Genomic DNA, 72,089 nt, shown 5'->3' with positions numbered 1-72,089 from the left:
GTATCAGAAACCATGATTGGAACTTTGTGTTAGTCAACTTTCTTTTTTAAAAAAATGTTTTAGATGTTGATGGATGTTTATTTTATTCATTTATTTGTATGTGGTGCTGGAATCAAACCCAGTGCCTCACACATGCTGGGCAAGTGTTCTACTGCTAAGCCACAACTCCAGCCTTGTTAGTCAACTTTCAATCACAGTGACAGCATACTTGAGATAATTAAATTATAAAGAGAAAATTTCAATTTTTTTCCCAATTCTGAAGGTCTCAGTCCATAATTGATTGGCCCTGTTTCTTTGATGATGAAGCAGCACATCACAAGGAAGAGAGAGAGAGAGAGAGAGAGAGAGAGAGAGAGAGAGAGAGAGAGAGAGAGAGAGAGAGGAGGATCCCTCATCCCTCACAGTCCCAATGACTTAGGAACCACATCCTAGGTCCCACTTCTTAAAGGTCACACCACCCTGGGGACTATGTGGGCCATAGGGAAAAAATTAAGATCCAAACTATCAGTTGATGAAATAGAAGGATACTTAACCTAGCTTTTGCCCACATGGAATCTGCAGTCTTGTTTTCTTCTATTCTCATATCACTGTGCACTGACCTCTTTTCTATTGTATTTATTCTCATTTTTGATATGTGTATCTTTTTCACCTATTGGACTGTTTATTGAAGTTAGAAACAATGTTTTAAAAATGTTCTCTGTCAGTGGTGTGGCTCAGTGGTAGGAATCTGGCTTACCATGTGCAAAGCCAGTTCAATCCCAGTCTCTCTCTCTCTCTCTCTCTCTCTCTCTCTCTCTCTCTCTCTCTCTCACACACACACACACACACACACACATCAATCTATCTACCTATTCTTGTCTCTTAGTCCTAAAATATAATTGGCTATCGAAAAGCTTGTCAAAATAGAAGAAAATCAAAGAAGAGGCAAAGAAGACATGTTGATGCTCAGTATTTCTGATTATTAAAATAATTTTCCAGCACACAATCTCTCTGAACATGAAATTGAATATGCAACTAATAGTCACCATAAAACTAGTATCAACACATTTTATTTAAGAAAAAAATGCTCTCCTTTTAGCTCTTAGCAGTGCTTAGAAAATTTCATCAACACGTTGTAATATTAATCAAGAATAAGTTGGTACATAATGTTTCGTGTGCCAAAAAATACATTTGCACTATAATTTATTTATTAGAGAGGCCATAGAGAGAAGTGCAATGAGAATGGCCTGCCTCCAAATTTAATACAAATAAATCCCTGATTGATCCTCTTTTATAAATTGAAGTTTGAGTCACTTATTATTCTTTTCCCCTTAGTTCAGTCAATATTTGTGTGGATTTTCTAGTTTCTTGCCTGCCTCTCTCCCTCTCTTCTGCCCTCCCTTTCCTTTCTCTTTCCCTTCCTCCTTTATTCTTTCCCCTTCCTTCTGTCTTTTTTTTTCCTCCATTGGATATGAAAGCCAATTTTTCACAAGCTTCTCTTTAATACAACTTGGCTTTTATTGGGGTAGTTATTCTTTATTCTTAGCTCAGTCGTAACTTTTAAGCAGGGGAACTTTACCTGCTCTGTGATCAATTTTACCACTTGTCAGCAGATATAAAATAAAAACCTAAGCCAAGCACAAAACAAAGGTCTCTGACCCAGAAATAAAACCCACAGTAGCGGGCTCACATTTCACTTTCTCTCCTAGGCTTTGGTGGACTCTACTTATTCCATTACCAAAAAGTCAACTTGCAGGAAGTCCCCCAAGTGCCTACACCTACTTGTACATAAAGAAGTCTACCATGTTGATTTGTATGTATTGTTACACTAATGGGATAAGGCAATACATGGTATTTTATCACTTGTCTTTTTAAAACTTAACACTATTACTCTTCCCCTATATAACAGCATATTGATCTACTTCATCCTTTCTACCTGCTCCACTTATCCATAGCAAAACTGAGCCATGGCATATCCTAACATCCCTATTCAATTTGTTTTCTAAATATTTATGGATAATATCTTAAACTTATATGACTGAATAATCATTGTCTATGTCCAAATGAAATGTTACTGAGTTCTCCAGACACAACATGATAAATAAAAGGAAAGTTGCCACATTCAAATTCAAACTTCAGAAAAGGAGTATGGTAGGCTCATTTTAGGCTCCCCCCTGAACCGCTATACCTGACTTCTCCTGCAGCAGCCTCAGAGATACCTTGATTGAATCTAGATACATCTACAACTTAGGCTGGTAAACCTGAAGAATAAGGAAAAAATGTCCAATGATGCTCTGTTCTATGAAAGCATCTGACAAGTTTAATTGTCCTAGAGACCAAAGGAGACACTCATGTTGTGGGGGTGGGAGCTGTTTAAACAAACGTTTTTGATTCAGTATTTAATTTGAGATATTTACAAAGAAGAAGATTCTGCAAATGACAACCTGTTGACATTATGGAAACAGTTCTCACATATGCATAAATGTGGAAGGACAGAAGGCCATAGTAAGGCATTCCAGCCTCTCCAGGTGGAGGGTTCTCTCTCATTATTTGAGATGATGAGTGGCTGTCATTTATTTGATATGAAATGGATTGTAGGAAGAAGTCTTTTATTGCAGCAAATTCATCTTCCAAATTGTTTTCCTGAGGCTAAAAATAAAGAGCATTTCAACTTGTATGCACACCAACTGACAAAAAAATGTCAGCAACCCTGATATACTATGCATGACAACAAGAAAATAATTTGAGCCAAAAATTTATTTATAATTCAAAGGGGATAATTCATACACTGTTAAGTGAGAAACTATAAGAGTAGATATTTTTTCCCACAATAGGTAAATTCCAAAACTCTTTAATGTATAACATACTTCATAATTCCCAGTGAAAAGTCATCATTTTTGTGTGGAATCAAGTAGTTTACATTAATCAAATTTGTTTTCCAGTTATAAGTATCTAATATACACAAAGAAAACGTGCTTGAGGGGATGAAGGAAGATTCATTCTGGGGTTCTCTGTTCTTTTCCATTCTCTTCTCTGGGGCTACTCTGTTCACCCACACTTACTGGCAAGTTGCTCAGAGAAACTGATTGTGAAATGACCATTTGGGGTTAAAAATATAAACGAAAAATTCTGCAGCACCAACAACTATCTCTAAAGTACCCTTATTTTTTTTTAAGGAAACAACCCCATAGTTAACATTACTACACAATCTCAGTTCTTCCTAGAACTGCTCGGTTTTGTAGTAATCAAACTTACCTTATAAATAAATTCATTTGTCAAAACATGCTTCTTAGTTAGGAAATGTAGCCACAATATCCATGCTACAAAGCAATCCTCCCTACTTCTCTCCAGTTTACAAAAGCCAAAATCATCATCCTCTCCAAAAAGACAACTGGAAAACATCTGATGAAACTAAACCTTACCAAGAAGAGAATGACAATCAGCATTAATTGTGTTGTAAGAGTAGAGTTCATACAAAGCCATGAGTCTCTAATTCTAGTAGATATGTATTGATTGGTCCATAAAGATCTTCATAGTTCCCATCTAATTCCATATTACCTAACCATAGATACATTCAACTTACTAATATTTCTACATTTAAGTTTCCAAATACAGTAATATTTTCTCCAAATGGGGTATGAATTGGGTGAATATCTGTTTATATTTATACATAGAAAGAGAAACTACCAGAGTCCAATGTATTTCGGGTACACACAATGGTTACATTGTGACATTCTATTGTACCAATATTTCCCTATTGTCATTAATGCTCTTAATCATAAATATTCCATGCATTCTCTATTCCCTCCAGGCACTATGAGTCATGTCTTCTCAGAAAGACTGTGTTCTCACGGCTGCCACTCACAGCCATTGTGAGAGACAGACACTTTGGCATGCACTATGCGAGTGTTTACTGAATTCACAAATAGGAGACAGCTTCACAGAAACACATATCCCAGCAGAGCCTCCTGCACAGATGTCAGATTTCTGTAGAAACCTCCCAGAGGCTCTTAGATCCCACAATGGACTATTTTTAGTCCTGATAATTAATATTGGAGGAGAAAGGGAGGAGGATGAAAATGTAGCTCTGGCAGAAAGGCAATTAACATCTATACCATATATTCTCACCTATGAGCTGTGTTGTTTCCAAAGAAATAAAAAGAGAAATCCTCCCTGAACCTATAGATTTTTATATTACACTTACTATGAAGTACATGTTTAATTCTTCCCCTTCAAAATTCTAGAAATAGCTTGGTCTTCTAGGTTAATTTATGCAGCAAACGTTATTACAACCTGGATTTTACTACTACAAAAGAATTTCTTTGTTTCTGAGTGTCAGAAAATAAGAGATAGCTTCTCACACATTCCAAGTCATCTGGATCAATAATTGCTATGAGATAATTTTGGCAATGCCTTCTTGTTCCTTTGTATGTGGTCCCAGTGTCTTATTTTTAACATATTTCACCATTCCCTTCCAAATTTGCTCAGATTTGTCTTGTGAACGAAGACCTTTGCATTGTCATCAAATTCCTTAAGAAAAGGTGCTTTGTGCCATATATCTTAAATCCAGTCCACATTCATATATAAATCAACCTTGAAGTCTCCAGGGTCCAGAAATACAGTGAAAAGGATCAGGGGCCAGGGGGTGGTGCACAATGAGGCCAAACTGCTATGAGGTAGAGCTTGCTTCAGTTAACTAAACCCACAGCACAGTGCTGAAACTTAGAGGGTGAAAATATACATCAGAAGGATTACTGACTTTTTAGATTCCTTAACATAGTCTTTTATAAAGGAATTGTGGATCAGTGTCCTCTCCTTGGAATTCTGTGGTCTCCTCCCTTCTATGAAACTTGTGGAAAATCCAGTCTTTCTGACAGCCTCTCCTCTACTGTCATTCCAATCTGTTCTTCCTCTGGTTGCCCCAGATATGTTGGGGGTTGATTAGAAGTCAGTGGGTTTTCTAAGTCTATAGGCCCAGCCTAAACTTCACAAAGATTTACATTTGTTTATTTGTATGTCTGCCAGGCATCTCCTAGTGGTGCATCATAGGAATCCCAAATAAAACACATCACAAACGGATCTAACTTTTTCCTTTAAACCAATTCTTACTCAAATGCTCATACCTCAGTTGCTGCTGCTACAATCTTCTCTATCACCCAAGATGGACCTGTAGGTAGTTTCTATGGCTCCTTGCCATTTTCCTCCACTTCCATTTTACCACCAGTCCAAGCAATTTCATCTTCAATAGCTATTTTACTTTTTTAAAGGGATTTGTGAATACATATATTATTCGGTATCTATGCAATCATTCTTCTGATTCAAATCCTTATCATTCTTCACTTGGATGACTATAACAGCTTCCTAAACTACCTTGCCATTTCTGCATTCTCCAATTCATTCTCCTTCTGCCAGGGGATATTTCTGAAATATCATTTGAACTATATATTTGCCCAGCTTAAAATCTTTCTGTGGTTTCTTGTCATATGAAGGATAAAATCAGAACTTAGCATGGTATATAAATGGCCTCTGATTTTTACTCTAATCTCTTGCATGGCTAAGATCATTCCTGCCTGGTATACTGTACTCCAGCAATAGAAAACTGTTTGAAGATACTCTCATATATCTGCTTTTATTATGTTTTAATTTGATCATGTCTTTCTAACTATTTTAATCATATTATATCCCAGACTTTTCAGTGTGATCTTTTATCCTGTAAGCTCCTGCTCCAGATCCTTCCCTGATAGAGTTCACTTAAAGCATGTGCCACTTTGTGCTAGCCCCATCATTGAACTTACAAAGTGAAGTCGTCCACCAGAAAGCAAACTCCACCAAGGCAAGGACTTTGTCTTATCATGGTTATAGACTCCCTACCTGAAGCCCTGGTTTATACTCTATACTTATTATCAAACATTTCCAAATATCCTTTAGGAACATATAATCCACAGTATGAAGATGAGCAGGAGCCTGAATGCATGTAATATATTGGGCTCCGTGACTGTACTAAACACTAAAGGAAAGGTCCCTAAAAGTAATAGAGCAAATTAAGGAGTCTTAGTTAGGAAATTAAATTATTCCCTTGCTTCTTTGTGTTTGTTTTCCTAATAATATGTGAGAAGAAATCTATGCTTTTTCTCTGGGCTCTCCTTCCATTTCTTCTATATCTATACTTTCCAATAGCAGATCCTTGAGCTTCCCTGAAGATTCAATCTGGGGCTCTCTGTTTTCATGCCACTTTCTTCTCCTGGGCCTCCTCCTTCATTCCATAACTTCAGCAATCATTTCCTTTTTGATGGCTTCCAAAATCAGCATCTCTAGCTCCAACCTTCCTTCTGAACATTGATCCATTTCTAACCAGAGGCCAGGCGGTTCTCCATCAGAATATTCTACCTTCAATTAAAACAAGTCATCAAAACAGAATTTACCCTTTTCCCCAAAACCTCCTCCTCAAGGCTTTGTGTTTTGTTTCATGGAACCAACATTCTAAATCACTCAGCCTTGAAAATGCAAAATCAACTTTGTCATCTTCTTCTTCTATGCCTCCCACATTTAATCAGGAACAACAGCCTTTTTAATTAATATGGATGTGGGAAAATTAACGAAGTTTTCAGACATGACAAGTAGGCTGATTTAATTGATGTGGAGGGTATATTAAGACACTGACAGAATGCAAGACCAAACTGCAAACAGAACCAAAGGCTGTGGGAGCTTTGAATTCTGAGCTAAGGAACTTGGATTTTATTCAAAAGGACATTTTGAAGACAGTTTACTATTATAAGAAGCAACTTTTAGTAAAAGTTAATCTGGTTTTGGCATGTAGAAGGGTTAGAATGGTGGGAAGGAAGCATTTAAAATGAAGAATGTTGTAGTATAATCACACACTAGTTGTGAGTCTCTGGTCAGGCATTGTGCTTCTCTGAGCTTAAATATTTTCTCTAGAAAATAAGTCTAATAATATCTATGTTAGTAACCTTTCATGGTTTAGACATAATGCATACAAAAGTACCTGTAATAGTGCCAGTATATTGGAGGCCCTAAACTATTTGTTCACAATGACTTGGCAATATTCACTGATAACCAGGGGATTTTTCTTATATCACAGATAAAATTCAGTCTAGCTCCAAGGAATGCGAAGAATTTTCCTGGACACCCTCACCTTTAATCAATGCCCTCAAGGACCTGCTTTGCATCCTTGGTTTAGACCATGAACTATTTCATAGCAACAACTATGGGAGTCCATCTCCCATCTAAAAAGCATAATTAGCACCCAATGCACAGTGAGAGTTCACCCTATATTGATTGAGTGGATGCATGAATGAGTGAATAAATGAATGGAGCCAAGTTCATGCTTGTCAGTGACCAGCTCCCTTTCATCTTTGGGTATATTCACAGCTATCTGAGCCAAAGCATAATTTTCCAGTTCTGTGAGTACTTTAGAGCTACCCTTGACACCTGTAAGCACATATTATCTGGTGCTTGGGTCCCTTTTCTTCTTCCCAAGTGCTCTCGAGTACACTCTAAAGTTGTTCAAATTGGCAGAAGGAATTTCCTCTTATATCTTCAAGAAATAAGGTAATAAGAATGCTTCAGTCCTATTTACATTAAAAGTTAATGTCTTTATTTATTCATCTCCTTTTATGGATCTATTGTGCCTTCTTAAATCCATCTTCAGCTCTTTGGGTTTCTCTCTGGACAGAGTTGCCCTTGCTTAAGCCGGATATATATATAGAAATGGGCAATTAGCAGCCTCATAAACTGCCTCTTGGGGAGACACTCTTCCTGTTCAGATAATGGCAGCTGTCCCAAACCACCCAGACAGACTCTGACTTCCTTGACCTCTCCCCTGCTCTTTTTAGACCTCAGCTGCCTGCTTCCCCTACATTTGTCTGAGCAACTTCTTTTGCGGGATAATGTCTGAGTGACTTGGCTTTATAATTTGAGGGAAAAGGCAAGGAATATTAGGCTTTTCCCAGAACAGTTGACCTCAGGAGACCCACCACCATCACCCAGCCCTCCTTCTGTGTCCACACAAAGTAAAGCTACACTGAAAATATATTCCTAGCCTTTCTCCCTCCCAACAGTTCCAAAGTTATGGAACTATAACTCCATTCAGAATCCAAACAGGACATGCTCCTGAACTTAGGAGCTAAAGAAAAAGAAGCTGTAAAAATACATTAAGAACTACAATTGAGAAAAAATCTGGAAGTAAAATAAGAAAAAATCTCTTGGCCTTTGGACTAGAATTGATTAAAAAAAAATGTGAGCAGTTCCCACCACACACACCTATTATTTTAGTTAATGCTCTTATAGTCAATTTGGACAACCACATATCAAAATTGCTTCCCAGGAGTTTCTGTCTATTAGGTTTTAATTCCATAAGTAAGAGTAATATAACTTGGAAGAAAGAGGTTACTGCTTGGCTTGTGTTAAAATTTTGTTTTCAGACTGATCTGAATTTTAATCATATCACTATTCAAGTAAATGAAGGAAGTTACCACTGAGATTCAGTGGTAGATATCCAACAAATACTGGGACACCTAACAATTACTATTATTATTACTAATCTCCTATAACTACTAATATTTTGTTTTCATTATTATTTTTGAAATTAAGAAATGATTAGGAATTAAAAATCTTAAACATCAATTAGCCCCCTTAACCTCTGTGTTCTTGCCAGGGAGGAGAATGTTCACTAGGGTGAAGAAGCACCCCATCTGTAAGGGCATTATGGGATTCTGGTGGGGCCTGAATGGATTAATCCACATCTGAAGTATATGATGTTTAAGAACAAATATTGAGGCCATGATGTTTTCCAATGAGCTTCTTTTCTTAAGAGCCAGTCACTACTTTGGGCAAATAGCAGGAAGTATACAATAAATACTGTTTGAGCCAAACTGATTTTAGTCAGGACCTTGATTCCTGCATCCTAGTGTTATTTGTCTAGTATTCATCATAAAGAATTGGTACTAGAAGTCCACACTGTGTATTTGAATCCCAGAAAGAATAGAGACAGAGACTCAAAATCCCTGATTTCCTACATTGAAGTATGTCACATAGTGATTAGGGTATGGATTCTACCATCAGATTTGGGTTCCAGCTCTGCCTCTATTAGTTCATTCATCGTGTGATTTTGTGTAATTTCACTAATCTTTCTAAGATTCAGTTTCTTTTTATGTAAACCAACACCATTGATGGCAATGCCAGAAAGGCAAAAAGAACATTTACAGGAATAATTAAATAAACCAGTACACATAAAACATAGACAAGAGTGCCTGACATGAAGCATGTACCCAAATAAATTCTGTATGTTTTATTTCTATTGGCAATTGGAGATCTGTGCATTTAGTTAGTAGCCAATTTCTTAAACGTTCAGAAACACATTGTTCTCAGAGATACAATAGTATTTATCTTTTTTTTCTCATTCTGACCACCAGTTCAGGGATAAAGGATTTATCCTGTTATGCTATTTTTATTTCTTTGAACACAGGAGGCTGTTCAAACCCTGCCATTGAAGCTTGTTTCCTTGAGTTTAATTAAGTGAGGCTTTACAGTACTTCCTTCAGTAAAGCCAGTGTAATAGACAAGAGGTTAGCTAGTTGAACCCAGACTCCAGGGTGTTAGTCCCAGCTTTGCTGATGACACTGGGAAATCTAACTTGGTGTCTTGAGGTAGAGAAGAATTAATAAAAGTGACTGTGTTGCTCTTTGCAAATATACTTTGCAATAGAACTAATCAATGACAATAATAGAGGACTAGAGTCTCTAGGGAGTAGACTTGCTTTTACCAGTGGGCATATTTTGGAAAACAGACTAAGAGCTGTTGGTGCTTAGATGCCATCTGGGTATTCCAAATAAATATGCAAGATTTCTTTAGAGAGTTAAAGGAATTCTCTGATCACTGTAGAATAATCATATCAATTCTGATTCCTTCCCTTATATTATAGATCTTAATTTTGTCACAAATTCTAACATGTCTGGAATCTATTTATTTCTTACCATTACCACTAAAATCACCCTAATTTAAGCCCTTAATTCTCCTTGTAACATGGCAAAAGGCTTATAACTGATTTCTCTGTTACTGTCTCACTATAATGGAGGACTTCTTTCATACAAGAGAATGATATTTTTAATAAGCCCAGAATTAACCCCAATGCTTCTTTGATTTAGGATCCTCACTGGTGCCATCTCCTCTTGAATGAAGAATAATCATCTGATCTTTCACATGCATGGCATTCAAAGGAGGGAATGCCAATTGGAACTAACTTTTAAGACCGCATATCTTGTGTCAGGAATTTTCCCCAATGACATAATAAAACAAGTTGTGTGATTATTTTCATATACAGTTCAATGGAACTGAGAATCAGAAAGTTTTGGTAATGTGTCAAACACCTTACAGTGAATATTTGACTCATATTATCTAAACTCTGGTTATTTCCACCAAGCCTCACTGCCTCCTTTGCAAGGTATTCATGGAAGACTCCAGTTGACATTTTTAGCCTTATCTGTTTCTCTGCTAAACAATCCACAATTTGTTCACCAGTATGTTAATATTTATACCCCACACTCTTGTACAGAGTGGTATGTCTAGCACACCTTTACTACCACACTCCACCTCCGCACTAGCACTGTGACTTAATTTCTGTTCTTTCTCTAAAGAACCAGTAGAATGTCATTCATTTAGGAAACCTTCCTCTATTTACAGTAGCAACCCACATCTGTGTTATTACTTCATCATTGCAGTTGTTTGTATGTCACTTGATAATATGGTTTAGATATGATGTGTGCCCAAAAAGCTCATGCATAAGATGATGTAAGAAATTTAAAAATGAAATGACTAGGTTACATAAATCAAAGGCATTTCTGTATATCAGTGACAAATCATCAGAAAGGAAAACTAGCCCATTTTCAATAGCTTCAAAAAAAATAACAAATATTGGGAATCAACTTAATGAAAGAGGTGAAAGGTATACATAATGAAAATTACAGAACCCTAAAGAAATAAATCAAAGAAGACCTTAAAAAATAAAAAAATCTACCTTGCTCTTGGATAGGCAGAATTAATATTATCAAAATGACCATACTTCCAAAAGCACTATGCAGATTTAATGCAATTCCAATAAAAATCCCAATTGTATTCCTCAATGAAATAGAAAAATCAATCATGAAATTCATCTGTAAAAATAAGAGACCCAGAATAGCTAAAGCAATCCTTAGCAGGAAGAGTGAAGTTGATGTCATCACTATACCAGACCTTAAACTATACTACAGAGCATTAGTAACAAAAGCAGCATGGCATTGGTACCCAAACAGACTGAATAAATCAATGGTACAGAATCGAAGACACAGAGACTAACCCACAAAACTACAATTAACCTATGTTAGACAAAGTTTCCAAGAACATGTATTAGAGAAAAGATAGCCTCTTCAACAAATGGTGCTGGGAAAACTGGAAATTGATACACAACAAAATGAACTTAAACCCCTATCTCTCACCATGCACAGAACTCAACTCAAAATGGATCAAGGACATAGGAATAAAACTAGAGACCCTGCATCTAACAGAAGAAAAAGTAGGCCCTAATCTACATCATGTGAGATTAGGCCCCAACTTCCTTAATAAGACTCCTTTGGCTCAAGAATTAAAATCAAGAATCAATAAATGGGATAGACTCAAACTAAAAAGTTTCTTTTCAACAAAAGAAACAATCTGTGAGGTGAATAGAGAGCCTACATCTTGGGGGAAAATCTTTACCCCTCCACACATCAGATAGAGCACTAATCTCTAGGGTATATAAAGAACTCAAAAAGCTAAGCACCAAATAACCAAATAACCCAATCAATAAATGGGTCAAGGACCTGAATAGACACCTCTCAGAAAATGATGTACAATCAATCAACAAATATATGAAAAAATGCTCATTATCACTAGCAATTAGAGAAATGCAAATCAAAACCACTCTAAGATTTCATCTCACTCCAGTCAGAATGACAGCTATTATGAAGACGAAAAAAATAAGTGTTAGCGAGAATGTGGGAAAAAAGGTCTACTCATACACTGCTGGTGGTACTGCCAATTTGTGCATCCAATATGAAAAACAGTATGGAGATTTCTTGGAAAATTGGGAATGGAACCATCATTTGACCCAGCTATCCCTCTCCTCAGTCTACACCCAAAAGACTTAAAAACAGCATACTACAGGGACACAGCCACATCAATGTTTATAGCAGCACAATTCACAATAGCTAAACTATGAAACCAACCTAGATTCCCTTCAATAGATGAATGAATAAAAGAAAAAAAGGCATATATACACAATGTAATATTACTCAGCAGTAAAAGAGAATAAAATCATGGCATTTGTAGGTAAATGAATGGAGTAGAGAAGACAATGCTAAGTGAAGTTAGCCAATCCAAAAAATCCAAATGCTGAATGTTTTCCTTGATATAAGGTGACTGATTCTTAGTGGGACAGGGAGATGGAGCATGGGAGGAAGAGACAAACTCTAGAAAGGACAGAGGGGAAGGGAAGGAGCATGGGGTTATTAATTATGGTGGGATGTGATGATCATTATCATCCAAAAAACATGTATGAAGACAAGAATTGATGTGAATATATTTTGTATACAACCAAAGATATGAAAAATTGTGCTCCATATGTGTAATAAGAATTATAATGCATTTTGCTTTCATAAATAAATAAATAAATAAAATTGTATATGGCCTCCTGCAAAAAAAAGAAAGAAAGAAAGAAAGAAAGAAAGAAAGAAAGAAAGAAAGAAAGAAAGAAAGAAAGAAAGAAAGAAAGAAAGAAAGAAATGACTGGGTTACGAGTCTTAAATAAATCAGTTAATTAATCCCCAAATGGGATAATTGGGGTGGTAACTATAGGCAGGTAAGGTGTGACAGGAGTGTGTGGGTTACTGGCGGGGTATGCCTTTGGGGTATATATTTTGTTCTGGTGAGCAGAACTTTCTCTGTTTTCTGAACATCATGTCCTGCACTGCTTTCTTCCATCACACTCTTCTACCATGATGTTCTGCCTCACCTCAGGCCCAGAATAATGGAACTGGCTATGTATAGATTGGGAGCTCTGAAACCATGAGCTTTTCCTTGTCTACATTATTCCTGTCAGTTCTTTTGGTCACAGCAGAAAAAAAAAACTGATTAAAATACCTGCCCTCAAGTATTTGATGTGTGGGAACCATCTAATCCATAGCTATATCTATGGTCTCTGACATAGCACAGGGAGATTGGAATATGCTAACTCTACTTTGGGTGAATAAAAATAAGTGGAAAATGATATCCGAAAATTACTCTTCTCCTATACTGACATTGCCTGGTTTTGTAGTCTCTACCATGCAAACATTTGTTTTTCCTCCTTACAAATTCAGGTTAGGTTAACATTTTTCAAATAAATTTAGCAAGGATTTTTTTTATAAATTAGCTCTATATGAATCAAGTAACCATGCATGTGCATGAGTATCAGTTAATATACATAACACTTTTTAAATATAATATTTCTACTACCACCCAAGTCATTATAAACTAACTCAAGTATACCAATGATCAGATTTTCAACTCTCCTTTACATAATAGGACACAGTAAAATATAAATCAAAGGGAGGATTTCTTAGATGTTCCTTGAAGTTGGTAAAATCACTCTGGAAAATGCACTGAAGAAGGAGTCAAACTGCTATAAAATAGATATCTGGTTAGAAATCCCTTTCCAGTTACTTTTAACTAAAATAAGATGATGTGTGAAAGCTCTCTCAGTTTGACCTTCAGCAGCACAATTCTAGGTTTCTTTTTTCCATTGATTTCATAATTTATAATCAAGTCCACTGACAGAACAGGGTTGAAACCATGGTAAAGAGCCATTCATATCAGGTTATATCAAGGGGTAGTTAGCTACCAACTAGCCCTAGGGAGAAATAAACTTATTGAGAAGAACATTTGTAGGAACTGCCACTGAAGAATAGCTTGGAAGTGGGGACACAGTAGGAGAGGCTCTATTGTATTTGTCATGACTTACAGCCAAAGAAATCACATCATTATTTCCAAAGGAGACTCTGGTCAGACATTTCATTTGAAAACTGTCATTTTACAAATGTTTAATTACTTCTCAAATGCAAAGGATGACTGCAAATTTGTAATCTGTCGTGTAAGAAGCTATCAACCTCTACCTCCTGGAGTCACTGGAAAGAAAAACATTTTACATACAAAATTAAAGTGGGTTTGATCACTTTGTATGCAAAGTGGTTTTTCTGTCTTCCCTATGGCTTTGTTCTCTGATCTCATCTGTACCTCAGGGGAGATTTCCAAGTTGAAGTCCCACAGCGAGGTATGGCTTCTTTCTCTCTCTTTGGTCTGTTCATTTCAGGTATTCAAGATTTATTCTAGTTCAAGCTGCATGGCTAAGAAATCATTTGAAAATTAGGTTCTAATTTTAGTTAGGAGAACTCTATGGCATTTCTCTAGAATTCTTTGAAGACCTTGCTCATTTGATTTTCATGTAAAATTTGAAGCTAGGATAGGTTTTAATAGGGGTAGTTGTGATTCTAATGATGTTGTGTGTTCATTTTAACTTGACAAATATAACTTAGTCATTTAAGGCCCTATATTTAAATCCAGAGTGGCCATAAAACAAGTAAGGAGAGACTCTTGACCTTGATACTCTGAGTCCACTGATCTCTTCTCCCAGAATTTACTTCCACCACCAGCACTTATTTCCCAAATCTGAATACACTGTCATTCAGCTCAAATGCCTTTTTCTTCTCAGAGCTTCCCATGGTAACCAGACATAGTCATGTCCTTCAAATGTCCACAATATTCTCATGCCATGGACAGTCAACAAGCATGGGATGTGGTCAGTTTCTTTCTTATTCTCTCCTCAATTTTAGTTTTTAAGTTATTTGAGATCAAGCTGTACAAAATACAAATTTTGTATTTCACCAAAGACAAGCATGCCCTAGGCACTTAAAATATGAATTACATTAATGAAAGAACAAATTTCCTCAGATTATTTATGTTCTAATTGGAAGTAAATGGAGAGAAAGGGGAGGAATACATTTTGAAGCAGAGAATGATTGGTTAGTATTATGAGTGAATTCAAGGTCTCTATGGATCCAAACATAATGTAATCGGAAGAACAAGAAGTAACTAAGGTTATGGTGATCAACTTTCCTGCTTCCCAGGACTGAGAGGCTTCTCAGGATGGGAAAACCTAGCATATCTTGGGAATTGGTCATCCTGCTCAAGGCTGAAGCCGATTTACCATAGAGTGGGAGGGGACAACCCATAGGGACAATAGCCTATTCATGGCCAGGGGAAGGTATTCTTTTCTGAGGAGGTACCTTACATACTAGAATCATTAGCATAAAGTATATTCAAGGTTGTGGTAGAACATGAGATTAGAAAAAAAAAGAGAGGCTATACAGAGATAGGTCAGGGTACGACATACACCTTTTGATAAGGAAAGGAGGAATGGAACACAGGGGCAAAGAGGCTAGTAAGTCATTTGTCTGGATTCATCTGAAGACTCTTTAGACACTTTACTTCAGTACCATGGCTAATACTAGTTCTTGTACATTCCCATAAACAGCCCTGAGAGAGAGAGAAAGTATTAGTTCAATATCTATCCACTGCCTGGAAAAATGGATTCCTTTCTTGTTCATTGAAGTTTTCAGTTCATCCAGGAGTATATGATGTTGGGAAATGAATAGAAATCAAGGTTGACAGTAGTTCTTGTTCTAAGCAGGCTCTTTGGAAACCTGAGAGCTTGAAGGCTGGCCAATGTTTTTTTAGATATCTTGCTTCATTGCCTTGCACAAGAGCAGTATAAACCCACACTGGTCACAACTGCTTATCTGTTCACTGAGGAGGGGAGAGCAGCCATTGCTCAGGATTGCAGTTCAACTTCTAAGTGTTTTAAAGATAGGATATGGAAAATAGAATTCCTGTTTATGCATAGGCTCCATTCTTGGAAGAAGCAAACTTGCAGCCCAAGCTTCTGACTGTGGGGCTCAATTTGTACTGCCAAAAATTGTATAATTATTTCCTGTAAGAATCTCTATAGCTATTAACAGGAATGGTAATGGAATAAGGACTTACAAACTGACTCTTCATTTGGGCCCACAGATGTGCAATGGATAACTAAAAATGGAAAAAAACAACAACATGGCATTTCTGCCTTGAAATGGCACCTGTCTCTTTTTGCTACACTAAATTTTGAGTCAAATTCCTTCTCAATTCTGCTTGCATACATGTTAATTATTTTAGGAGTGTGTGTGTGTGTGTGTGTATATATATATATATATATATATATATATATATATATATATATATATAATCTTTCCTCTTCAAGGCTGAGGCAAGATTTTCTGGAACATCATAAACAATAGATTGTCAACCAACAGCTTTACAATGGCATATTCCAGACCATCAGAGCAATGTCTAGAAGACTAGTCATTGTCCTAAACATGAAGGAACTCTACCTTGCCTTTCTGATTTTTTGTTTTCTCTATTATTCTCTTCTCCAGTCACCTTGGATTCCAGAAACAACACATCTCATTGATAAACATCTTGTGACTCTTTCCAGGGAATGTTCTTATAAGGCTATGCTCAGACAAAGATTAACCAGACCATTTTGACCAAGACTGTTTGGCCTTGTGTATTTCTTGACTCCCCATTTTTGTTCCTTTTCCTAGATGAACCTAAATGTCTTGTTAACTTGTCAAAGTCAGGGCTGAGGATGCTTGTCCTCTAATTCTTCCCAGAATGGCTATACTGAATAAATTCCTTTTTACATCACCATTATTTTTTCCATTGTGTTTTGGCGGTAACTAGCTGGATCTGGTCTGTTAAGGCACCCTAGAGTTTGGCTTCTGGCCTTGGACACCATTAACAGCAACTAGCTGCTCATTATTTGCCAAAGGCTACAGAAGCACTTATTAAATGGACTTTCATTTCATCAAGAATGATTGAGGAAAACATTATCTTATTCTATGCACTATCCACATTACGAAGTCTTTTTCTGTCCCTTGGAACTGAAAGTTTTGGTGACAGTTTCTAAGAGAATTTTCTTGGTACTGAGCAATGAACATACACTTATTCTCATTGTGTAAACAACTGATGTTAACCAGACAATAAAATGAATACTACTTACAACTTTGTCCCCAAGTAGCAAACTGAGCCAATCATAACTCATCTTATTTTTCTCAAGTTTTATATCAGTAGGATACTCTGAGACTCATTTTATCCCAAGGATCTTTTCAATGTGCTAATTCAATTATTTATCAGAATTGGAGAATTTGGGAGAAGAGAGTATAACAGAAGTGGAAGCTGGGAGTTGATAATAGGCAAGGGCAGAAGACAAAGCAAGTAAGATGAAATTGGATCAAATTGGCAATGAGTAGTCACAGCAGAAGCAGAAGCTTCAGAAGCCAAATAAGGTTAAACCAGAAACATATGGTGCCCTGGAAGGTACAGAGACCATAGGAAATCAAAATGGAATGGGCCCAAAGAATTTCTCACTCACAGACCAAACAACCACATATTTGCATAGGGCCTGAACAATCTTGATAGATGCTAAGATTGCTGTGTTCATTCTTCAATTCTTTATTCTGTGAGCAGGAAATTCTACCTCTAGAGTACCATCAAAGCTCTAAAAGCAGTTTCACATAGTATTCACGCTCACAACCTCATTTTATCTAGATAGCCAATGTGAAGATGGTCAGAGGTAATCTGTGACTAAGAAATGTGTTTAGAGGCTTATTCCCAGACAATATCATATTACTAAAAGGTGATTTAAAATTAGATGGGGCAGAATGGATTGAAAAAACGGTGAAAAAATCCCTTTTTTATGCAAAGAAAATGGCATGGGTTGGGCTATGGCTCTGAAGGGATTTCCCGCTTCATCCATATCTAGGTCTCCTGACTGACTGATAGCTCTTACCCTGGAGAAAAAACAAAATATATCATAATTTTGCTCCTGATAAAAATAACAAATTTGCACCCTGATAAAATTTTCCCAGTTTACATACAGATACACACCCTTTTACAAAAGTAGGAACTCATTGTTCAAGAATCTGAACTAGGACATCCTCATTGAACCCTGAATCGATTCCAGCAAATCTCAAAGACAGCTACATTTTCAGATTGTTGCAAGAACTGCAAAAACTCAAACATGCCTACAAAACAAAACTATCTAATTGATTCCATACATGTAATCATTCACCTATAAGACAACTCTCTTGAGATACTCCTCTGCTGAATGGTAAAAATACTCTAAAGAAAGTCAAGGAACTAGATATTGAAATGTTGGCTGTTTCTATCACTTCCTGGCATAACCTATCTTAGTGAGGAATTGAAAGATAAAGTTCATGTTGAAAGATAAAGCAAAATAAGGAGTTTTTAATCAGGCTTGAGAGGGAGTGGTCATACACGACCTATAAAACCCCAAATATACTACCTATATACATATACCATGTACACTACCCAAAATGATGAATCTTGAAAAATACAGAAAAGCCTTACACATGAATCAATTTATTTGAACAGTGTAGAAGGAAACAAATCATGCTCTCGAACGCTTTCAAAGGTAAAGTCTTGAGAGTTGGCATTGATAATAAAATAGGCATTTTCCCCAATAAAGTTTTATTAGAGATCTTAAAAGCTAGAAGTCATATCTGAGAAAATGTATGCATATGGAAACTATCCATTTTCATAAATATTTGCTTATTGGACATTTTCATAAGTCTAATAATATACTGAACTTTACATTTTTATCACCAACTGTTTTAACACTGATTACTTTAACAAGTACTTCCTAATGTTCACCACCATACTGAGTGTTTGACAGCTTTTATTGCCAGGGGACTAATTAGGTGTAGCATCTAATTAATATTAAAACTTGACACATTTATCACACATATAAATAATGCACATATATTTTCATCAAGAACACTTAGATTCTATAATGAATTTTAAAATTGGCAAAACAGTTTTTGAGCCTCAAGATGATTACCTTTTAATTCATCAACTTTTAAATTTATTTTAGATGTGCTTAAGGTATAGGACACAGCAGAGAAGATAAGACAAAATTAAAATTTTTAAAGGGCAAGAGGAATAATGACTCCTGCAAAGGATTTACAAATGTGGCATTTGTGGTCTCTGAGACAATCATTATAACAGAAGAAAGAAGAGAACATAAATTACAAGATCCATCAGAACTTAAATAAGTCCTTACTCTGCCATTCATTAGTTGAGGAATCCTGGGGAAACTGCTTTTCTCCAAACCTTGGTTTGTTCTCCTGTAAAACAGAGCTAATAATGGTTTTGTCCTAAAATGCAGGAGTTGAATGAAGCAATACATGAAAAGTACCTCCTAAATTTCTTAGCAGAAAATCAATGGACATGGGTTTTATTAGTTTTAGGAAGAACCTATAGAAAAAGGTACATTTTAGTTGTGGGCAGAAAGTGAATAACCAAAGATAAAGAAAGATGGGGGGGAAAAGTGGATTAGTGAGTGCAAAAGCCACAATACAAATTGGTATAAAGGCTAATTTAAGTGAGAGGAAGAGTCAATGAATATAAATTCCACTTGAAGAAGTGGTCTGCTTATGTTTACCTGGTTCTCTTAACACCAATTTGGGTAGAGATTACACATAACATTGTTTCTGAGATATCAGCTCAGAGTAATGCTACCTGTACTCATTAAAAATGTTTTGTTACACTTCTTCTCTCATTCTTCCTCTTTGGAGGCATGGCTTGAAGTGTGGGGGTTTTGTTTTTGTTGTTTGGTTGGTTGTTCTGGTGCTTAACCACTGAGCTACATTCCAGCACTTTTTTTTTTTTAATTTTGAGAGAGGGTCTCACTAAGTTGTTTAGGGCTCACAAAGTTACTAGGGTTGGCTTTGCACTTGTGATCCTCCTACCTCAACATCCTTCTCTAGGATTATAGGCATGCACCACCATGCCCAGCTCAAAATGTGTTTCAAAATTGGAGATGAAGAACAAACAAAAATTTTATATGAAATATCCATGGACACAAATATCCTAAGCAGCAAAACAAAATTCACCCAGCCATTATATGGTTAAGATTTTATACATACATACTTGCTTAAGAATGCACATATTGATAAGAAAAATCCATAGCTTGACTACTCAAATATAGTGTCTTAAAGCTACAGAACATGACTTCTCTTTATATTGCCAGCAGAGTTAATTCCATTATATATATATAAAATGTAGGAGCCTGAACACAGTATTAGTACATGATTATTATGTAGTTTGTGTATTAGCCCCACAAGTCTATCCTAAATGGGACTCAACTGATGGTAGGATGCGGTTGAGCAGGTGACATATGGATGCTGAAAGGAACCTGGCTTAGAACACAAATATGTCCATCTCTGTGGGTGAATGTGGATGCAAGCAATTTTCATGAGATCTAATCAATCTGATATTTATATTTCTACAATATGAAATAAATGGCTTATAACTTGAGTGCCTCTTATATTCTCCACCCTTTGTAAGACTTTGTACTGACCAAGAAACTCTTGTGAATAACATTTGTAGCCCCTTAAATGTGACAATATAACTATATGTGTCAATCTACCTTACAACATTGTTAAAAACTTAAAATAGAAATTTTGTTACATTTGTTTCTGTATTTCCAGTTCATATAAGACCAATGGAAGATACCCTATAAATGTTTTCTGAGGAACTGAGTATCATCCATCCCAGATCAAACACTATACTCTATAGCTACTGAGGTTTTTGAAAGAAAGTGATCACAGTTGCTGTCTAAACCTTATTCTTCCCAGAATCCCTTATAAAAAATGAAGGTAGAGACTTATTGTTCTTCAGGCCACTCTTCAGTTTAGAGTGAGATACTATTAGCGCCAAAGTCCTTCTCCAACTTCAATGCAATGATGAGGATGGGGCACAAGCAGCTTCTCCAAAATACTGCCCCATATACCAGATCCAGATTAGAAATCTCCTGAAGATAGAGGCCATTCCAAAAAGCAATCAACAGATAGTAGGATATGGCAGAAGAGGTGATTCATGGACCCTGAAGAACCTGGCTTTAAACATGGGTATATAATCCATTAGTAGAAATGAATCTAGACTCAAGCAACTTCCATATGGCCAATGCCTAACTGTCCTGTGCACTCCTGGTGCTTTCTTGGGACCTCAAAAGCATTTAATGAATGTCTGTGGAAATATGAAAAAATAATAGACCTAATATTTACATATCTTTCTATTTATGGTAGAGCTTAAATCAATGAACAGAAGTTAGAGCAAACGCCAAAATCTAAGATGCCACTCTAGAGCCAGTAACATGCAGAAATGAGAACTTTCAGAGTAAGCTTGCAGCAAATACAAAGGACAGAATCTTGCTGAACAAGGGCAACTACTTATTCCATGGACTAATATTTTTTTCTTTGAAGCTGAAATTCAAAGGTAGTAACTGAAGCCACCAAAAGATGGAGATTTCCGAGTCCTGACCAGCCTTGTCAGCAGGACTAATTTGATATACACTTAGAGGTTGGTTGGCATGAATCCAGATATTTCCCTGGCTCTGGGAGAGGTCAACATAAAAAAGTGAGGTTGACAGGTCTTGATAATCAGGCTTAAGAATTAAGGATTAGGAAAAATGCTGAAATAGGGAGGAAACAGGCACATCATTAAAGGGACAGTTGAATGTATCTCATAGGCTTGAAATTTTCACCCAGATAAGACTCAAAGGCAGTGGAATAGAGTGACTTGAAAAAATGTTAAGTTTTAAGAAAGTACTGCTTGTTGATGGCAAAGATTATCTTGTTTGATAAAATCAATTTTGTTGACAGCACAATCTGAGATCTTCCTTGAAGTTGATTTTATCAAGTAATACATTAAGTTATGTTTGACAGTAAGAGTTTGGTCAACAAATTTTATTTTCTGTCAAATTTCTCTGCTGGGCAAGGCATGCATTATGAATTCTTTTCTTTTATCTCTAAATATAGCTCCATTTTAGAAAGGGAAAAAAATCATGACAAAATGTATTGGGAAAAAAATGAGTCTTTTTCCCCCCAATTTATTTGCTTCAAAGAGGACTTTTTAAATAAGCCATCAATCATTCCTAAGCCTTATCAGCATTTGAATATGTTTTTATTCTTTTTGAGTTTTGGGTTTTTTTGTTGTTGTTTTGTTTTTTGTTTTTGCCTCAAGAACAAGGGATAAGAGAAAGCAGATTAGAAATAAATTAAGTGTCCTTTAAGACTTTTCATATCTATTCCAATTTTCATTATGCAATGGCAGAAGACCTCTATTTTATTTGAAAAATGAACTGATCCCATAGTTTCAGACTGAGGAATTTAAATATTCACAGTGTACTCAACTGTTTCCAAGAAGGGGGACCTCTAAATAATTGCTTGTCACCATTCTAGATCTCAAAATGATCCAAAAGGACTACCATATGCTGTGTTTCTTTCTCCCAGTAAAAAAATAATGTTGGATGGCCAAATACAATTGCACATATCTTATACCACTGTGATCTTTTGGAAAATGTTACTTTCTAAAACTAAGCTTGTTTACAGATGATCATGTATGCAGTAAAGGAGTAGGAAGGTCTTAGCTTGCAGATAAAGTTGACTTAGAATCTTGGGTTCTGATCCTGAGTGTATGGGCTTAGTGAATCCTCACTAACAAATTGGGCGATAGTGGAAAACAGCTATTTCACTCTCTAAGAACTGGGTTGGACATCTTCAGAGATGAATAAACAGGACTAAATAGTCATCAAGGTCCATAACTAATATACCATATATCTGTTAAATTGATGACCCTATTCACAAAGCAAAAACTATTGAAACTTGGGCTTAGGTATGACAATAATATTTAAGTTAAAGTCTTCTTTTACTTCATTTTATTTTGGACAGAATAAGGAGAACTAAAAAATGTATGACATTATTAGAGGTTCTGGTCTATAGTTTGCTATAGTGAGCTTTTTCATTCATGTAGATGTTTTTGAAAAACTTTCATATATAATCACAGCAGATATTATCACTTCTCTTTTCAATAGCTATTCCCACCACCAATAGCAATTTTCTTTCTAGACAACAGAGGCCAGTTTCTTCTAAAGAGCTCAAACACCAGGGACTCATTTTTCTGAGGCTGCCTTGAAGGTGGGATATAGATAGATCATCAAATTTTAATTAGCATGGCAGATAACTGAAGATGCTTTCTCTCCCTAAGAAAAAGAGGCATGGGAGAAAGTCTCCCTTTCATTTATTATTCTCCTAAATATTATCATGTCCACATGTTTGCCTGAAACAGCTGCTACTATCTTATTCTTATGGTTCAACACACATGCTTAGAAAACAAGAAAGAATCTAAGTCTCAGAACTATAATTGCAGTCCTGACTTCCACCCTTCTCCTAAATTTGAAGTAGTATCTTCATTTTAAAGCCCCTTTTAATTGGTGTTGGTAGGAAATATTGATGCTATCTTTTTTTTTTTTTTTTACTTGAGAGAAACTACCAAGCAATACTATGGGCTTTTCTCATCATCTTCATTTACTGTCTTACAACTCCCACTCTGCTCTAGCTTCATTTACATCCCTCATCATTAGGAGAGGAGAAATATCTTAATTTAATGAGTGATCTTGGATAGAATAGCAACATGCATAAATCCCTTTCTTGCTCTTGGTCCATAAACAAACCTTGGACCTGTGCTGCATGATGGCAGAAACCAGCCTCCCTTGGGTGCCTGAACTCTCCTAGCTCTTCTTGTGACCAGAGGTATGGGTATCTGATTCTGACATTCAATATTGGAAAGCCCATATGCCTGAAGATACAAACCATAGTCCACTTTTTTTATTCTTATCAGAAATGAAGGTGCAATTTTTATCTCTATTTTCTCCATTTATATCTCTTAGGCTGTTCTGAACTTGAGCAGTACAAAGAGATATTACTGATTGCCCTTCAAACTTTAACCATTGTGTGTTTTGTTGTTTTCAGCAAAAAACATTCTGGTATGTTTGCACATATTTTCTGAATAGACAAGGACCACCTTTAAGTCAAAATTTATTTCCTTAGGTTCTTTAGTCATTCTGTTCAGAACCCAGATCTGGTATAATCCTGGTTACTGAATAACTCTATCACTTGTCATGAAGGCACCCAGGGAATAGATCTGACATCCTGATTTTTTTTTTTTTTTACAACATGGCAAGAACATCATTAGTTAGGTATGTCGTAGATGTATGGAAAAGGCTGAGCCATCATGCTTCTTTATGTTCTCTGGTGAAGAAACTCCTCCCTGCCCATCTAAAGAGTTGGAATGAATCCAGCTTTGAACAACAGCTATGCTGAAGGCAATGACTTACACGGAGATGTGGAGATGATCAAATTTGCACAGTTTGGCTAAGTGACAACTGAGAGGCGGATATGACAGGGGAGATATACACTTCACATATCAAAGAGAGAGAAAGTGATTACCTAGCCTTGCTGAAGGTGGGGAAACAAACAAAAAGAATAGAAAAAAATAAACATTCAGGATAAATATCATGGAACCATTTAGGAAGAGACTCTTTTGAGGCTACCTTATGTCATAGTAGAAAGAGGATGAAATACTGAAAGTAATATAGCTACTAGAGAAAGACAGACCTTAGTTCAAGTCTCAGTTCCATAACTTAAAAGATATCTGACCTTACAAAAATTACTTTACTTTTATGAATATAAATTTTATCATCTTTAGCCTGGAAATAGTATTGCCTGCTCTTCTATGTCACAGGCTTGTGAAGGTCTAATGAGTTAATGAATGCAAATGAAATGCTTAAATCATAAAATATTACATAAATGTCAGATAATGATTTGATTGTAGTTCTGCAAATTTCAATCTCCTCCCTGACTCTCCGCATTCTACTACTCTGTCACTTGCTCTGAAAAAGGGTACTAGAACAAGGATGTCTGAAGACTTAACAAGATACTGCCTAATTCTTCATGTTGCACAACCATGCTGATTCTCTCTCCTAGGAACATTTACAGAAGGGACTCATTCAGGCAGAAAACACGTTTACAGCCAGGTCAGTATGACTGCTAAATTTTCATTTCCAACTATGTGCTTTATTAGTAATCTGAATATATAGACAAAACTTACATACAATTCAATAGCCTTCTAAAAACTTTTCAAAGTTTTGATTGTTTAAGGTAAAAACAACAAAAGAGTTACTAATTTGACATGTGTTTTTAACAAATATTTCATGATACATTCCACATAGCATTTTAAAATATTATATCTTCTGATTTTACTTATGTATTTATTCAGGTACTGGGAATTAAAGCCACTGAGTTACTGAGTTAAGTCACCAATCACTAGAATATTTGTTTTGTTTTGTTTTGTTTGTAGACATGATCTTATTCATTTGCTAAGGCTGGCCTTGAACTTGAGGTGGAACAATCCTTCCACCTCAGCCTCCCAAATCATTGGAACCACAGGTGTGTGCCACCTGTTTTCTACTTTTAAATATATTTCCTCATATTGCTAATCTACTGAAATTTTGGTAAAATTTTTATCTTATTATAGTAGTTTTTAATAAGCAGAGTTAAAAATAAATATATTTTTGTTGCTAAATTAGTTTCAGGATGCTTATCTTGGTTTAAAAAATAAATTTCCCAAAACCTATGGATAAATATATGCTAAAAACTTATGTATATGTACATGAATTATACCTTACTTCATATGAGGTTGCTTTCATTTTTTTAACATTTAAGTGTTTAACCCACTTCTTAATTCATTTGGATTTTTTTTCTTGAAATAAAATTTACATACCACAGATGTTAAGTGTATAATTTGATGATATTTGAAGTATTTATGTACTCAATAAACCAATACCCAAAACCAGAAAGAATATTTCCTTAGAGCAATCTCTTAAAACTTTCCTTCAGAAGCAGCTAGCATTTTGATTTCTATCGCCATATATTCATTTTGCCTAATTTTAAGCTTTATGTATATGGTTTTATATAGCATATATGCATTGTATCAAGTTTTATAAATTAGGATAATGTTTCTAAAATTCTTTGCAATGCTTACACAGTCATGTTTTAATTATTTTCCTGAATAGTATTTCATTTTATGAATATATAACAATTTATTTTACCAATGCCTTCATGTATACCGGGTTGTTTCCTCTCTTTTTGGCTTTAATGAATGAATTTGTTATAAACATATTGTACAAGTCTCTTTGTGGACATATGTTTTCATTTGTCTTATGTAAATACCAAGGCATATAATTGCTGAATCATGATAGCAATGCATGTTGAGATTTAGTAAAAACTACCAAATGTTTTAAAAATCATTGCTGTTTTTCACGCCCACCTGCAAGAATCACAATTACTTTGCCTGTCGTTTATACTTTATTTCAACAGTTTTTTTAGTTTTAGCTATTCTAACAGGTGCTGGTGGTATTTGCTCTCTCAACTATGAGAACACACACACACACACACAATTTGTGTCCTGCTCTTTTAACTTATCATTGTAACATACACATTCTTTCATCTTACCAAATGTTCTTTGCAATTTTAATGGCAGTACAGTTAGCCACCATTTCTTTCCAAACTAGAACAGGATTTATTATTATTATTTAGTGTCATAAAAAACAATGTGAAGAACATTTTTTATATGTGAAATGCTAAATTTTAATTGTTCCTTATAAAAATTTAGCAGATTATCATCACTGGCTTCAGAGATCAGAACATTTCAAAAGCCCTGGGTATATACTGCAAATTGCTTTCTCAAATAACTTATGCCATGCCAAAAATGCATGGCAGTGTCTTTTCTAACTACAGCTTCCCACTACTAAATGTTCTATTTTTTAAATGCCAACATAGTAATTGGAAAGTGACATTTTAATGTGTAGTATATTCATACTTAAGTAAATTATATTATTTTGCAAATATATTGGATTAATAATTTTTATATCTTTATTTGAAATACGTATTGATTTCTTATTTCCTTAATCTACTAGTGCTTTTATTTTCTTTAAATCAATAATTATAGCTTACTTACAGAATCATAATATTAACTCCCTTTTTAACATTTGCAATCAATATTTTTTTCCAGCTTTCTTAACTGTTTGACTTTAACTGGAACAAACTTCCACAGACAAAAGTTGACATGTCATAAACTAAAGAATATGGTGACCTCAGGGTCCTCTCAGGTGACCTCTAGGCCATTATCTATCTTATATCTCCTGTTCCTAAGTTTTTGAAGCAATTTAATAAGCATTTCCCTCTAGTCTGTAACCAAAATACTCTTCTAATTGCAATAGATATATAATGGATCTGCATGTTTTTCTCTCTAGATTTATATTTCATTCTCTATTTATAGCCTTTCAGTGTTGGCAGATGTGATGTTTCATCATTTGACTATATTGCAAAAAAGGTCATTTAAAAAAGTCATACATATGTGTGTGCATATATATATACACACATATATATATTTAGAAACTTCTTTTTAAAATGTTCTATATTCAAGAGGTATTTTCAGCAAAAGAATAAATCTGAAAGCGTATATAGTCCAAAACCCAGGAAGCTTGAGTAGTAAGTACATTTTAATTTTTTTTCAATCTATACCAAAGATCAATGAACAGTTTGCTTGAATTATAGAACTGCTTCTGCTTCTTATTATGGTAGAGCCATTTATTTAGCCACATCAAGATGCCCCGATTGAATCACTATGTCCAAGAGGAAGGCCTATTCATATAGATAAGCTGATTTTTCATATTTTTACCAGCTCCTTCCCTCATCCTTTGTGCACATTATCTGCATTCATATTAAGATATGTGTATTTTTTAAATCAAAATCTAGTCACATTAATCACATTTTTCTCCCAGTTTAAAATCTTTTGCTGGTCACCAAATTTCTTATCTTCATATATAGTTTCTCATAGTATCTTACTTTTTCCTTTTTGCCCACCTTTATCTGCCCTTCTGTGTTCCAGTCCTCCCCACTCCCAGAGAATCTTGAATAGGCTGTGCTGCTCACAGATGCATGCCTGCAAACCCCGCTCTCCCTTGCCAGTTGGGTTTGCTCCTAATCATCCTTCCAGAATCTTATAGACTTTTATAAAATGTTTCCAGTTGTCCCCACAGAGGCATGACAACTTCCTCTGCTACATCCCACTGTACTCTCTTCAAGCATCTATTAATATTACCTGAGGTGTTTTATCTATTAATGGTTATTTGTTTTATTTATACCAAGTGCAGTGTGCACCTTGAAGAGTGGGACTACATGTGGCCTGGAGCTTTACTCATAGGAGAAATTCAGTTTCCTAAAAATTTAAGTGGTAACAGGCATTTAATCATAAAAATAAAATACAGTACAACAAATGCTGCCATAGAGATGAGGTCGACATGCAGAGAAGCTTGCTCTAACAGCTCTAATCATAACATTTCATGTTAGTCAGGGCCTGCAAAACTCCTAAGACCCAAGAAAATTAGGAATCATGAAAGACATTGGCAGGCATGGCCACAGCCCTCCCAGCACAAGCATGCCACCACTCTGTGCAAATCCTCTGGCAGTGCACTGTTGTGAGTCACTTTTCGTATTACATAACCTGACATTCAAAGGTCACTTGCTATCTTGTGCCACACAGACAAAAGGAAGGTGAAGCAGAAGAAAAATCATCAGAAAACAAAAGGCAAACAACAACAAAAACCCAGGAGGCACATAGAGGAGTCCAGATGAGAAGCCTAAGACTTATATTAAAGCCATAATTTTGCATATAAAGGAAAGTATTCAGGTAATTAAAAGTAGAAGACTTAAAAAACATATTGCGCTTATAGGAAAAAAGAGACAGAAGGGTCTAAGTTGGCTTTGGTAACTGGCTAGAGTATTTGGTTCCAAGCTAAAAAATAGCAGCTTTAATTAAATTTGGATTTAAATATTGAATCTAGAAAATTCAAATTCCATGGATACTCTGGTGTTTTGTTTTTGTTGTTGTTTTCATTGCTAAACCTGGAAATTCTAATAGTGGTTTGTTTGATAATAGAGAACAGAAAAGAAAGCGCCCAAGAGTAGGTATAGAGAACTAAGAGATTCACTTTGGACATGTTGGGTCAAAGCCTCTTGTAGGATACTCAGGTGTTGTGACTAGTAGACAACTGCTCAGGAGCTCAGGAAATGTGTCCAGGCTGTTGTAGTGATGACTAGGGTTTGGACTGAGGAGGTCAACATGAACATGTGCATATAGAAAGCAGGGGAAATCATGGTTGAAATTTTGAAGACACCTATCATCCAAGGTTGAACATAGGAAAAAATATAATTGAAAGAGAATGAGAAGTAGTGGAGAGATGCACACAGACTGTGGAGTGCATGGAGTTATAGAATCAAGGAAAGATAATATTTCCATGGGGAAAGAACAACAAATAGCTTTAAAGTGTATTGAGAGATGAATTATAAGAAGAAATAATATCAGTCACTTGGATGCTAATGGTAACCTTGATATGAGCAATTTCTGTAGGAGTGGATTTAGAAGCCAATTAAACATGCTCTTTCCCCCTCCTCAATTGTCATAAGCACTTAAACCTGGTGAATGAACTCATTTGCCTGTAGTTGTCTTTAGGTAAATCACATAGTTATGTTTTCCATGACAGGATAGTTTTATTAATTAATATATTAAGCTCTGCAAATAAATGATAAATAATTGTTGGGACAGTAAATTGCAAATATTTCCTGAGTATCTATTATGATCTAGAAGGAATGCTAAGAACTGAAGATATAGCTAAATTATGTTAAAATAATTCCTAGACTAACTGCCTTAATTTCAGATTTAAGTCTAAATGTTAGTCTGAAAAGAGCAATTCAACTAGGGGTCATCAAGTGACCACTAGTAATGACCTCTAGTGGTCATCAAATATCAAGTATTTAGTGTACCTGTACAAAATTTGTTCTGTCCCTAGTAAGGAACAATTCTGACAGATCTTTCAGTACAAGTGAAAGAGATTCTTGAGTCTTATTTTTTAAGCAAAAAAAGTAACCATAGGAAAGCAATTTATTTTTACTGTCATCATCTTAATGTATTCCAACCAGGCACAGCTGTCCAGATTGACCCTATGTGAAGGAAGCCAGACCTAGGCATTCTTGGGAAAGTAGCAGCCTTGGGCTGTGCCTGCCCACCCACACATTTTCAGGGTACATCAGATGATATATGATATCCAGCCCTTCCAGATTTTCTTGTTAAAACAGTGTATATAATAAAATGAAAATAACGATGTTATACCTACTGTGTAACCACCTGTCAGTAAATTTATGAACAATTAGAAAATGAAAGTACTTTCCAGGGAGCAATTTGTAGAAGCAATAAAATTCTCATATTTTTTTCCAGAAATATAATAGGACAACAACTTTTTACCTCCCCCCCACACCCCCGAAAAACGGCTTCTACAATAATTAATCAACTCTGGGTTTTGTTGTTATTTTTAACACTTCAGTTCTTCCAAATGCACTGGATAGGCACAGCTATGGGCAATGAAAGAGTCATTTCAAGTTTTTTAGGAGAAATGAAGCTTAGCGCCCAGGATATTTCATGTTTCCTAGGTAGTCACACTTCTCAATAAAGTTGGGTTTATGCACACTGTCTCGGGGGTTTTACCACTCTGAGAGAGAGGCAACCTTTTCCTAGTGAAGCAAACATTAAGCCCAACACATCCAATCAGAACATATGTGCTCTTCTCCTTTAACTTTATTAGCAATGGACCCAAGGTCTGCAACAACCTACAATAACAAAAACTGATGATAATAATTGCTAAATTTCATGTAGTACTTTTCTGTGAAAGAAATGTTTGTTGAATATTATCTCCTTGGCATGATTGCCAGAGATTATTTCTAATTTAGAGTTGAGGAAATTGAGGCTCAGAGAAATTGAGATGCCTAAGGGTACACAATAAGCAAAAGAACTAGATATCAAACCCAGGTTTCCAACTCCAAATCCTTCACTTGGTCCACTGAAGGAAGATATTTTTCTCATGTCGATTAAAACTGATTAATGCTTTCAAACAGGATCCACAGAAGACAGAGACATAATAGCCTGCAAACCCAAACATGCTACCTTGGCCAGAGAGAGAGCTGTCTTCCTGGCACCCTAGTATTCCTTCGAGGACCATAAAATCCAAAAAGCACATTCATTGTCTCCTTGGGGCTTCCTCTCCATTGGGGTCCTGTGTGGTTACTGAGTTGTCAGGAATGGCTAGCCAAGGCCAACAAAGAGGATGGCGCCAGCCTCTTGCCGCTGCGAAAACATCAATTTTCTAGCAAAGCTGTGTTTTTCCTCAGAGCAATTGGTTAGTTCCTCTCTCTCTGCTATTTCACCCCTTCCTTTTAATCTTTTTTTATTTTTATTTTTCATCTCAAGTCCTTCCCCTTTTTTTTTTTTTTTTTTTTTGGTGCATTTCACTTTTTCAGTGGCCTTTTTATAGATTTCCACGCTTCTCTCTCCTCTTTTCATGTTTGGCTCTTTTGTAATAGGCCTTCTTTCTTTGCTTGTCTTTGTTGTTTGACTCCTCTTTTGAGGATGCCTTTCCCCTCTGATCATTGTTATTCTCCCTGAGATTTTTCTCTCGTGACTGGATGGACTTGAATTTTGATCTTTACTGCTGGACTGGAAGCTATGTTATCTTTCTATGATTTCTTTGTGAGTTTTTTTCCCCCTCATCGTTTTTCTTGGTGTAAAAAAGTCACATATTGTTTAGCAATCTATGGAATTCAGTTGGCAGCTTGTGTTTGGCCTAAACATTTGTTCTTTGTTTGATAATCAATTATTTTAATTGCAACTGTCAGGGCTTAGAGATGGGAGGAGACAATGACTGGTCTCTTTTCTAGTAATTGAAAACCAGTTCCGTTCTTGTAGTTTCTACAGATTCCATAGAGGGGAAACTGATTCCATGATTCCTAAACATAATAGCTCAATGGACAAATCCCAAAACTGTGATGCTTTCATTCACATGTTTCCATGACAACCTTAATATTTACTTCATAAAATCTTAGGAAGTAGTTTAGGTTTTTGTTTGTGTGTAATTGAACGCCAAAATTGCATCCTGAAAAAGAGGCAGATTTTAAATGTGCAATAAGATGAACTTCTACATGGGTATTCACTCACCTAACTACCACATGGATTAAGATATAAAAACATTCCATCATTCTAGAAGCTTCCATTTTGTCCTTTGCTATTTAATATTTTCCCAAGAGATTACCCCAATTCTGACCCTCTTGAATTTCATATAAACAGTATCATATAAATGTACTCTGTCTTCTTTCACTCAACTTAATACATTTTCTATTATTCCATGTTATTATGTTATTATGTGTTTGATAATAACAAACACATAATAACATAATGGTGTTCTTTGTCACTGTTTTTCATTATGCATGTCCCTTAATCTATTTATTCCTATTCTTTTATGATGGACTTTAGCTGGTTTCCAGTTTGGGGCTATTTTAAATAAAGGTACCATAAACATTTGTGTTTATATTTTCTTATAAATATACATATAGTAATTTTTCTTGAGAAAATACATGGAAGTTAAATTTGGAGATGTGAAACAGGTGAAGACTTTAGATTTAATAGAAATAATCCAAGAGTTTTCTAAGATAGTTGAGCCAATTCCCAGCAGCAATGTTTGAATATTTCAGTTGATACATTATCACCAAAACAGTATTGTCAGTCTTTTTAAATTTGAACCATCTGGTAGGTAAGAAAGAAGGTTAGAATTTTAAAGCTAACTATATTAAATATGGCAATATTCCAAACTATTGTGTATCACACTTATCTTAAGTGGGTCCTTAAACTCATCTGGTTTCCCTGACTCCTGAACCTGTGACTGTTTGTTTAGTGTCCTCTGCCACTGAAACTGGACAGTTCTGTGCTTGACCTTGTAACTCCATCATCTGAAGTGATCAGCGGAGCCCTCAGATGAAATCATCCTCTGCTATGTCCAAGCTCAGATGAAATGCAATACTTCAGGGCATGTAATCTGGCTTCAATAATGGTTGCGGCATGGGCCATGTACTGTCCCTGTTAAGTCTAAAGCAGTCACAATCTATGCAGAAAACTTACACCAAAGGAAGACATGGGATGCAATGAGGGAACAAGGTCAACAAATTTTCTCTCCATCCTTCCTGACAATGGATGGTTTCAAGGCACACTCTTTCTTTACAGCCTGTTTGTAGACTTCCTGCATGGCTGAGAAGAAATGCTTGCCAAGTTGCCTGCTGAGTCTCCTCGTGGTCCACTGTTGCTCTGCAGCATCAAGAAGGTATCATTGTGTGTTGCTTCTCATCCTCTTCTTCTTTCTCTCTGCCCTGGGATTTTTCTCCCAATTTAACATCAGCATCTAATTATTCCTTCAGGATCTATTTATTAGAATGAAGATACTTTGTTAAAACATTTCTTAAGATCTTAAACAGAAAAGGATGGGAGAGGAGGGGAGGAGTAGGGAGGATAGGAAGGGCAGCAGAATAGAATAGACAATATGATTGATGTATGTACTTTCCATGTATGTATTATATATCAAAATGCACTCTACTGTCATGTATGACTAAAAAAAATAAAAATTAAAAAAAAAAAAGATCTTAAATAGATTTGGTCAATATTACCGATCTATCCATCAAGACAGTATTGTCAGTCTTTTTAAATTTTAGACATGTGTTAGGTAAGAGAGGAGGTTAGCACTTCTACAGAAGAACCAGTGTGTTAACTTCATTACCAGGACTGAGTGAGAAAAACAACTTACCTGAGAGTTTAAGTGACCATGTTCTAGTCTGACTTTTATACTTGTGAATTACAATGCATTACTCTGTGGCTCATACTCAGGTTCATTTTCTTGTTAAAGCTCTCAAGGACATAGTAGAAATGTCAGCAATACCTTATTAAGGGAAAAGTAATAACAAGTATGCTATCATATGGAATTTCTTATCTAGTGTTTACCATTCATATTGGTTTTTCTTGATCTTTCTTTTAAAGAAAAGCATGTTCTAAAATTAAGACACTATTTTCATCAATGATATTCTATTATTCCATTATCAGTAAGATATTTTATAGGTGACATATTAAATGGACTTGATGCCCAATGAATAAATAATAAAATGACAAACTAATTACGCTGCTTCACTCAGATGGGAGCCTAGTTCTCTTTGTTTTAGGCTATTTTTACTGTTGTTTTCATATTCTTTTCTTCCAAGCCATCTTCTGTATAGCTCTGATTGCAACCCTTTGCCGGTGCTGTTAGCATTCATCAGTTCTGTCATTATTTATTCATCAAGTGTCTAATAAACACTAGGTGATAGGTTTGGTCCTAGGAATAACACAAGGAACATAAACAGCTCAGCCTCTGAATTTATGAAAGTTGAGTCCAGTACAGAGAGACGTTTGTCCAAAAATTAGGAAAATATAGGCAATAATAGAAAAAGTGCTTTGAAAAATAAAGAGGGAAGCCTATCAGAATCGGCTTTTGAAAAATATCAATAGTTAACTAGATGAATGGAGTTGGAAAAACATTGAAGGGAAACAACAACATGTAGACATTGAAGAAGGAGAGGACTTAAGAATCATGGTGCTCTGAAAAAGGACTATTTGGGCTGATAGGAGTGCAAAATATGTAAGGGCTGTTTCCTTTGTACCAGCCAGATAGCCAGCTGTGAGTCACAGCTCTGATGAGTGAAGGCCATCATAAGGGAGATCATAGTCTTACTAGAAGCAATAAGTTCTAGACAAAGTTCTTTCTGTGTGTAGGGAGGGGGTGCACATGCAACATGGTTAAATCGTTAGACTTTTTAAGGATACCAACCTGTTTGCAGGGGTAATTCGAGGTTGCTAAGATGTGAAATCATTAATAGGGGATGGAGCAAGGAAAAGGTGGGGAGTTATTGTTTAATGGGTATAGAGGTTGAGATGATGGGAAAGTTCTAGGGATGAATAGTGGGGATGGTTGCCCAATACAGTGAATATACTTAATGACATGAAATTGTACACTTAGAAATGGTTAAATTAGCAAACTGTTTCACTAAAAACAACAACAACAAAAAAACACTTTAAATAGGTTTTGAAGTAATTCACATGAGTGACAATTGTTTCCTATACCAGACTGTTGAGTAGTAAAGTTAGAAAGGTATGGGAAATTTTTAAAGATTTGTAAAATATTTTTAAAGAATAGTATTTAGTATGACAGCAATAGACAAATTATTCACCAGAATCTTAATCTTGCTGGCTACATGAAGGTAATCTTGGTGGCACATGAAGGTAATCCCAGTGGCTTAGAATGGTGTGACAAACAGACACTTCTCAGAGGAGGACATACAATCAATCAACAGATACATGAAAAAATGCTCACCATCTCTAGCAGTCAGAGAAATGCAAATCAAAACCACCCTAAGATACCATCTCACTCCAGTAAGATTGGCAGCCATTATGAAGTCAAATAATAACAAGTGCTGGCGAGGATGTGGGGAAAAGGGTACTCTAATACATTGCTGGTGGGACTGCAAATTGGTTCGGCCAATTTGGAAAGCAGTATGGAGATTCCTGGGAAAGCTAGGAATGGAACCACCGTTTGACCCAGTTATTGCCCTTCTTGGGCTATTCCCTGAGGACCTTAAAAGAGCGTACTACAGGGATACGGCCACATCGATGTTCATAGCAGCACAATTCACAATAGCTAGACTGTGGAACCAACCCAGATGCCCTTCAATGGATGAATGGATTAAAAAAATGTGGCATTTATACACTATGGAGTATTACACAGCACTAAAAAATGACAAAATCATGGAATTTGCAGGGAAATGGATGGCATTAGAGCAGATTATGCTCAGTGAAGCTAGCCAATCCTTAAAAAACAAATACCAAATGTCTCCTTTGATATAATGAGAGCAACTAAGAATAGAGTAGGGAGGAAGAGCAGGAAGAAAAGATTGACATTAAACAGAGGCACGAGATGGGAGGGAAAGAGAGAGAAAAGTGGAATTGCATGGAAATGGAAAGAGACCCTCATTGTTATAAAAAACTACATAAAAGAGGTTGTGAGGGGAATTGGAAGAAAAATAAGGAGAGAAATGAATTACAGTAGATGGGATAGAAAGAAAAGATGGGGGGGAGGGGGATAGTAGAGGATAGGAAAGGTAGCAGAATACATCAGTCACTAGTATGGCATTATGTAAAAATGTGAATGTGTAACCTATGTGATTCTGCAATCTGTATTTGGGGTAAAAATGGGAGTTCATAACTCACTTGAAACTATTGTTCGAAGTATGATATGTCAAGAGCTTTGTAATGTTGTGAACAACCAATAAAAAAAAAAAACAGATAAAAAAAAAAAAAAAAAAAGAATGGTGTGACAGGAGGATCTCGAGTTCAAAGCCAACCTCAGCAACCTAGCAAGGGTCTAGCAACTTAGTGAGAACTTTTATCAAAAATAATAATAATAATTTATATATATATATATATATATATAACTGGGGATGTGGCTCAGTGGTTATTTGCCCCTGGGTTCAATCCTTATTCCCTTAATCTTTTCTTCTCGTGCATATATATAGCTGGACTATGTTCCAGACTGTTGGGGAGTTAAATCAAAGGAATGTAGTGGCCTGCTCCTTCGGCTAGAAACCTGGCCCATAATAAAACAAAGAAGCAAATAAAATCTCTTCCCTCCAAAAAAATCACTACCTTTTTTCTTCAGGCTTTATCTACTTTCAGTTGGCCTGCTTGCTGTCTATGACTGAAGTTGATATTGTTACCATGTCATCATGTTTTGAAGATGGCAGAGCCTCCTTGAACATTCATTTCTGAATGACCCCATGGAGCCTGTCTGTCCCTTTTTTCTCTGCACCTATGGTCCCATCATATGAACAAGCAGTAGAGCTTAATTGCATTAAGCCGCTAAGATCTTGAGCTGTCAAACATTTGATTTACTTTACATGGTATCTGTTATGGAGTGAATTGTGTTGCCCAAAATTCATATATGGAAGCCCTAACCCCTAATGTGATGGTATTTAGCAATGGAGCCTTAGAGGAGGTAATGGAGGTCAAATGTGGTCATAGCATAAGTTCCCTAATTTTATAGGAATAGTGTTTTTCTATGAAGAGGAAGGAAACACACAGATCTCTATTTCTGCATGCACAGAGAAAAGGCCATGTGAAGACACAAAAAGCAGTCATTGATGACAAGGCCAGAGAACATGCTTTCACTAGAAACTGCCAGGATCTTCATCATGGACTACCAGCCTCCTGACAGTGAGAAAATTAATGCTGTTTAAGCCACCCATCCTGTGGTGTTCTGTTATGGCAGGCTGAGAAGACTGTGATTGGCTAAAGGGACTAAAAGGAATGTTGATGTCCAGGAAAATGCTCATGCTTCTGACTCGTGTTCCTAGATACATTGAGTTTCTAATCACTGGGAAAGGAACACTGGGTATAATCCAGATTTGAGCTCAGTTCTGGAGGTGTTGACTTGAGGTACTCCTTAGACACTCAAGAGAAATTATCAAATCAGCCTCTGGAAAGCAAATAGACATGGGCATTTCATAGTGTATTTGACTTGTTTTTCAGTTGAAGAAATTTTCTTAATTATTTTTTGAATATTTGATTTATCCCCTCTCAAGAATGAAAATCTCTTTGGACTTTTCTTCATACACCCCACAGTTTCTAATAGCATAAATAAATAGCTAATTTAATTGATTTCTTAAGAAGTGTCTGGGTAGCCAGTTAGAATAGAACTGCCCAGAATTTTTTTAGGATGTTTAGGGTAAAGCTGTGCTAATAGTCCAGTCATTCATCTGCAACAGCATTTCTGAACATAAAAGTGTTTTTCACTCTTAATGAAAAAGAAAACTCAATAATTGTGATTACCTTCTCCTTTGCCAATCTCCTTGCTTCCCATTAAAAATATAAAAATAAGGGCAAACATTATAGTGGGATTCAATTTAATTATATTAAGGAAACATTATTTCCAGCTATTATCCATATGGCACACTTCAGGGGCTTGGGTGGACACAACCAATCTGTCCTCCAAGTGCTTAACATACAGTGTGAGAAGGTTTAGAAAAAATCCTATGAAGGAAGATGATGGTTCTTTAGGTTACCCTTGGTATGTAGTAAAGAGCCTAATGCAGGGATGATGATCAATGAATTCTCAATGAATATATTTTCATATAGTACTTTTTTTTGTTTTTTGGTACCAGGGATTGAACCCAGGGGTGCTTAGCCACTGAGACACATCCCCAGTACTATTTTTTTGCTTTGAGACAGTGTCTCACTAGGTTACTTATAGTCTTGCTAAGTTGCTGAGGCTGGCCTCAAACTTGTGATCCTTCTTCCTCAGCCTCACAAGTCATGGGGATTACAGATGTGTGCCACCACACCTGGCCACATAATAGATATTAATAAACATTTGGTGAATAAACAAATGAGATAATGGATAAACTGTGAAATTAATCTTCATATCATGTATACTTTTATATTTATAAATGCAATGTTTATTATCTTTCCACTTGTTGAAAAATAATGTACAAGAAAATATCTACTCTCAAGAATAAAAATCTAGAACTTCAGACCAGGAATGAATTTCAGAAACCACTACACCTTCATCTTATACAGTATGAAATAGATATTGGAAAGTTATTCTTTGTTCTAAGTTAGCACAAGCAATGAATATTGGAGTCATTTTCTAGATATTTTGACTCACAACACATCTCCTAACTGTGTGATTATTTTCTACAAAGGGAGCTCTAGACTCTTGCATTTAGAGGATGCTGGCAAAATGATGCCACTTCAGGACACTGCATTGCTGGTAAGAGTACCTTTTCAACACAGAAGGAAACAGAAGCCTAGCTGCTGGTCTGAGACCCATTTTAGCAAAGAGATGTACTGAATTTACTAAAAGAGAGCTGAGGTACCTAGGAAACTGATTCACTGAGGAGAAAGCTCCAGTAGCTTGCCAGAGGGCATGCTATCAAAACTGAGAAGCAGCATCCCAACTTTTCACCTAACTATGTGCAAGGTGACACTTGGGGAGATGTGAGAGCCAGCAAGGCAGAAGCCCAGCTGGATGACTTCCTAACTTGGAGCTATCCCTCTGACACCTGGGCCCATCACTCATTAACATAAATCATGCTCAGTCATTCCACTCTGGAAAAGCAATCATTACAGCCCTTCTACCTAGTTCTGTTGTATGGAACTTGAAAGTTGTTCCTGAATCCAAACAGATTATTTTCACTACTAAGAGCAGAACTTTGCATAATCATCATGTTTACAGGCCAACTAAATGTAAATATATGCAAATGCTTTGGCAAAGTAGGCTGGCCCTCAGGCTTTCCAAAAAGGCCTTCCTTGCTGTAAAAGTTGAGCATTGCCCATTTAGAGGGAGAAGGATAAAGAAACTGGTAGGAGAAGAGACGGGGTCAGGTAACTGTAGAGAGTGATAAAGTAGGGAAGAACAGGTAAACAGAATCCTTGTGTAAATAAGCAAGACATGAATAAAAAGCAAAGCCCTCCCAACCTGGCTCATTTCTTTTTATCCGCAGTGGCTGGAGCCTGGGGACCATTTACTCACATGAGACAGAAAATCACTGCAAGGCAATAGTTTTTGAGAGCAATGGGAGCATGTTACACATTGCATAATATCCAGATATTGGTTCCCCTTCCTAAAGTTAGAGAAGTCTATAAAACCACTCTTGCTACAGCCACAATAAGGACTTGATATTTGATGTTTCTGCTAAACCTTAAAAGAATCTGTTCATTCTGGCAGAACTTTCCTGCCAGTGTACCCACAGACTTCTGTAGCAGAAAGTGAAAAGGATGAAAAATGGATGGATATCCTAAAACCTGAGCACTGAAAACCCCAGTGATTAGCACATCATCTCTAGCAAAATGCAATGAGCAGTGTGGGTGGGATTGTAAATGCTGGTGGCTGGCTTGCTGGATGGAAGAAAGAATTGGGAGTACTAGAATTAGCACAAGAGTATGTCTTTACCACTCATGAATCAAGAATTATGTTAAGTGAAATAAGCCAGACATGGAAAGACAAAAACTGTATGATCTCACTCATGTGTAGAATTGTAAAAAGTTGATCTCTCATACAAGTTGAGAGTAGAATAATGGTTGCCAGGGTCTTAGGAAGAGAAGAGTGAATGGAGAGACCAATGGTACAATGGTATGGGTAGAGAGGATAAATAAGTTCTGCTGTTTTACTGCGTTGGAGGGTGACAATAGTTATCAATAATGTATTATATATTTCAAAACAACTAGAAGGGGTTTTGAATACTTTTCCCTTAAAGCAAAGGTGGTGAGTATATGAGGTGATGAATTACTAATCACCTTGATTTAATCACTACATATATAGAAGCATTACTGTACACCAAAAATATGTAGAATAATTATGTGTCAATTAAAAGAAAACAAAAAATAGAATTGGCTCACAGTTTAGTAAGAAAGGATTCTAAGGTAACACCAGCAACACTTTACAGTACCAGCTATATAATAGGTGATTCTACATTATTTTTGCAGGTATATATGTGTCTAAATCAATTTGTTTCCATTTTTAAATAATATTTTTATCCCATTTATAACTAAACATGTATTGAATACTTGCCAGGCTGATTTAATAAGCATTTTTGTGCATCTAATACATGTTAATCCTAGGAATACATTGGAGGTTAACCATTCTTTCGCAGGGAGAGGGGTACTGGGGATTGAACTCTGGAGCACTCAACCACTGAGCCACATCCCCAACCCTATTTTGTATTTTATTTAGAGACAGGTTCTCACTTAGTTGATAAGTGCCTCAATAAATTGCTGAGGTTGGCTTTGAACTCCTGATCCTCCTACTTCCTCCTCCTACCTCCTCCTCCTCCCTAGCCACTGGTATCACAGGTGTGTGCCACCATGCCCAGTGGGGTAAACATTTTGGTCTACATGGAGGTAATGACTTTGTCACCATCTTTGTGAAGTTTGTATGTTGGAGGGGAAGTCACACAAGTATCACTGAGGTTACAGTATGGTATGACAGAGTCATTCATTGCTAGGATTTTGGAACTTTGAAAGCCTGAGCTCAAAGAGCATGTTCAGATATTGATAAAAGCAGGATCCTGCACTAGGCAGCCAGAAGTGGGTCACTGAGATACCATGAAGGTCAGAGAGAGGGAATGATCTGGGATCCTCACTTTTCAGTCAATAAAACAAACACCTGAAATACACCTGAAATAATCAACTTATGAAGTGTTATTTTGGCCCACGGTTTTAGAGGTCCAGTTGTGACCCAGTGACCTTGTTGTTCTTGTCCTGTGTCTAAACAACACACTGTAGAGGAAGCATGTAGCAGATCAAAAGCTACCCACCTCATGATCAGAAGGTAAGAGTAAAATGAGAAGAATGGGATTCCTCAATCCCCTTTGAGGACATACCCCAGTGACCCAAAACCTTACACTAGGTCCCACCTTTTAAAGTTTCCACTACCTCCCAAGAGCACCTGGCTGGACACTAAGCCATTTTCACATGGCCGTTTGGAAGATAACCAAGGTCCCAACTATAACATGGCCACATGACCTTAGGCCCCCCATGACCATCTGGGCACATTGGTGAAGACCAGGAACAGGATGACATCTGAATGGCACATTGACCCTCTGTTCTGAACCTTATAATGGGAAAACAAGCCGTTCATTGGTCCCTTCACTGAGCAGCCACCTTGTCAGCTCCATATCGGCCAATTCACAGTCTGCAGGCATCACCCAGATAGTAAAGGGTGGAGGTGCATGGTGGGCCTTTGTCTCAGAGACAACTAAGACTGCCTGACTCAGCGAACTGTGCCCTGTATGATGGTGAAGCACCTTTGGATTTGACATATTATAAACTCCCAAATGTGTATTTATTGGGGACATATTAGCCAAAACAGGAGTCAAAGCCAATGCAGCTGAAATGCACAGAACAAGATTTCTGTTGCTGACCAGAGCCCACTCACATCCCATCAGAGGACCTTCTCACCTCAGACTCTTCTCCCTTCTTACAGCTTCCATGGCTACCTCTTCTGGCAGCATCTCTCTGCAGGGCTTTTGGGTGTGAGGTACTTCTACCTCCTGCCTGGCACTTTTTCAAAGTGAGTTTCCTTTGAAAGTTGCCTGGGCTCCTGCTGATTGCCCCCTGGACTTTCTCAGAGCTATCCTTGGGCGTCTTTTTAATGTTCTGACCTTAATTGCATTTTCCTGTATGTGCTGTGGCAGTCAGCATGCAGTTTAATAAAACATTTTCAAGCTGTTGGGGCCATTCTTCCCTCCCTACCTACATCTTATGCAGTAGAAGATTTTAAGCCTTATTTTTAAGGTGATTGATTTGGTGTGTTTTCCACTTTCTTTCCTGCTTTGGGGACATTTTGCCTCTATGTGTGATAATTTTTTTTAAAAAGGGACTTTGATTTTCTTGTCCCCTCACTTTCTACTCTGCTGTTGCAGAACCAAGGACTGGGAAGCTTTATTCCTCAAGTAGCTATTTTGCCTTCTCTGATTCTGTTAATAGTTGTTGGTGCTTTGGATTAGCCATGGTCAGGGCTCAGGGCTTGTCATTCAACACTCACATGGATGGGGTGTTTAAAGTGGGCACTTGGGGATGTGTGTGCTGTGGCCAGAGCTTTTTTCTTTTTTTCCTTTTAAAACCGAGAAAGAGGTTTGAATCTTATTTTATTTTTGATGTAATGTCAGATAAGGGGAATTAATTCCAAATAAAGAGATTCCATTTAGGATGTAGTAGTGGACCCTAAAACATGTGCTAATGCAAAGGTCTCTACTTTTTTTTTTCATAACATAAGGTCATACTGATGCTAAGATGGAAGGATGGTTCCTAAGGAAAATAAAACCTCTGTAGAAAGCTTTGATAAAAGACTCAGTGTTTATTTCTTTTTTGGCTCAAAGTTGTCTTCTTTGTCTCTTGATGGGGGAATAGTTTCTCTTCCTCCATTCAGGGAGGTGACCAGGGAACAGCAGGCCATGTGCTAACTGCCCCTGTCTTTTCTTTCCCCTTCTGTTAACATTCTCTTCCTTTCTTGGCCCTATTCATTTTCAGTCTCATCCTCCATTTGTAGCTCTGCGGCTTTCTGCAGGCATCTTGAAGATCTTCTTCCATCTCATTACTCTCCTCCTTCCTTGCTATATCTTCCAATCCCAACCCTCCCTGCTCTGCATCCTTGGGCTCTTTACACTCTTATCAACAGTAGAATCCAGCGTCAAACTCCCCCCCGCCCCCCCCCCGCACATCTCTATTGAACAAGCTCATTGTTAACTTTTTGGAGAGCTATGTGCCAAGGACTGTGGATGTTTTGCTAATAATAGATTGAGTACAAAATCTCTATCCTGGGTAAAAAAAAAAAAAAAAAAAAAATGAACATTAACTTTATCACTGAAGACCAGACATTTTGTCCTGGAACACAGAGGATCTCTTCTACCAGCCTATAAATTTATTTACAATCTGTTCTCCCCCCTTAAAAAATTCTAATAACTAAAAAGAGCCAGTAACAATTACACAGTTCATGATTATCTCTATAAAGCTTATTCTTTCCAAGTACTAACCACAATTTAGGTGGAATCTTGAGGGCTGTATATCTGTAGCTTTATTAATCACCATTCATACATCAAGCAAAAGGAATTCCCCTCTGCTTTCAACTAACAAAAATCCCATTATAAAACTCCAACTCTCAGAGGATGCATGGCTCACTTGCCTGGTGACTGTAGATCACCAACAAGTAGCTGTTCTGTTGTCTTTGAAGGGGAAGAATCTATCTGAACAGAAATTAAAAAGGAATTAAGACTTTAAAAAGGAAAAGAAAAGTGAGAAAAAAGAAGAAGAATTGGGAGAGGATAAAACCTGTATTTCAACACTATCTTCTTCTAAAGCTGTTTATGATAAAAAGAAGATTAGGTAGCTGGAATCCCAGCAATATTACATTGAATCCTAGACACCTTCTTTCTGATACATTCTGGCCTGAGAACATCAACCCCATCATGACAAAATAGCCTTTGGGAAAAGGAATCCTCCTGGCAGTATGCCATCCAGCTCTTATAAACTGTTAACCGTGGTAATGAATCAATCCAAGAGACATATTAATAATGACATGAAGAGACACATTTATTGTTGATTGTTGAGATGGTGGCAGATTTATTGCCAGTTTTCCAGGAGGGAGGGCTTGGCCCAGCAATGGTGCAATTAAAAACAAATTGAATACAGGAACAAAGAATCAATAATCTAACAGGGCAACTTTTAGTTTGCAAAATACAAATATAAATTAATTGACCTGAACACAGTTGCTAACTGGTCATTAATGTCTGCTCGCTGGCCAATCGGAGCACATAATCCATCCCATTAAGTTGATTGCAACAGCCTGGGTTCCTGCACTTCCAACTCACCTGCCCAGGCTACATTGGGAGCACCTAGTTTGAGTTGATTTCCAACACCACTGAAGGAACTCTTCCCCAGAAGGTCTAAATTATAGTCTCGTTTTACAGGTTTCACTAAGAACTTCTGTATTCAACAGATATATTTTTGATGCCTAGAGTGTACAGCAGTCTATCCTAAGCACAGGGAAGCAAAGGAAATAAATCCAAGCTGTATGTTACTTTTTGTGGTATGGTCTCCATTTATCTCCACTATTTCTCCCAGTAAAGTCTGTCTTTGAGATGCTTTTTATCTCCTAAGAATGGTTGACATTTTTTTTCTTGATTTTTGTAGAAAATATTAATAAAAATATATTTATGGCATATTGGTATTATTGTTCTAGATTTGCAAAATGTAATGTAAACGTCTTAAAGAGCTATTTTTGTGGCCATGCTAATTCAGATTGCTGTCCCTGAGTTGTGCCTTATGAAAAATTATGGAGCCATCTCTGGTTTTTGCCTTCAAGAAAGTTGTAATCTAGAGGGAAAAGAAAGTTAGACCGAGCAATAACTGAAATTTTCAAAAAAGAAAAAGAAGTAGCAGCAGCAGCAATAGTGGTGGTGGCTGTGGCAAGGAAGCTGCTGCTGCTAAAGGTATTAGAAAGCAGTAAGGAGGTAAAACAGCAAGTGGAATTTCAAAGAAACTTAGCAGCTTGAGTGGTTTAGCAGCTCAGTAACTGTGTTGTGCAATGCAATAGCCACTAGCCACATGTGACTATTTCAAATTAATTAAACTTAAATAAAACTGATAATTCAGTCCCTCATTTGTACTAGCTATAATTCAATCTCAGAAAAGCCACAAATATAGAGTATATTCATCGTGACAGAAAACTCTATTGAGCAGTGCTGCCTTAGGTAGAATTGGAAATCCAGAGAAAAGAAGAATATTCAAGACAGATGAATTGTGTAAGAAATAGAAAATAATCCAGGATATTGGATATGAGGGGCTGTATTCTTATAAATGCAACTATATGTTGTATGGCATGCAAAAATGGAGAAACACAAACCAAGATTGAAAGAGCAGGATTGGCCCTGGGTTTTTCAGTGCCTGGAAAGATGATCTAAGAGGTTTTGACAATTTTATTATCAAAAGAGAGTCACTAACAATTAATTGCATATTCTAGAATAGCTAGTCAAAAGGATTTTGAATGTTCCCAACACAAAGAAATGATAAATGTCAGAGGTGATGGATATGCCAATTACATTGATCTGATCATTATACATTGTTTACATATACTGAAATGTCACACTGCACCCCATAAATATGTACAATTACTGTGTCAATTAAAAAATAAGAAATATGTTTTAAAAATCATGAGGAGAGGAGACACGATCAGATGTATGCCTCAGTAATACTTTAGCAACGTTGTTAAAATGAATTTTAGGAGAGAGAGACTGAGGATTGGGTGTCAATTAGGTTGTGACAGTGAAAAGACAGTAGAGAATGAGATCCTGCACTTGATGATAGTGGTCGTGCGAACAGAAAGGAAGAGAATGATTTTATTGGACATGGCATCTGCTTTAACCGAGAAGCAAAAGAAAAAGAAGAATCAGAGCTTAAGCCTGGGTTTTACATGAGGATGGTGTTTCCATGAATTGGAACGTGATTTAAAACAGGAGGAAACAGGTTGGAGTAAAGAAGACAAATTCAGTGTGGAACATGTTAAGATAACACTGTGATATACAGATTGAGGAGCTCAGGACAGAATTAGAAATAAGATAATAGAATTTGGGAAGAAATTAAGGACTGGGAATGTAGATCCAGAGCTGATATTAACTATAAGAAAAAATGTATAATTACTCAGATAAATAAAATGGAAGGAGAGTAAAAAATTTAAGGTGGACAGATAATTTTTTTTTGTATCAGAGATTGAACCCAGGTTGCTTAACCCCTAAGCAACATCCCTAAGTCCTCAGGGCCTCTCTAAGGTGTTGAGATTGGTCTTGCATTTGTAATCCTTCTGCTTCAGCCTCCTGAGTCACAGGGATTAGAAGTATGTGCACCACAATGCAAAGAAACTAGACAGACGTTTATTATGCAGAGATAACCTGACAAGGAGTGCTTACCTATGTGTCACTCTGAATCTGTTCATTTAAAGGTATGGAATGCAAGCAAAAGGGCTGAGGGCAGGCTTTCATTGTAGACTGAGTTGGGATCAAGCCCTCTACTTATAACCTGGTGGCCTAGAACAATTTCCTTAGTCTTTCTGAGCCTCAGTTCCCTAATTCAAAAAATAAAGAAAATGACCAAGTGCAGTGGTGCATGCCCATAATCCACACTGAATTAAAAGCTGAGGCAGGAGCATCACAATTTTGAGACCAGTCTCAGCAACTTAGCAAAATGCTGTCTTAAGAAAAAAGAAAGGAAAAGAAAAGATTAAAAAAAAAAACTCAGCATCACACTACAATGATACATATATACCCATGTTGATTACAGCACAATTCATAATAGCCAAATCATGAAATCAGTCTAGGTGTTCACCAATAGATGAATGGATAAAGAAAATGTGGTATATACACAATGGAGTTTTATTTGACCATAAGGAAAAGGAAATTATGTTATTTTCAGGAAAACATATGGTATATAAGATCATTATGTTAAATGAAATAAGTCAAAATCACAATGTCAAGGTTGCTATATTTTCTCTTATTTGTATAAGCTAGAGAGGAAAAAGAAAAAGAAAGTTGTGTGTATGGGATCTCATGAAAATCAAAGGAAGATCAGTAAAATGAATAACAGAGATTAGTGGGTGAGAGGAGGGGTGAGTGTGTAATTGCTGGGGAGTGATATTGACCAAATTATATTGTGATATTGTGTGCATGTACAAATATGTAACAAGCACTAATTTTAAAAAGTGTTGGGGGGGACTGTGGTAAAGTGCTGCAGGATTCCATCCTTGGCACAGAGAGAGAGAGGAGGAGGAGGAAGAAGAAGAAGAAAAGAAGGAGGAGGAGAGAAAGAAGAAGAAGAAGAGGAGGAGGAGGAGGAGGAAGAAGAAGAAGAAAAGAAGGAGGAGGAGAGAAAGAAGAAGAAGAAGAGGAGGAGGAGGAGGAAGAAGAAGAAGAAAAGAAGGAGGAGGAGAGAAAGAAGAAGAAGAGGAGGAGGAGGAAGAAGAAGAAGAAGGAGGAGGAGGAGGAGGAGGGGAAGGGGAAGAAGGGAGGGAAGGGGAGGGAAAGAGATGAGTGGAGAAAATTAGGGAAAAGAATCCCAACTTCTGGTGATTAACTTGAAAATATGATTGGGTCTTGGGAGTTAGCTCCTAGCTGAAGAAAGCCCTGAGATTGATCCCCAGTACAGTAAAGCAAATAAACCCTGAAAATGGAATTGGGTAATATCTCTAAAATGATTACCATAATTTGTGACTATTAAAAAATAAATCCTTGAATACTTTTCCTATGATAATCTTACTTCACTTCCATTGCTCTTCAATTTCTCTACCTAGAGAGGAGAATTATTAGTGAAAGAATAGCCAAAGGGGTTTCAATATGCTTGTGAAGAACCAAAATAGGAACAAGAATTATGGACAGTTATTGTTGCTAAGACACTATGTTTAAGCATAAATGTCAAATTTCCCAAATATGTGTATACTTGCTATATGTAGGTAAACATTACTACTCTGGATTCCATTAGTCTTGATATTAAACTATGACCAACCAAACTTGTGAATGGTGAAGTATACTATGTGACTGTTATTATAGTCATATGTTACTATTGATGGTACAATGATACATATGTTATGATATGAGAGTCATGCTGAACTTTCATCTAAACATTAGAAGACTTTGTAGACATTTACTAATTTACCCTTCTTCTAAGGTAAAATTGCTCCTTTGCTCTCAGCAACAGGAACATGTGAAATCAGATTGCTGTATTTACCAGACCTACCGGTAGACTGGCTTCTTAGGAAATAAGCTCAGATCACCATGTAAATTGAGCAGAACTGCAACAGGCATTTTAATTTTTCCTTCATCTCCAGATCAGTGATGATTTTGAGAACAAGCTTTATTATTAGTCTTCTGTTTATTTAATTGTATTGCAAAGAAGGCAGATGACAAGCCCAGGCCTTGACACTTCTCTTTTTGGCTTGTATATGTATCACTAAATCACTGGCAGCACCTTCTTGGATCAGGTTGAAGAGAATTTCTGCTTTTGCTCAAATCAAGCCCACACACTTTCCAAGCCAGGACTCTCAAACAGAAGGGCTCTCCTCTTGGCATTTAGAACCAGTCATTGTCAGCCATGGAAAGGAATTTATCCCACACTAAATTTTGTTTTGGTGTTGTTCACCTTGGAAAATATCATCTCTTATTAGTCTTACAATCAATAGAATATAAATGTTATAAAATGAGCATGTCCCCCCATTTCTTTTATAGCTGGAGGCTGAACCTACATGTTTAGTGGAAGGTGGGATGAAATTCAAGAAGCTACAGAAGAAATAGCCAGGAGGCCTGTGAAAACCTGAATATGTGTGTGTCTGTGTGTGTGCGCGCACAAACGCATGCACACGCACATGCATGTAGGTGTGGGCTTAGCGCCTAAGCAGAGCAGAACAGTCTCACATTTCTCCTTACAATAATGAGAGAAGATGACTGATAAAAGGATAAATCATCTTTTTTTAGAAATGTGTTTTGAACTATGTTGTCACCAACTATACAACATATCACGAAAGGTATTGCTACCCAGGAGATTTGGTGGCAGCAAACATCAATTCTGTGCTGGCTACAGGAGGTGTCAAATTTAGGTAACAGCTGAGTAATATGATGTGAGAACAGGTATAGATGGTTGTCCAGAGTACTAGACTGAGGGTCTCATTCTACCTGAGGGTAGGAGAACAGGACAGGCATGGAGGGAGCCTGCAGGGGGATGCTCTTCTTGTGAAAAAAGATTCTCAAGATATCTTTTCTTATAGGATGCAGAGGGTATTCTGAAGACAACAGGGCATTTTTGAGTCCTTATATGTTGTAGTTGCTTCCTTAGTTACACTAACCCTTTAATAAAGGGTGGAGGGATGGATGGATGGATGGATGGATGGATGGATGGATGGATGGATGGATGGATGGATGAATAAGTAGACAAACACATACACACACACACACACACACACACAATACACCCCCCACCCTCCACCCTCCCACACACACAAGTAAAAACATTTGATGTAAGTTGTGGAGCTTATAAATGTAAGAGAGGAACTGGGAAGGACAGATGTCTTATTTTTCCAACTTCACTAACCAAAAAAGCCAAGAATGCTCAGTCACCTCTAACTAGCAGTATCAGCAAATCCTAGGAACCCTAGAGAAAACACAAATAGGAAAGAGATTAAGATCAACTTTCTCATTGCTCTGCCAGAGGGTAAAGGTAGAAGATATAAACGGTAGAAGATCCTGGTCACATAAAATTTCTAATACAATTTATGTTTAAAATAAATAAAATGGTATACCTAGAAAGAACTTCCATACCATAAATTCAGCCCTTACATTTGAAAATCATGGAAATGAAACCTAGATAAGTTCTTTAATTATTTTGCTTGCATAATGTTTTATTTGTACATACATATATATTGAATTTGCAGCTTAGAGACCCTTGTCAAAATATTTTTTTTCCAAATGGAAATACACACACATACACACAGGATTAAAGAATGCACATATGCACATAAATAAAACCAATTATATTAAATTCTATTCTTCATCCCAGGAAAAGAAGCCTAGCAAAGCAATGTCCTGAAGACACAGGCTTGAGATGCTCAAAGTTGAGCTCAGGCTGTGGAGTGAGTGTCCTCACACCCAGACATGTTCTCTTCCACTCTTCTAACCTGCCTCTGTGAAGAACAAGTGTGATTATAATATAAAATAGAGGCTGAATAAATTAAATTTATTTCAGGTTGACTGCTTGCTTTTCTTTAAGCTCATAATTACACATGTTAATTTAAATGACTCTCTAATATTTGGGAGAAGTGGAAATAACTGAATAACTGGCAAAGAAAGGGAGGGAGGGAGGGAGGGAGGCAGAGAGAGAGAGAGAGAGAGAGAGAGAGAGAGAGAGAGAGAGAGAGAAGATTTGTTACAAAAGAAAAGTTGAAAAATAGTTAATTCCCTAAAGAAAAGCCCTGTGTTTCTGTCTCCCTCACCCTACTATAAACACTGCAGGCTCCCACTGCCCCCACTCCAGAACTGTCTCCTTGATATCCCCTCTTCTCTGTAGCAATCTAGAACTTTTTTGTTTTGTTTTTTCCTACATAGGGGAACATTTGCCTGTCAATCTACTTAGCTCTGAATTAGTAGTATGGTACAGGCAAAACATAATGCTTGGATATAGAGTAAAAACAACTGGCATTGAAAAGATGGTTGGCTACTTTCTAGCCAGTCTGATTCTTCCAAATCATTTTCAACTCTCTGCATCTCAATTTTTTGTCTTATGACCTGGTGACTTCCTGCTCTGTCTTCCAGGGCTTTTGTGAAAAATAATCCAAAGGGATAATGCATGTAAAGTGCCTTGTTGACTGTTGTAGTTTGATAGCTTTTTTCCTAGTAACAAAAACTTAACTGGATAAGTGGAGTGAAGTGAATTTAAAGTACTTAGTAGTTTCATTACCTCTAGCTAAGTTTTCAATCTTTCTAAGCCTCAGTTTCTGTTTTTGAAAGATGTGAAGATGATGTATATTTTGTAGGCTAGATGTAAGGATGCAAGATGTAAGGTTAGATGTAAGCCTTATCTAAGATAAGGCTTATTATACTTAATGTGACTATGCAGAACTTGGCTGGAACTCAGGGAAATCTAGGTTTGGGCTGGTTGGGAAATCAGACTTCTTAACGTATTAAACTAAACTTGGCGTAACACCCAGTTTCCCCATGAACCGACTCTAAAGACCCAAAGTCTTCCATATATATGGAAAGTGCATAAGCTTGCTGTGGAGTCTTATATGTGAGAATTCATAATAATGCATCATTTTTAACCCTCTGAATAAAATTGGACTTCATAAAAGGTGTCCATTCCATGAAAAAAAAGAGCTCACAGTAAATAGATTTCTAACCTAGCCAAGAGAGAAGATTGAGAATATCAACATTAGAGGAACAAAGATAGACTTGGCCTTCCTGTTGCATCCAGCCCTCCCTAACAAACACTAGCAACAGCAACACACCACGGGCAGGCATAGATCTCTGTGTAGTTTCAGAAGGCTGAAGAAGTAATGATGATTAGAATGACAATTAGATTCTAGATCCTCAAAGGGGCCAGGGTTTTCAGTACTTACACAGGATAAAGTGGAAACATTTAAAATGTGTATCCCTGGAGGCTTGAGCTACTAGAAAATTAATTATCTTCTTCTTCCTTGCTCTCAGCCTTGCTATACCATTTATGGTAGGTTTGGAGTCCCACCCTCATGGTTAATTCCCTTTGTTGAACTTTGTAGCTTTGTCCTTAATTTCTGTTGGCACAATGCAATGTCAATAGCCGAAAAAAGAGAAAGAAAAGAATTCACAGAAAACCTGGGAAATTTCTATCAATCTGGAGCAGAAGGAGGAGGGCATTGGTGTGTGCTGGAGAGACACTAACCTTGGAGTCATATGGCTGTGGTTCAAGACCTTTCTCTGCTACTTCTCACTAGGGGCCCTAGAGGGTCTCCTAACCTCTGTGAGCTGTGGTTATCTAATTTTCAAATGGAGAGAACATTCAATACACTCCAACCTCCCAGGGCTTGTTGTGAGGATCAAATGAGACAGAGATTGTGACTGTCTTTATAAGTGCTAAATAAATGCATGGGTTTCATGTTATCCCTGCTATAAAAGACCTCCTTATGCATCACATTCAAGACCTCCTTCCCTCCAAGGAACTTTCCCCATTGCTGTCTACACCAAGTCATGGGGACAATATCAGACTCACCCCCACCCCTGCCTTCTTGCAGAGGTGTCATGATCACCATGCCAGTGTGCTATCACAGTGGCAGAATCAATCCATTCTTCTGCTGACCTTACAAACAAACATTTGCTGAGTGCCTATACTGCCTCACACAGCATGCTAAATCTTGGGGATAGATATGATAAATTATGATTCTTGCTGTTCTCTAGAAATAGCTGATCTCAGAAACTTTACCTACTTTTAAACTAGTAAATTCATGTTGAGTCTTAAATACCCCCTAAGTTAAACCTGTGCCCTTATTCCACAGTACCAATGTGATGTCTGTGTTTTCTTTATCCCTAAACCCAGTGAGCCAAAGACTGTTCTTTTCTGAGTGCACAGTATCCAACCTCCCCAGTTGCTACCAAGACCACCAACATTACCCCAAACTCAAAAATATGGGTGATATCATTTAATTCTTCTTCTTTAAAGGCATTGAGATTAATGTTCTCCATTTCCTTGGGAGAATATCTTTCATCACTTCTCTATTTCTACAGGTGGACTCACAGTCCACTCTCATCACAGCATTTAGATGGTGGGATCAACTTGTTCCTTGTTCCTCCAGCTCATTCCAGACAAATGCCAGGTGGATTTTCCTATCCTGAATGGCCTGATCACAGTGGCACTCCCCTTATTCTGGGTTTACTTAACACCTGTGTATGCCTTCTAATCTCATTACCACACATGCTCACATGGTGACTTGAAATGATCCTTTCAGTAGCAAAATTACCTCAGGTGTCAGTGATCAGATTTTAATGAAGACAGCTTCTTGCAAGGAGATGGACTTAGAAATCAATTCATCAGATATGTGGCAAAGGCTGCTTTATACAGTAAAGGACAGGCACTGAGGTTAGCCACAGAGTATCTCTCAGTTCCTCACATGGAAGGAAAAAGAAAATAAAGCTGGGAGTCCTGTGGGAATTATCTCCTCGTGCTAATGGCACCTAGTTGGCAGAAGTTATGAGATATTAACATTCTCAAATGGACAGAAGATAAATAAACATTTTTTTTTAAACAGACAAGTTGCAGCTCAGAAATTTTTCAGTTTTTCTCATTGCAAAATCAATATCCATCAGCAGTTTGAAATTAAAGGCAAGATTAGGCCTCAGTTTTATACACACCTTATTGTATTCCAAAAGCTTTCTACTCAGTCAGATAAATCTTCTTTAAGAGGATTAGGAAACTTTCATTATCTTTATCTAACCTGAACTAACACTAAGTCTAAAAAATTAATCTATAGACTGGACAAAAGCTGATAACTCCTGGGAGGAAAGAGAATGCTTGGGCTTCTGTCTCATTGAGCAGTGGGGTCTCTGCATCCATTTCTGTAATTCAACTGGTTTCTAACATGAGAACACATTGTCACAGTGCTACCAAGACAGAAGGGAGCACAGCTCCCAATTTCCTTCGGTGTTTCCTCTTTGAAAAGAGAAAGACCTATCTGTCTAGTGTTCCAAGAGCAGAGCTTCCCCTTCCACCTCTACTCACCCGATGTTTGCTTTTGTGATTCATAGGCTGCCTCATATGGCCAGAGTCAAGGAGGGCTGAATCTGAAATGTGAAGACTGTGAAGAGCTGACCTTTGGGCTAGAAGAAACTGCTGCCCTGAATCTCCTCCATCCTCACACTCTTTCTGACCAGAGGCTGGGAGGCCTCCAGAGAGATACCATAGGCTTCCTCATTCCTGTCCAAAGAATTGCTCAAAGTGCATTATAAAGAACATCATCCCCCAAAGCCCAACATCACAAACTCTTCATGGCCTGTATTGACTTTGATGTGCTTACACAGTCTGTCTCATTCCTTGGAAAGCAATAGCTTTGTTCTATTTGAGTCTGTTTCTCCACAGTGCCTGACAGTTATTTTTTATTTCAGTGCCACATTTCCTGAATGTGAAGATGACTTTGTTGTCCAGGACACAGAAGTGCCACTGACATGTCATTTCCAGTGCTGAGAATCTCAGCTCCTCTGGAACCAAGCCCAGGTGTTAGGTGGAGTAGCTAGAACTCCCCCATTTCCTACATTCTCAGAAACTTTCTGCAGACATTCCAGTTCATCTCTTACAACTATCCCACCAAGTGCCTCCCCCATCCTTTGAGATGTATCAGATGTGACTGTTGTCTTTATCTCCAGATAGTAGGCAGTCTTGTAGCTCCCCAAAAGTGATCATTGCCCAGCTATTCCCCTGGATGGGACATGTATGGAGAATGGGCACAAGAAGCACCTAGGAGTATCTGTCATATGGCAGTGTCTGTATCTGACAGCATGTGGGGGTGAGAAAAGGACTCATAGGATGGATGGGTGCCATGCTTCAGGCAATAGGGCTGTCCCAGGGACTGCTGGGGAACAGAAGTTGCAGCAAACGGATCCCTGGTCCAACACATCCATTACAAATGGCCCACAGAGGCAAACCTGGATGCTGTGCTAGCAAAGAGTTGCTCTGTTCAAAGAAAAAAATGGACATTCTGAATTGTGGAAGTGACTGAATGTGAATAGATACTAATACCTAATCAATCACTTGCCATGAAATCAACTGAAATGAATAGAATATTAAAAAAAAGTAGAGATGAAGAAATTTTTAAGCAAAGATGTGGTACACTCTCATAATCTTAAAGAAAAAAAAAACCTGTTGACTTGTTGGCAGATGTGATGTTATAAAAGGAAGTTGCTAAAAACTAAATTACAAAAGGAGATCTTAAGAGCTCAGCGTATGTCCCAAAGATGTCAACCAAGGATGCCCTGAGAAATGTCCATCTAAACCTCTCCTTTGGTGGAGGAGGGATGTCCCTCTAGATGATGGAATTTGTCTGCTTGCAACTTAATCCCTACCATGAGACAGTATCTCAGAAAATGTTTTGCACAGTGATGGCAATTGGATCAGTTGAAAATAAGTTCATTTTGATTGCTGCCTTGCCTCCAAAGGGTTCTCAAATTCTCACAAATTCTACCTGAATGAATTTTTAATTCTTAATATGTAGTACCTAATATCTGAGATTATGACATTTCTTTAATTCTGTGTTTTTATGCTACGAAGAGTAACTTAAATTTAAAACTATTTTAAAAAGCAAACATGATACTGTGCCTGATCTATACTAATTATTAATTAAAGAGAGAACGAGAATTCATCTATTCCTCCCATGCTCCCTCTGGCAGAAGGGTGGGAGGGAAAGAGAGAAGGGGCAGGGGATTAGCAAGGATGGTGGAATATGATAGACCATTATCCAAAGTACATGTATGAAGACACAAATTGGTGTCAACATACTTTATATACAACTAGAGGTATGAAAAATTGTACTGTATTGTAATTCATTCCGCTGTCATTTAAAAAAAAATCAATTAAAAAAAGAGGACAAGCTAAGCCATTCTACCCATGTCCTATATCTTTTTAATTACATGTATTTGCTTCCAACATTGACATGGAGATATTTGACTAATGCCCCTCTTGGCTCTAGGCTCCATTGTAGAAATGAAAGAGTTTAAACATAGCAGCAATGCCAGGCAGAAACTTTTTGACCAGCATGAGAGTCCAACTCAGAATATGCACAACCAGCAGCTATGCAAAAATTAAGTCACATGATTTCACATCAACATTAGCCTTTTATTATAAAACAATACTCGAAAGGCAATAAAAAGTGTCTTGAGTGCTACTGCATTCATATATCATTGAATATATCATTCCCCATCTCTAGCATGCTAAGTTACTGAAGAGGTTTAACTAGTAAAGACAAAATAATTTACTATTGAGAACAGAAGGACTAGAGACAAAATATATTTAAAAAAATTTCAAAGGATATTCAGTGCTCAGTCTATGTATTCAACAAAGTAAACTTTTGTGCCTTTTAACATTACAGAACAAAGACTAAGATCCCTCTTCCCCGCCATCACTGAACAGAATGCCGGCCCTTGGTCCAGGTGTGACTTACCTTGCACTATGAGGTGGACCCGGGAAGTTTTGGGATGATTGTCTGTCTGAACAGAGCAGGTATACGGACCTTCATCATACACATCCACGTTTTGGATCATGATACTATACTGGGTCGGTGTGTTGACTAAGATGATCACACGAGGGTCTATGGACCACTTGTCATTGCAAGCATAGAGGATTGTGCTGCAGTTTAGCCAGGCCACCCGAGTGACCAGATCATCTATGGTACACCTGTGAGTGACATGGGGATAGGATGGGGAAAGACAGAGGAAGAAAGGAGAAAGAGAGAGATGATAAGAAATTATATTATCAATATAGTAGTGTATCTCAAGAAGTAAATGAATCTACATAACAGTGCTACAAGGAAACAATCAATTATATATGAAAAGTCCTAAGTATAAGGTAAGAGAGGTTTGAATCATTCTGAAGAACTGATGATGCAAAATCATTTCTATTTGATGTAGGAACATATTATGTGAATATCTTCATTTCGCATTTGGTTTCCCTCTTATTTTCCCCTTAGGCTTATATGAAAATTAGTTTATATTTCTTGAGCACATTTACCATCTTGTGGGAGAAATGGCCCAGAGGCACAGGGGTGCAAAAGTGGATCAGTATTTCAAATAGGTCACAGATAATCCACAAAGCAAATACTTAACTTTTAGTTAATCAAAATTTGAACTTATTTACTTCCAGACCTCCCAGGTGTTGATAATCTCCTTGTACCCCTAAGCTGCCCAAAGCCTGTGAACTACAGTTTATTACAGAGATTGTAAAATTCACCTTGGAAAAGCCAACATTTTCTGAAAAAGTCATCATTGCCTCATATTTTAGGGCAGGGAACACAGAAACTATCAACAGCACACCCCTTCCTTTATATACTTTTCCCTCTGCCCAGTTAAGAATGAAAAGAATGTTATTTTCAAAGTGGAGAGTCTACACCCTACTCTGCCCAGGCTATATATGCAAATGGAGTTTGCTTGTTGATATGTATGACCTGCAGGCTATCAACCCTCATGCAAAAATAAATGTACCTGCAGGTGGGGAAGAACATTTGCAGATGTACCATAGGAGTTTGAACATGAAAATAGAAACAGGAGAAAATGGACTCCTTTATAAAAGTGGGTATGCTCTGAAGGACCCTGGTGTGCTTACTTGCTACCCGTGGCTTTGTACAGGCATATGCAATGACAAATAGCAATAATGACCTAGCACGGAAAGGAACCTGAGAACTCCAGGGAACAAAAAGGCCTTAACTCACTATATCTGATCTATCACTCAATATACAGCAGAGATCCTTCAGATAAGGTTCAGAAATAGGAGAACACCAAAGAGCAGGCATTGGCAAAGAGACCAACCTGACATTGCCTGAATGACCCAGGGTCTTGAAAAACCAAAAAGACAACTTTTTTTGAAGGGGTCAAGAAAGGTCCTCTCCCTCACTGGTAAAAGAGATAAAAAATAATGCTAGCCTCCAATTACCAGTGTTCTCTTCATCCCAGCCCACCTGTCACTCTGCAGGTACTGGTGACTGTGAAGTAGGGATGGAGTGGTTTTCATAGGGGTGGTGCCTTCATATTGTGGTAAGGAAAAACTGTTCTTTACTAAATCCTTTTTCTATTTTTCCATACTATAAAAGCATAAAAACAAATAAAAAGAATGTTTAAACATGTGATCAACATAAAGTGAATAATATATGTGTATAATAATACAAAGATCACAAAAGAAATCAAGCTTGTCTTTTCTTCCTCATCAACTTGCAGTGCCCTTAAGTTCTTGTTTCATGGACATATTCTCATAGACATTTATTCACATGTATAAAACTTGTGTTGGCTTGCTTTTCACCTGAAGTACATTCATGTGCTTATATTCCTATTGAAACTCTAATTACAGATCTAATTCTGAATCATTTCCAGGCAAGTCTCTCAGATCAGTGAGGTGAGTTTTGGAGGTCCAGTTGCATTCATTATTGGAACCTGATAATTAAGGTGCCATTGAATGATTCTTTCCTATCCTAAAGGGTAAATCACTGGTTTAGAGGGGTAAGGGAAGAATAATACAAGTGGAAGAAATGATTTACAGTAGAGGGGGTAGAGAGAGAAGAGGGGAAGGGAGGGGAGGGGAGGGGAGATAGTAGAGGATAGGAAAGGCAGCAGAATACAACAGACACTAGTATGGCAATGTGTAAATCAATGGAAGTGTAACTGATGTGATTCAGCAATCTGTATACGGGGTAAAAATGGGAGTTCATAACCCACTTGAATCAAACTGTGAAATATGATTTGTCAAGAACTATGTAACGTTTTGAACAACCAACAAAAAAAAAGAAAAATAAATAAATAAATAAATCACTGGTTTAGGTATACCTCCATATCCTGGGGCCCTAGTGTATTTTTGTGCTCAGTTTTCTTTATTCTTTATCAATCTTCCATTTTCCTTACGAAAACTGAAATCCTAATGGATCTTCCTTGCTCCTCACTTTCAAAAACATTTCTTAGAAAAAAAAAGAATAAAATTATTCCTTCTCAGTTTTCAATGATTAATAGAGACTAATGTAAAAGATTTCTTAAGGATGCTTATATTTTCATAAAGACCAAATCTCTGTTTCAATACCTCCTCCAAAAGAATGAAGTTCTAATAGTAGAATTCCAGGAATGGGCAAGCGTTAGAAGTGGATGAAAAATTGGGACAAGGCGAAGAGGGTCACCTGCCAGTCTCAGGTACCATACATGTGCAAATATTTTTTAAATTTTTATTTTGGTTAGCTATGTAACCCATTGCACATGTGTAAATTGGCATAAAATTTATTTAAATTGTAGTTTCAAAGGATTTATTTCTTGGCCAGTAGAGAATATGTTCGTTTTAAAATGTAAAAAATCACAGAATTCCTTGTGCATGTGTGAACATCTGTGTGTTCAATGAAATTTAAACACCATAGTGATTGACACTCATGATTATCCACTTTCAAAATACATCTAAAAGCTCTGCTTTAAAAGTCATAAAATGTGCATTATTTTCTTTTAAACTTAAGAAAAAATTATATTTCCATTATATGTTCCCTGCAGAATATATTTTATACTTGAAAATCTTTTATTGATCACCTATCATATTGATTTGCAACAAAAAGTATAGAGATTGAAATCTAAATTTCTTTTATATCATATGACTATAAACTTCCAATTTATAATATTTGCTTTTAAAATGAGTTATGATTACAAACATAAAATAGATAAAGCAACAAAAATATATTGCACATTTTAAGTAATAATCAGACATATAAAAGTTAATTTTTCCTGTAAATATAACTCTTAATTACATTGATAAGTCTTTTTATATCATTAATAAAAATACCACATACTGCTAGAATGAGATGGAGTTTAGGATAAATTCTATTTCTCTTTTTGCTTTTAAAGAAACCTTTTCACATAAGCACAGACATGGAAATTAAAATTTTGTGTAACAATGACACTCAATTCTTCAGATACCTCCCAAGATATATACCAAAAAACACATAGGAATATAATTTCAAAAATTATTTTAATAATCTCAGTGCTGACAACTCCATTAGTTCCTCTTTCAATTTCTTTTAAAGCAATGAATTGGAAAATACCTGATATGTAAACAGGTTTGAACCTAATATTGGATTCATTCAATTTCTTAAAATCTGAAAAGTATACTCATAATACCTTCCCAGGTCTTATTAAATAACTATAAAACATCAGGGGCACTTAAACACTGAGCATTCATTCACCTGGAAAACCTTGTTTAACCCAAAGCACTCAGTAATATTGGGGAAATCAGAATACTGTTTATATTAATGTGTTAAATCCATCCTCAATAAGACAACATCTCTGATATCTGAGTTCTAATTTGATGACAGAGAATTCACTGGCTTTGCAATGAGCTGATGCAATAATGTGCTGTACCATTGTCTTTGGTGCTTCTCTGCCTTGCTTTTGTAGGACTCTCCCACAAGAGTGATGTATATTCATAAGACTGGGATCCTAATTAGAATAAGATATACCCCAAATTTTTATAAATATGTCAAAATTGGCTCTAGTGTCATGTATAACTAAAATGAATACAAAAAAGTGATACTGTACATAATAGGCAGATGATGGATTTGACAAAAAAAATTCAAGGAATATTGTGTCTTGGACATTTTGTAATGTGGGAATTGTTAGAAGGGAGAGGCAGAATTCAAAACTAATCTTATGGAATGTCTCAAGCAGAGCAATTTTAGAGTTTCAGATCTTAAAATACATTTCCTTAAAGCTTACAATACTTTTGTAGAGAATGAACAATTGTAGATTGAGCACATGGAGCACATGCAAATTATAATGGGGTCCAGAAGGGGATGATGGCTTTGGAACATATCAGTTCAAATATATTATCTCTGGCGAGCACACTCTGTAAGCCTGGACACATAGCTCCCAGCATGGCTATGTACTCCTTAGTATAAAATACTCCAGATGAATGGTCATGGTCCAATTAAATAGCTCTTAAACCTGGACCTCATTAGTGGACATGGAGAGAAATAGAAAGGAGTAGCTGTGTAGTCCTCTCTGTGATAGGGCAAAAATGGTTCATTAACTTTATACAGTTCACAAAACCTATGGACAATCATGTTGGCCGAGGAGAGTTACTGTTCTCATGATGTTTCTGTGCTGGAGAAGAAAGTGTAGCTTCATAGCTTCTTGTTTTCTTCTACACCATAGGACTCTTCTATAGCCCTATGAACAGCAGGAGAAGGAACTCAGGGAAGGACTTTAAAAGTCTGCTTAAGTGTTCTTCTAAACCTGTTCTTTCCCTGCTGTTTGGGGCAATAACCTGCATTCCCTTTAACAAGAAACATATATGGGGCATTTTCGATATTAAGGAAGACAGCCAAGAGGCAAGTTGAAGAAGGTTAATGAAAACTTTCTGATCTCCTGAGAACTCTTTCAGAGATTTTAAATCCTTACTTTTAAAGCCAACTCTATCTACAGATCCTTGATAATATAAAACTCATTAAAACTCTTAAATACAACAGCTAAACTTATATATTTCTTGTACTGCCCCGAGAAAAATTATAAGAACTTTACATATATCAAATTGCTCATTCCACATAACTACCCATTGATAAATGTTTTATAACATCCATATAATACAGATGAGGAAACTGAGGCACAGAATAATTCAGTAATTATCTTAATATTGTAGCAGATACAATCATAGCAGGGGATTCAACCTCTGTAACATCCTGGGATTGGAGTTCCTGTACTTATCAGGTAGGAGAACCTAAGAAATAAGACCAACTGGATTCGACTGGTATCGTTCAGTTTTGCTCAAATTATTAATACTTATTTATTTTTTATTAAAATAATAAAATAACTCAAGAAAAGGAAAGCTATTTAGAAGTGACTTTCACAAATTTTTAAACCCCATGGAATCACATGAAGGTAAACGGTAGAAATAAGAGTCTGGAAGAGCAAAGAAAAGCCTAAAAGACTTCCAAAGGCAGAGATCTAAAGGATCAGAGAGGCAAAGTGTTATTTTGCACTCCACTGGATAGTGAATAAGAAATTAAGATGTGGGCTATTTTCTGTTGTATTTATTGTTTTTTGTTTGTTTTTGTGTTTGTTTTTTACTTTTAAAGGAGTAGATGCAGTTGGGGAAATCCATGTATTAACACATGTTGGGCATGGTGGTGCACTCCAGTAATCTCAGTGGCTTGGGAAGCTGAGACAGGAGAATTACAAGTTCAAAGCTAGCCTCAACAACTCAGTGAGCCACTAAGCAACTCAGTAAGACCCTGTATCTAAATAAAATTTTTTAAAAAGGGCTGAGGATTTGGCTCAGTTGCTCAGTGTTTAAGTGCCCCTTGGTTTAATCCCCTGTACCAAAAAAGAAAAAAGAAAACAGTGGTTGCCAAACTTTGGTGTGCATCAAAACCACAGAGTGCTGAGCCCAACCCTCAGAGTCTCTGGTCAGTGGGCTGGAGGAGATCTGATAATCTGCGTGTTTGACAAGTACCCAGCTGATGTTAATGCTGCTGATCTGGGGATGCTTTCTTGAGAACTACTCACTTCTTAAATCAGACAAGAGGCAAGTTCAAATTTTGATTAAAATAATAAATTGCTTTGAAAAGAAATCAGAAAGATTTAAGTTTTTAAAAATTCCTTAATTTTTGTTTTTATTTTTGTATTTTGTCTCAAAAATGCAACAGAAAAAGTGCTATGATTCATTCAACTGATGTTTAGTGACCACCTAATGTATACCATAGAACTCTCTAGGAGTTGAGAATATAGCAGGGAACAAGCAATTTCCCTTCCCATGAATCTATACCTACTGAAAGACAATGAAACATTCAGAGAATGACACTTGATAGAACACAAAGCAGGATAAGGAATGGAGAGAGCTATTCGGCGGACTGTGAGCATATTTGGGACACAGTGATCAGAAAATTCCCTGCTGTGGCCTGTGTGCCAGATGCTGAATATGGAAAATCCTAAATCTGAATGCAGTAAGATGAATGACTGAAAATCACATGTAACTTAAGAATAAGTGTCACATCTCACACATATGCACAGATCACTTAGGTAATTTGTATAGCTGAGAACCAGGTCTTTTAAACTAGCTGACAAATCATCTCCTGCTGTATTTATAAATTTGTAGATGTTAATGTTGAAAGGATGGTTAATTGATATTTTGGAAAAATGGCAATTCATGAAAATATACTTATATTTCTGCCATTGTTATTGGAATAACACCTAAAATATGGTGCATACCCTTTGCCTGAGTAGACAATGGAGAATATAACTATACATGTGCCTGCCTGTGAATTTTACACTACACACACACACACACACACACACACACACACACACTCACAAGATCAAAAGATCTCTATTTTTTAAATGTAATGCTTTCATCTCTATTATAATCTAAAAACATGTAATACATGCATATTCTGGAAGTTCTGTAACAACAATTAGATTTAACTATTCAAATTTGCACTCATGCACATTATCTTTGGTGGGGAGGGGGCTCCTTTCATTTGTCTCAGGCTAATAAAAAAAAATATAGAGGTGACTTGCTGTGTCAGTAGTATGTCCCTGCCAGTGAATGCTGAATGATGCTGGATCTGCCATAGTAATGAAGGCCCCAAAGGACTGGAATGAGCCCACAGGGAAGGAGGACATAATAATAGTATAGCCTGTGCTAAATTAAAAAGTGATGGCCTATGGTTGTCAGTGCTATGTTCACACTGCCACTTGAGATTTAATTTTCAATAAAACATCATCTGGTCCATTATATGAAAGTTGCAAAATTAAATTTTAGTGATTATATATGTATAAAATTTATATTTTCAGAATTGAGTCACACAGGTTATGAGTTTAAGGCATTGATACCTAGTTTTATGATTTTATGTATATAAAATTTTTAAAATGTTAGACTGGGAATCTATGAAAATATCATCTCTCTTCCCATTTCCAGTCCCTGTCTTTAAAATGGACTTCTATAGAATCTTGAACTTAAGAAATACCGATAAAGATGATGAGTTAAATGTGAAAGTCTTGAAATGCATTTCTCTGAATTTCTTTTGCTAACACACCTTAGTGGTTTTTTGTCTTATTATTTGCTGTTTTTCATAAATCAAGACCTAAGTGAATTTCCATTAAGAAGAATCTTAATATATCAAATCTTACTATGTTACTTGATACAATCTATCAAAATATGTTATTAATGCCAGTTCAAAAAATGGAAAGAAGATCTTGCTTTAGAAAACTCATAGAGCAATAATAAATGATTTTTTTTTAAAGGAAAGGAGAATAGGCAAGCCAAAATGAAATATTTTTAGATCAACTCCCAAGGCATTCTAAATTGCAAAAGCTGTTCTCCTGGGAGGCTTTAACTCCTCAGTTATTTCCTGAGTTATAAATAGAGCCAACTGTAGAGCATCAACAAGACCTTAAATTATGTAAGGGAAAACTTTATGATTCAGATAGTCGGAAATTCAACTGGAGTAATAACTCTGCTAGAGCTAATATTTGCTGATAAGATATTGGTAGAGAATATATCTGAAAGACTCTGCAGAAGCATGGTGAGGGATAAGAGTTGCTTAGAGAGTGTATGGCAAAAAAATATTCCAGTGGTGCAAGAGGTTGACTTGGAAGGCTGGTATGTATGTGCCATCTGCAGCTTGTTCTGCAGGGAAGGCAGTGCTGCTCTAACACCAGCTGGAGTGAGAACGTCGCACTAGAACATAGAAAGGGTGAACTTTCCTGTGTCTGTGTGCACGTGCATGTGTGTGAAGTGGAAGAGATATTTCCAGAGGCAGCATTCACACATGCATATAGGGTGAGAGCTCTGAAGAAGAGAAAGGAGCTGAAACCCCACACAGTAGTGCAAACAGTGTCACCTGAGGCAGAAAATCAGCTTCAGGATGATGATGTGTTGTGGTTTCAGCCATGAATGATGATGTATGAGTTCACCAGAACAGTACTCACTGTGTCCCCATATAGACTTCTTGTTCCCGAAGCACAGTGAGAGCTCTACCTGCATACAGAGAGAAACTTCACTCTCTGCACAGCCCACATGAGGCAGTGGACTGGGGGATAGTTCAGAGGAAATAAAAGGGGTGTCTTACATAAAGAGATGGTTCTATGAGGCAATCAGGAATTGCCTTCAGCTACAAAAGAAGGCATAACCCACCTGGCTGGGGAGGAGAGAGGAGATCTTCTAGGTTGGTAACAGAGAGAAAGCATAGGGTAGCAAAACATGAATTATGAAAAGAAAAGCTAGCAGAAAGGCAAAAGAAAGCTCCCTGAACAAAATAATGAATGAATAATTGAGCTAGTTTACTTCAAGTCTTTAAGTCACTCTGTAAATCCAGAGTGTGTTTTGAATGGATCATTTTGTCTCCCAAGGGGACAGAGGCAAGGTCAACATGGAGAAAACAACAAAACCCATCAAAATATTCAGTGCCTGCCTTCAAGTGTCATCTGTTCTTAGGCAAACGACAGAGAATGAGAGCATGCAAAGACATCCTATCACATCTAAGGGAACCATAACAACTATAAATTCACTCCCTCCGCCCCTCTCCCCTGTGTAAAAGCTATTTATTAAGCTCCTACTATTTGCTAGATACTCTTACTACTAAGATGCTGAGCAGAGAGTTATGGTCTCTATCCTCATGGAACTTTCAGCCTGATTGAATCAATATGCAATAAACAAAGTGAACAGACCTCCCATTGGAAGACAAATTGAACAAAGAAGATTGCTGCAATGATCATGTAAAGGAGGTGGCTTGGGAAGCCCTACTCGGACTTATAGTCTAGAGATATGCCTCTTTGAGGAAGTAACTACTTAACTGAGGTTAGAAACTGAGAAAAAATTCAGGCACAAATATTGGGTCCAGAGCGTTTTTTGATTGAGGGAAGCTGGTGTGCAAGTTCTGGGATAGAGGTTGGCTCAGGTGAAGAACACCTGGAAAACAGAGTGGTCCAGGTGGGGAGAAGGGAGAGGTGAGAGCACATGTAGGTCCCATAAAGCTGGGGAGAGGCACATCTTACTGAAAAGTGTGCATTTTTTTCTAGTTGTAATGGGGAATCACTGAATAACCTTTAAGTGAAAGGCATGGCACGATCTAATTTATGCTTTTTATAAGAATAATCTGGACTTTCTTTGCAGAATGAATTGTAGCAGGCCAGAAGCAGAAAGCAGTAAAGGGACTCTTGTATCCCTGCCATAAAAAGAGTATGCTCATGTGACAAGAAAGTCTGCACATTAAAGAGGGTTGGGGGAACCTGAGTGAAGGAAAGAGTAAATAGTGGGTAGGGATTGAAGTGTTGATGCAAAGTTTCTGGCCAGCCCTTTTAAGGACTTTGGCAACCAAGGGGGAAAAAGACATGAAGATCATTTGTTTGTTTTAATATTGGAAAGAGATGGGCACTAATTCATTTTGCAAATATTTAGTGAATACCTACAAATTACCTGTGCATTTTATTAATTTGCTATAATTGGACAAGGACTAATTCTGCATTTCTGAATGCTCCATAATTATGCCAATGTGCTGAAAACCAGTTGCACTTTGAGTAGCCTGACTTTAGGCACTAGAGATGCAACTTGGAACAAGACAAGAATTCAGCCTTCTTGCTTTCCATAGGAGAGCATATATAGATGAGAATGGGAGCAAGTGATGATACAGAAGAAAGAGAATAACTCACCATCAGAAATTATAGTAAAGCAGGAAAAGCATTACATCTAAAGCACATGAGAAAGTAAACTTAATCTAGTGTTTCATAAGTGAAAGAAAAATACTAAAAATGTGCATAGCCTTGTCTACAGGAATAAGAAAGCAAGGAGGCAAGTGTATGATGGTTTCTAATTTCTTCAAGTATATGGCAAACTTGTAAGTTGAATGTAAATGGAAAGATAAGAGAGGGAGATGGAGAATGCAAGAAAATGTAAAAAGAAACTATTGCAAAAAATGAGAGCAAAATTGCTATGGAACTGTTCTATGTATAATTAGCTGGGTGTGTTGTGGTCCCTTTTGCATATGAAGGTCAAGAATATCTAGTGGTAACACTCAGCCTGCTTTGACTCTCTGGCAATGCTCAGCTTCAGGCATAGAAAATGGGATGACTGGTTGCTCCAGTGTTGGGTATGTCAGGGGAGCAAGAGAGAAGAGGCCAAGGATGAGGAGAATTAAAACCTATTAAGTAAGAAGTGAAGATAGCAGCAGCTGATGGATAGAAAAAACATGCTACACTCAATGCACTGGAGGTCTCAATGAGGTTCTTGAACAAATGCAGTAGAATAAAATTACACATAATGGAAGTAGGAATATGTGTTGACCATGCAGTGGTGGCCCTTGTCAATAAGGGAATCAACTTACAAGCCAATAGAGCATATAAGTGGATTTTGACAATATTGAGAATGATATTGGTAGCTTAGATTTCTTTATGAGATTTGATGACATATACATAAGTTGAGTATTATATACATAGTATATTGTGTTGCTAAGGAGAGACCTTGGCATCAGACAGACAAAGGCTCTGCTACTTACTAATGGAGGGCACAAGGACAGGCATTTTAAAATATTTCTCAGAAATTCCATTACCTGATCTGAAAAGTGGGATGGAAATTTTTACATTACAGCATCAATCAATGTTATTTTGAGGACTAAAGGAAGTTTTGCATGTGCAAAAGTCATAATATGCACTGGGAAACAAAGACAGCCTGCTCTGTAACTACTATTAGAGAACTCTGTTTCATCATTTGGATAAATACAATTCAACATCTGTGATATGGGAATCCGTTCAGGTTTAACCATGTGTTGCTGAGTATATTTGCTTATCATCTTCTGAAGTCTTCTCCTTCTGTATTCAAAAATTAGATTTCGAACCATAATGGTGATGAACACCTATAATACTGCTTCTCAAGAGGCTGAAGTTAGAGGATTGAAAGTTCAAGGTGAGCCTGGGCAACTTAACAAGACCCTGTCTCAAAATAAAAATAAAGGAATCTGGGGATGTAGTTCAGTGGCAAAGCACCCCTGAATTCAATCCTTTGCACCTTCCTCCCCTCAAAAGAATAGATCTTGGGTTGGGGATATAGCTCAGTTGGTAGAGTGCTTGCCTGCCTCACATGTACAAACCCCGGGTTCAATCCCCAGCACCACAAAAAAAAAAAAAAGAATAGATTGATTTAACATTGAATACAATTTCAGAACAAATTTATTCTGCTAATAGATCAGAAATAATATCACATTTATATTTTAGCATTCCCTAGCTAATTGATACAGTACTTTTCCAGTCCACCTATAAATCCTTATCTACTTCCAATAAGATTCTGTTTTGCCAAAAATGCCCCTCTTTCAGTTTTCTATATTCAACCTATATGAAGTCAGTAGTAGGATTTCATTTCCCTCCAAGGTTCATTTCTTTAGCTGAAGCCAGTGAGACAACTTTAACTTTTAACTTTGTATTTTTATCAGGCCCTTTTCACAGTGTGTTGACATAGTAGTTGATGGGTTGGTTTCTAGATTGATGACTTGTGGTTGGTAAAATGCTGTATTCCTAAAAATACATAATTGGGAGATCAGTCAGTACAATTGTGTGCACCTGAAAGAGAATTCAGTTGGTCCACAGGCCCTGACAGCTCATGCAGCGATGTCCTTGTCTTGGGAAGCTTCACTATATAAAGAGGACAATCCCCAGTCTAGAACCATTCTCATGCAGACTGAGACAATACTGAAATCGGATGCAAACTGTCCATGTTGTTGGCACGAGGTAATGGAGTGAGGTGGATGGGATAGGATGACAGGTGAATGGGCTAAGATAGGTCACAGATTCACAGAAATACACTCCATCCTCTTAAGAGACATTGACTGCACAGATGCATCATGAAAAAGTGAAAATGAGTCCTTAGGGTCTTTGTTCCCAAACCAAAGACACACCCTTAGCTGGTCAAGTAGTTTTACAGTGATAGAAATAGGACTGTATCTTAGAATGGATGCACAGATTTCTGCAAAGAATATTACTACAGAAAAATGCATTGGGCAAGCCACTTATGTAATATCATTTCTTCTTTAAAATTCACAATCTGGTTTTGAGAGGCCTCCTTTTATCCTCCTTCTTCTGTTGTGACTGATTTAAGGCAATGCCATTTCAGGAGCAATAAGCCCTCTATAATGAAGAAAAGCATCTTTTCAAGGTGAGAATCATCAAAGAATCTCCTTTCTCGACAACCAGGTCCATTTTCCTTGCCCCTCTGGTCTTTGCCAATGGGGCAATTCCACGTGGAGTTGTAACACATTGACTCCCACACCTGCCAACTTGTCTCCTACAGTTGTTCCAAAAGCTGCCTACTGGCTGGCCAAGGATGCCTTAAAAAGCTACTCAAAACAATTCATAGTATTTTTTTGCCACCTGCTCCTTCTCTGCCCTCCCTTCATCCACAACTGAACAGCTTTAAAACTCAGCCTCCCAATTTGTTCATTATACTTGGCAAAGAAGTGAGCAAAATGAAATTAAAATGTTTCCAAGCACACACCATTCTAATTCCATTCAATAGATCATCCTGACATATTTACTCATGGCCATGTCTGTCTCAGTATCATCCAAAGAAAAGTATAAATTAAAATTTTAAATTAAAAGTAGAGAGTCAGGGGAGCCTGATATCTTTTTGAAGAATGGTGCAAGTCAGCCACAGGCTCCCTGCATGAATATCGTGGGAGCAAAGACTCTGGCACTGCAGAAATTACAGCCCACAGATTTCTTCACAAACACCTTCCCACATATAATGTATGGGATCACAGAATACCAAAGACAGGCTAAACCTCAAAGGTTATTCTTCTTCCTCCATTATTGTTCATAAACAAACCCCTCTCTTTTTCCTGGCTCAGGTGAAAATTATCTATAACTACTAAAGGACTGATTTATCTATTAAATCACATAATGGGCTTTAAATTGATTAGCTTGTATTCTATCTGTAGGATTCTTGTGTAGCATATGGGTTAAGGGAACAAATATTTTAATAAGAAGTACATGAGTTCCAGTACTCCCAAACCTTTATGAGCATCAGTTTTCTCACTTAGAAAATGGGAAACATATTTTTAAAAATCATAGACTGTGATGAATATTTCAAGAAACAGTCCTCTCTGATATTATTGTCATTGCACTGACCTGCAGTGAATGGTCACTAAATATTTGCTATTATATTTCTTTAATTGCTGAAAACTAATGATATACCAAAGGTTATAATGATTTTGAATTTCCCCTAAAATTCATCTCTCAGTCTATAGATATCATGGATTATGTAGCTTGGAAAACAGGGCATCCATCTCCTTGGCTTCTAACCCATAGACCATGCTGTGTCAAATTTAAAAAATAGAGATTGTATGTGTTCATGTGATCCCGGTTTAATGGCCAAGTAGGAGACTGATAAGTTTGTTTGATTCATCATGTGCCATGCTAAATAGATGGCATATCTGAACACTACCTTATTTGAGTTTTTAGAAAAATAAATTCCCTCATTAAACAGACAGATGGGCAGGGACAGATTGGGGAGAAAGGATGGGAGACGAAGCTTTCACCATTCATACAAGCACTTCTTTAGGATGTCAACTTTCTGCCTGTTTAAAAATATATGTTATGTATTTTTAATAAGCCAATCATCTTTCCCAGAATAGTGGCTTATTTTATATAGATAATGCGAGCTATCTCCCCTTAAAAAATAAAATAGAAGGAAGGCAAACTTCTTTCCTTCTGCCACGAAAGGCCCAGAGAGAGAGAGAGAGAGAGAGAGAGAGAGAGAGAGAGAGAGAGAGAGAGAGAGAGAGAGAGAGAGATTCCCTCAGGGCAATAGAGTCACAGGGTTAACTTCTGCAGATGTTTCCAGTTTGACCCCCAGAGTTGCTGCTTTCAATTTATGTCATGTAGCTTCCTGAACCCCAGGTTTCTAACAGGGGAGGAAGAGGGTATTCTTAGCTCCTGGGATTCTCTAGATTGTTCAGAGGGAACCAAAACAGCAGGAAGTTTGACCTGAAAGCAGCCTGAATTACTCCAGGCTTCCCACTGTTACTCCCATCTTGAGTAAAGCGTGGAAGCATGTATGTGATAATTCTCAACGGTATGTACAAAGCCGTCATAAAAGCTGAGCCTACAGATCGCCAATACAGATCGTCCTTGCATAGACACTTTTACTGAGGGGTTTGAAAGGCAATGGCACAGAAATGAAATTTGTCATCATACATAGCGAGAGTTGAGTTTTCCAAATATGTATTTTAAATAAATAAATAAATAAATTGAGAAAGTGGTAAAGAAGAAGGGAAAGAAAAAGAAGGAGAAAACTCCAAAAGGAAAAAAAAAAGAAAAATTAAAACTTTAGATTGGATGAAAATATAAAATTGACAGTTCACAGCAGATGTACCATCCTGATTGTGTTCTACTGAGGTGAATATTGTAAATAATCATGCCCTTCCTGAGCACACATGAACTACTGATTGCATTTTTCTTTGACAATTCCTCTGTAATACTTCATTACTTGGCATCCAGTGGATCAGCTGCTGGTGCTCTTAAAACTTGACCTCGCACTGACCTTGCTGGGGTCTGTCTGGGCCTCCCACTCTCCTTTTCCCACACACACCTCAACTAGCACAAGCTTTAGTTAGGCCACCTGTCCAGAGAGAAGAGTCTCCTACTTAAATTAACTGTGGGAAAGCAAAGCAGAGTCTGGATAAGTTAAGCCCTAGGGGATTCCAGCAGAGTGGAGAATTACTCCTGTCTCAGTTCATTATAATGAATAATAAAGAGATAGTTACATGTGCTTTTTGTTAAATTATTCATCTTGTGCACTGAAGAATCAGGGCAGTAATATGTAAAGGAGACAACTGGTATGTCTGGGTTCCTATACATACCCAGTACAAAGCATTTCCCAAGATTCCTCTCCTTCCCTCAATAAGGGTAGAAGTACTCAGGGACCTTGGATAGAAGAGGCTTCCATCCCACCCCTCCGCCTCCCTCCTGGACCTCTCTGTGCAGCTCTCTTGAAAGCTGAGACTGTTCATTAAGTACTTGTTATTTTAATGCAGCTCCAAAGTCACTTGAAGCAACCTGAGGAGCTCAGGGGCTCTCCTGCTTTCTTTGCTTCAGTCACTATCAAAAGGTAATCAAGAGAGAAAGATTTGTTTCCAAACCAATAAGTCTTTTCAGGATGTTCCACCATCCATAGCTCCATCTTAGCCATGATCCTTGTCCACTAAGAATAGAGCTATAAATTCCCACCAGACACAACAATCTTGATTCTTCACCCTAGTCTAACTGATCCCACTGTTACTGTTATTCACTCATGCTTAGGACAAGAAATCTAGAAAT

The 72,089-nt window shown here is 37.0% G+C and overlaps 1 long non-coding RNA gene across 1 annotated transcript; it reads left to right on the top strand.

Annotated features, from left to right (window-relative positions):
* Positions 1-28,610: 28,610 nt before the first annotated feature.
* Positions 28,611-54,463, top strand: LOC144369894 (uncharacterized). The gene is made up of 3 exons (XR_013429738.1): positions 28,611-28,752; positions 33,166-33,262; positions 53,820-54,463. It is a non-coding gene; the product is annotated as an uncharacterized LOC144369894 (long non-coding RNA).
* Positions 54,464-72,089: the final 17,626 nt, after the last annotated feature.

Source organism: Ictidomys tridecemlineatus, chromosome 13 (genome assembly GCF_052094955.1).
Source record: "Ictidomys tridecemlineatus isolate mIctTri1 chromosome 13, mIctTri1.hap1, whole genome shotgun sequence".
In the NCBI taxonomy this organism is placed as follows: Eukaryota; Metazoa; Chordata; class Mammalia; order Rodentia; family Sciuridae; genus Ictidomys; species Ictidomys tridecemlineatus.
Note: the sequence above shows the minus strand (reverse complement) of the source record. Positions and strands in the feature narration are given on the sequence as shown.